At 47.2% G+C, this 72089-nt stretch overlaps 1 protein-coding gene across 1 annotated transcript; it reads left to right on the forward strand.

The window, feature by feature from the left end:
• The first annotated feature begins 19037 nt into the window (after nucleotides 1-19037).
• On the forward strand, nucleotides 19038-56242 carry LOC146341334 (vomeronasal type-2 receptor 26-like). Its single transcript, XM_084807375.1, has 7 exons — nucleotides 19038-19286; nucleotides 38239-38327; nucleotides 38855-39146; nucleotides 40170-40339; nucleotides 42331-42388; nucleotides 47506-47632; nucleotides 55341-56242. The coding sequence occupies exons 1-7, from the start codon at nucleotides 19038-19040 to the stop codon at nucleotides 56240-56242; spliced, it is 1887 nt and encodes a 628-aa protein (XP_084663501.1).
• The last annotated feature ends 15847 nt before the right edge of the window (nucleotides 56243-72089 follow it).

Here is a 72089-nt window from a genome sequence, read left to right on the forward strand (position 1 = left end):
GGAAGGCTAAAGCTGAGAATGAGCTGAGGTTAGCAAGGGATGTTAAAAACAACAAAAAGGCTTTCTTCAGCTACGTGCATAGTAAAAGGCAGAGGAAAGAAATGGTGGTTCAGCTATTAAATAAGGATGGCAAAACGATAACAGATGACAAAGAAAAGGCGGAGGTGCTCAATTCCTACTTTGGCTCAGTCTTCTCCCAAAAGAGGGTCCATGACCCCCCTGGCAAAGGCAAAGCACAGGCTGAAGGGGCAGGATTGCAGCTTGAGATTGACAGGCATATGGTCAAGGAACACCTCATTACTTTGAATGAGTTCAAATCTCCAGGGCCAGATGAACTGCATCCTAGAGTCATAAAGGAACTGGTAGAACTCTCAGAACCGCTGTCTATTGTCTTTGAGAAAGCATGGAGGACGGGGGAAGTGCCAGATGACTGGAGGAGGGCTAACATTGTCCCTATCTTCAAAAAGGGTAAAAAGGAGGAACCTGGGAACTACAGACTAGTCAGTCTGACATCAATCCCTGGGAAAATTCTGGAGCAGATCATAAAGCAATACATCTGGAAGCACCTTGACAACAATGTCATGATTACTCGAAGCCAACATGGATTTATCAAAAACAAGTCCTGCCAGACAAATCTGATCTCATTTTTTGATCAAGTAACCTCCCTTGTAGACTGTGGGAATGCTGTAGACATCATATACCTCTACTTCAGCAAAGCTTTCGACAAAGTGCCCCATGATATCCTGATGAGCAAACTAGCTCAAAGTGGGCTAGATGAAACAACCATCTGGTGGATCCACAGTTGGCTACAGAATCGGACTGAAAGAGTGCTTATCAATGGGACCTTCTCAAACTGGGGAGAGGTAACGAGTGGGGTACCACAGGGCTCAGTCCTGGGCCCAGTGCTCTTCAACATTTTTATTAATGACTTGGAGGAGGAGGTGCAGGGAATGCTGATCAAATTTGCAGATGACACAAAATTGGGCGGGAGAGCTAATACTTTGGAAGACAGAAACAAAATTCAAAGTGATCTGGATAGACTGGAGCGCTGGGCAGAAAACAACAGAATGACATTTAATAGGGATCAATGCCAAGTTCTGCACTTAGGAAAAAGAAACCAAATGCACAGTTACAAGATGGGGGATACGTGGCTCAACCACACTACAAGTGAGAAGGATCTTGGAATTGTTGTCGATCACAAGCTGAATATGAGCGAACAATGTGATGTGGCTGCAAAAAAGGCAACTGCTCTTTTGGGCTGCATTCATAGAAGCATCGCTTCCAAATCCCGGGAAGAACTAGTTCCCCTCTACTCAGCACTGGTTAGGCCTCATCTGGAGTATTGTGTCCAGTTCTGGGCACCACACTTTCAGAAGGATGCAGACAAACTGGAGAGGGTTCAGAGGAGGGCAACAAAGATGATCGGGGGACTGGAAACAAAGCCCTATGAAGAGAGACTGAAAAAACTGGGCATGTTTAGCCTTGAGAAGAGAAGACTGGGGGGAGATATGATAGCACTCTTCAAGTACTTGAAAGGTTGTCACAGAGAAGAAGGCCAGGATCTCTTCTTGATCATCCCAGAGTGCAGGACATGGAATAATGGGCTCAAGTTACAGGAAGCCAGATTCCGGCTGAACATCAGGAAAAACTTCCTGACTGTAAGAGCAATACGTCAATGGAACCAATGACCTGGGGAGGTGGTGGGCTCTCCCACACTGGAGGCCTTCAAGACGAGGCTGGACAGCCATTTGCCAGGGATGCTCTGACTTGGATTCCTGCATTGAGCAGGGGGTTGGACTCGATGGCCTTGTAGGCCCCTTCCAACCCTACTATTCTATGATTCTATGAACCTGACCTCACACAGACAATAAAACAAAAGATGAGGCTACGTGCAGGTCGTGACTCAGCCTCAGGGCAGGCAGGCTACGTGCACTTCGTGACCCCGTCCCTCCCAGCGAAAGAAAGCTGCGTCATAGCAGGAAACTGCATGTTTATTAAATAGTTTCATTAAATCCCTTTCGCCACCTTTTGTCCAAATTTGCGAAGTTTCCTTCGTAAATACCTTCGTAAAATTTTCGGCAGAGAAAAAAAAGTACCGCATGAGCTCCGGTTCGTGTAGACCAGGGGGCCCTGTCCTGGGGGAGGGTTGCCAAGCCGAATGTGCTTGAATTCGGGCCCATTTGACTTTCGAGCGGATTTCTCTGACATCCCTAGAAAATTGTGAGGCATCCTGCGAATCTGCCATTGGAGAGCAGCTTTTCTTAGGAAGCCTTTGATTTTTACAGGCAGAGAGTGTTTTTTTAGCCTTGTTTAATATTTTATTATTATTATTATTTATTTCATTTCTATACCGCCCAATAGCCGAAGCTCTCTGGGTGGTTCACAAAAATTAAAACCAACTTTCACTAACTTATCTGCCAGTAAGATCGTACTTTGTTGAATGTGTTCTTCCTATGCCGGCTTTTCCAACACCTCCAGCGTGGTTTACCACCCCCAACTTGTACATGTTTAAAGAATGTGTTGCCATGTGCAGGATACTTTGTATGCATTTTAATATTCTGAAAAGAGCTTACATCAGATACCCCATCATTATCAGCACTTAAAAACTTGCGTATGGCAGCTTCAATCTCTGTACAGTGCTTCATGAGCTGATAGCCTTCTTTCAGTCTTGTAGAAGTATGTTCAAGCCAATTAGCAAGCCCCCTCCCTGGTTTGGAGATTGCAGACTCTGGGTGCCCGTCATATCTTGATCTCTTTGCCTTTGGTCCTGTGGTTTCTTGTGGTTCTGCAGGGGCACTTTTCACAGTTGCAGGTTTCTGGTCTAAAACCAAAAACGAGAAGAAGTAGGGCACATCCTTATTAATTAAGCACAAACCTCTCTCTCTCTCTCTCTCTCTCTCTCTCTCTCACACACACACACACACACACACACACACACACACAGTCAATACCTTACCCTTGCCTGCTGGCGGTCTGGTAGCCTTTGGTTTTTTAAAAGGCCCTCTAACAGTTGTCATGTTCATTGTTTTGGCCTTTGGACCTATGGCTTCTTGTGGTTCTGCAGAGGCACTTTTCACAGTTGCAGGTTTCTGGTCTAAAACCAAAAAATGAGAAGGGGTGGGGCACATCCTTATTAGTTAGGTACAAACCTCTCTCCCTCTCTCTCTCTCTCTCTCTCTCTCTCACACACACACACACACACACACAGTCAATGCCTTACCCTTGCCTGCTCGTGGTCCGGTAGCCTTTGGTTTTTTAAAAGGAGCTCTAACAGGGGTCATGTTCACTGCAAAAAGCAATAACCACTTTAGTAGATTCCTACTTTCGATATGACCCCCCCCCCAATCCCTTACCAACATTAACTTTTTACCTATTTTATCATCAGAAGGCGGTGAGTCTATGTGCTTGGTTTTTCTTGTGGCCTTCTTTGGGGGGTTAATCACAGCAGCCTCCTGAACATTGGTTGTGGTTTCTAAAAAAGAAAATACACACACACACTGCTTTCAGCTTTACAGGAAACCTTAAAAACCACATGACAATTATTAGAACAATTCTGTTTCATCTGCACTACCAGATGCCAGTGTGAGTGCTGTCCTGGGCCTTTTCTTGCAAAAAGTATGGCTGGCCATAAAGTCTTCTGTAAATATATATATATATATATATATATATATATATATATATATATAAAACATTATACACATAGCCAGTGCTTTCACAAACAGCATGTTGTTGTTGTTGTTTTTACATTAAAAATCCTCCCACCCCAAAAGCCTTACCCAGTTCTTTATCATTTGACTTAATTTTGGTGTATCTCTGTCAGGTGTGTGATTTCATGAGATAGTAAATAAGAAGAAGGTGCTAGTTTGACCACTCAAAGGCATGTAGAGTCTTGCCTCAAGCTTTTGCTCCGCCCCCCCACACTACGTATGGTGTGAGAGCCTTTTGACCATTTGTAGCAGACCCTTTGAGAAGAATGGAGGGGGAAACAGCTATGCTAGTTCATGCTTATTTAAGCACTAGGGATGTCAGAGAATTCCGCCATGGATTCCAGTGAGGCCGGATTCTTTAGAATCCGCCCCCTCAGAATCCATGGCGGAATGACCTCCCACTCCCCGCCACCCTGCGGAAACTCCCCGGGACGGAACTTACCTGGGGCAGATGCCGTAGCTGGTCTCCTGGCCGGCAGCAGCCGGGCTTCTGCGGCTGCCATTTGCATCCTTGCAGCCACAATAGGCTACGTAAGTATTTACGTAGCTTATCACAGCAAAGAACAGGGACGCAAATGGTGGCCGCTACGCCATTTGTGCCCCTGCTCTTTGCTGTGATAGGCTACATAAATACTTACATAGCCTATCACAGCTGCTTGCAAGGACACAAATGGCGGCCACTATGACAGCCGCCATTTGCAGCTGCAGTAGCCCGGCCATGGCCAGAACTCCAGCTGCGGCCAGCCCCGGCTAGCAGTGCCGGCCAGGGAGGATTCCGGGGGGAGGGATGGAGCGACTCTCCCCCACCATGGATGCCCCTGCACAGAACCAGGTAATGGATTCGTACATCCCTATTAAGCATAGCTTGTGGACAAATACCCCATAAAATAGTAAAATGCAAAACATTCTTAATTTTGCAAAAAAACACTTTCTACAGTTCAGGACAATATTGAACAGCAGTTAAACCCCTTCATCCTTAGGGATGTATGAATCCCTTACCTGTTCTGGGTGAGGCATCCGCTGGGGGAGGAGGCGCTCCGTCCATCCCCCTGGAATCCTCAATGGGGGGGAGGTGATCCAGTCCTCCCCCCCAGAATTCTGCCCAGCCAGCTCTGCTCCGTGGTGGCTCCATGGAGCAGCCGGCCAGGGCCGTCCGCAGCCGCACTTCCAGCCACGGATGGGCTGCTGGAGATGCAAATGGTGGCTGCTGGAGCAGCTGCCATTTCTGTCCTTCCAGGCTGCTGTGATAGGCTATGTAAGAATTTATGTAGCCTATCACGACATCCCCCCACCAAAAAAAAACAGTGTATGCAAATGGCGGCGGCTATGGCGGCCACCATTTGCGTTCCCTATTTTTCGCTGTTCTAGCCTATGTAAATATTTATGTAGGCAATTACGGCAAAAAGAAGGGAACCTCAAATAGCGTAGTGAGCACTATTTGCGGTTCCCATTTTTTCGCCGTAATTGCCTACGTAAATATTTATGTAGGCTTGAACGGCGAAAAATATGGAATGCAAATGGCGGCCGCCATAGCTGCTATTTGCATTCTTATGTAACACAAATTAAATTCTTACGTAGAATTTAAATTCTTAAATTCTTACGTAGCCTACCATGGCAGCCTGGAAGGACGGCAACGCCAGCCACAGCAGCCCACCCGCGGCCATCTGCTACGCTTTTTGCGTTCCCCTTTCTTGTCTTTATCTTAGTCTACGTAAATATTTACGTAGACTGAGACGGCCAAAAATAAGGAATGCAAATGGTGTTCTGGAGACATGCAACATGTGACATTTTGGGGCCCACCCCCTCTACCCTGTAATGGGAACTAGTGATAGAAGTTGATTCTTTCAAAAACGATTCTGACAAAAATTAATAATAATAATAATAATAATAATAATAATAATAATAATAATGGGGATAGTTTCCCCCTACATATAAATGCACAAAGTCGGGGGTGTCCCCTACTACCTCATCATGTTTATTTTTTAAGAAATGGATACCTATGTATGCATCATTTTAAAGACAGTTATTGAGATTTTTTTTCTCTCTCCAATATCAGATGTTTACATTAATGCTTTTCTTTACCAAGCTGCTAACAACAAATGTGAGAAGACTAGACCATTGCCCCCCCACTTCTAAAGGGTAGGCCATGTAGAATTTTTTACAAAATCTAAGTGGCACTTAAGGAATGTTTTACTTTTTTTTTTTTTAAAGACTCTTGAAGGTTTTACTTGCAGCCCTTCTGTTCTCTATGTTTCATGATTCTTTCAAAAATGATTCTGACAAAATTAAAATAATAATAATAATAATAATAATAATAATAATAGTTTGAAAAGAAAAGAAAAGGAGGGAATAGTTTTCCCCTACATATAAATGTGTAAAGATTAGATCAGAGCACTGGTTGTTTTCCCAAAAATGAAATTTAGGAAAGCCCTATTCAAAAAACACGTAATGCGGTTTCAGGACCCATGTAATTAGGGATGTCAGAGAATTCCACCACGGATCTTGGTGAGGCCGAATGCATTCCCCGAAATCTGTGGCGGAATGGCCTGCTACCCCCCCGCCCCCTGCGGATCCCCCGCAGGCTGAGACTTACCTGGGGCAGATCTTCCGTGCAGCAGCAGCTCCGGCAGCGGCTCTGGCGGCAGCTCCGGCGGCGGCTCCGGTGGCGGCTCCGGCGGCGGCGGCGGGTGGTCTTCCGACCGGCCACCACTGCCGCCGCCATTTCCAGGCTTGTAAGGAAAAAAAAAAGATGTGATAGGCTACATAAATCTTTACGTAGCCTATTATGGTTGGGGGTGGGTTTTTTTTTTTAAAAAAACGCATACGCAAATGGCGGCGGCTACGGCCACCACCATTTGCATTCCTTCTTTTTACCGTCTTAATCTACGTAAATATTTATGTAGACTATGATGGTGAAAATCAAGGGGAACGCAAATTGCATAGCGGGTGCTATTTGCGTCCCCTTTTGATTTGCCGTTTTAGCGTAGATTAAGACAGCCAAAAAGAAGGAAGAAGAAAGGCACCATTTGCGTATGCGTTTTTTGTTTTTTTTACCCAGAGCCCTCTGTGGCCAGAAATCTGGCTGCGGATGGCTCTGGCCTGGCCGGGGCGGGCCTGGCCAGCTGCTCCACGGAGCTGCCACGGAGCACAGCCGGCCATTCGAGGATTCTGGGGGGAGGAACAGAGCGCCTCCCCCCCGGCCAGGATTCCGGGGGGAGGGATGGAACGCTTCCCCCCCACCATCAACATAATCTGCGTTAGGTAAGTCACTTTCGTACATCCCTACATGTAATCCACCCCCCATCTGGAGACATGCGGCATGAGGCTTTTCGGGTCCAGCCCTCTGACCTGTATTGGAAGCTAGTGATAAAAAGCTGAGTCCTAACATTTAGTTTAGCAGCACCCTGTCCAAAGCATGTAATGTGGTTTCAGGGCCCATCTCAAAAATGGGAATTAATGCTACAAAGTAATTTACAGGGGCGAGCATAGTTTCTGGGAAACCTAGCAGCATTTTTAAATATGTCTAGGGTGATGGGTCAATTGCAGGTGGGCTTATACATAAACATTTTAAACATAAGACACAAGTGCTCTGCAGAAAGAAGATAAAACTTTCTAACAAGAGAGGAGAACGTTGTGGTTGGATCCTGATATTCTGTGGACTCCTTTGCTTGATCTTCTTCATCTCAAAAGTCACTTTACAGGGGTGAACATAGTTTTTTTTGGGGGGGGGCTAGCTAGGGTATTTTTTAGAAAATCTAAGTGACGCTTAAGGAGTGTTTTACTTTTTAAAGACTCTTGAAGGTTTTACTTGCAGCCCTTGTGATTTCTATGTTTAATGATTCTTTCAAAAACGATTCTGACCAAACAAAAAATGCAGCAGTTTTCAAATGCGCCATTTTATTCAGAGTTTTGCTTTACAGATGTAAGAAAATATTTATAGGACCTGTTTCTAATCACTTTAGATTAGATTAGATTAGATTAGATTAGATTTAGGAAAATCTAATTTAATTGAGCTGGGATACTTTCAAACCAAACTTCAAAAAGTTACAGAAGAAATAAATTTACCACCCCACTTTCCTGCACAGCCTCGTAAAAAAAGGGCCGCTGTCCCACCCCAACTTCAAACAATGCACCATGCAGAACAAAACTGTATAGCTGATGGACACTTCACAGGGCTAGAATTTGCATGCGAACAGCGGTCAACTCCACCCTCTCAAACCCCAGCAATAGACAGGCAATGTGGAGATAGGGATAGCAGAATTATATCTGAAGCAACAGGACTCCATAAACAAGCCACTGTCAGCATTATGAGGGCTGGTCCATGCTAACTATCTTCCTCTCCACAGGTTGGCACTGCTATTTCTATGAGATTACTCTCTTGGAATGTTGCAGGATGGGCCTCCAAGCTGTTAGATGAGAATTTTTTAAAAAATTGTGCTCAGTTTGAAGTTCTTTTTATTCAAGAAACCTGGGCTACCACTATGACTGTTCCCACTTCTCCAGGATACCTTGTGTATACCCAAACAGCTAGCAAATCAGATAGTAGAGGCTGTGCCTGGGGTGGTCTAGCAACGAAGGTTTCAGTGGATAATAACCCAAACATTTTACAGCTTGATGTAAGCAATCGTAGTTACATCTTAATTCTTCAGGTGGATTGGCCTTCAGGTCTGACCTTTTTTTTTAGTAAATGTGTATTCTCCCCTGCAGAATTCAAAGTATGAAGATACCTCCAGATGGAATGAACTTGATCGGGCCCTCTCCACCTTATTTGAAATACAGGCTGACCCAAAAATCTTGATAGCTGGTGATGTGAATGCTAGAATAGGACAAAACAACTGTAAAATCGGTGAGAAAATGGGACTTATTCCAGATGAACTGGCTGCTCTCCCTATTAGAAATTCTAAGGATTCGGGCCGGTCAATTCCTCTTTGCTCTTGTTAAGTTTCACTTATATATATCTAATGGGACAGATATAGACCAAGATTCAAACTTATATACATATATTGGCCCAAAAAGCAGGAGTGTGATAGATTTTATGATCCTCTCACAATCTGCTGTATTCTTTTTCAACAATTTTAAAGTCCTTACTAGACCAGAGAGTGATCACATGCCAATTCCGATGTGTCTTTCGTTACCAACTGGAAAAGTTCCCCTAGTTTTTGCTTCTGCAAATAATTTAATAACCCAGGGAGAAAAAAGACTGTGTTGGAATGGGAAGCTGCAAGAAGAAATAAACTTAGTTCTAGCAACCCCCAAGATGTTATCTTTGAGAGAGGAATTTTTTTACCTCCCTGGACCCCCTGGGAATTTATGGGAAAATAGTGAAAGAACTTAGACCATTTGTGGTCAGTACTAAAGCTCCTTTTCCAGGCCTGCACACTAGTCAAGACTGGTTTGATAAATAGTGCTCTTGCTTTTTAGTATGAAGACTCCAAGTATTAGCCAAGATGGGTTTGCATTAAACATTCATCCATAGGTGGGTAGGGCATAGCCAGTATTGCATTCAGGAAGGGAATTGGGGGCAAAGGTCCAGGACCCCACACAATGCTTTTTTTAGCTTTAGCTCTCAAAACCAATAGGGGCCAAGGTAACTGAAGGACAACATACTTCCATTTGAACCTGCCCACATTGTTGCATCTCTTTCAGAGGCCCAGTTACATGTTGCAACAATAGAGGTGAGGTTGATAAGGATGAGAATGTACCATTTATTCCTTGTCTCTCCTTTCTGTTTTTTAATGCATAACAGATACATAAGAGGACCCCTCCTCATATTCCATGACTGCTAAGTTTTCTCAGGAGTCTTTGGTGAGGGACTTTGCCCTTGCATGAGGGACTTTTTCTGTGTTTCTTCGTGATACGTAAACATTTATGTAGCTTATCACGAAAAGAGTAGCGACGCAAATGGCATAGCGGATGCCATTTGTATCCCTGCTCTCTGCCATGATAGGCTATGTAAATACTTACATAGCCTATCACGGCTAAAACAGGGACGCAAATGGCATCCGCTACGCCAGACACCATTTGTGTCCTCAGACTGGGGCAGCGGACGGCAGCGGATGGACCTGGACCATCTGGGGAGAATTTTGCAGGGTGGAGGGGGGGAATAGTCCATTCTGCCACGGACTCCAGGGGGCCAGATTCTAAAGAATCCGGCCTCATTGGAGTCAATGGCGGATTTCTCCGCCATCCCTAGTCAGGCAGGATGGTGGGCAGCAGGGTGGGTGGTACACCAGCAGCATCCCCAATCTGTCTCTGTGGCCCAACACCAGGTGCAACCCCTCAAGGACTGCTCCAAGGTGGAGTGGTCTCCTGGTGATAGAGATGGAAGTTCTATGAACAATGGCAACTCCCCCCCCCCAGCCTTCCAACCTATGTTGGGGCTGCACTGAGTACCCAGGTGGGCGGAGCCAAGTCAGGTTAACTCCACCAAGCTCACCCACCCAACTCATTTGCCTTGCTCCAAATGACCTAAGGCCTCAGCTGGATCAACAGCTCTCTTCAGTAGAAATCCCCAAGAGCATTCAGAAATCCATTGGATACCATCAGTCTCCTGGGGTGGACCATCCGAATAGTTCCCCCACCCCCAGGGTAGGAGAGTAATGTCATAAGTTCAAATCTCACCAGGAAATGGTCTGACCATGACCGTGGGGTTACTTGGAGCCCCCTAATCTTCAGACTACCCATCTCACAAGTTGGAGCAAAAACCCAATCAAGGGTGTGCCCTGCTTCATGTGTTGGGCCGATGACATCCTGAGACAGCCCCATGGTTGTCATGGAGGCCATGAAGTCCTGAGCTGGAACTCTGGAGACAGCCTCAGCATGGAGGTTGAAGTCACCCAGAACCACCGTCCTGGATTCCTCTAACACCACACTTGCGACTGCCTCAGCCAGCTCAGTCAGGGAGGATGCTGGTCAGCAGGGTAGGCAGTACACCAGCAGCATCCCCAATCTGTTTCTATGGCCCAACAGGAGGTGCAACCCCTCAAGGCCTGCTCCAAAATGGCGTGGTTTCCTGGTGATAGAGATGGAGGTTCTATGAACCACTGAGACTCCCCCCCCCCAGCTCTCCAACATATGTTGGGACTGCACTGAGTACCCAGGTGGGCAGAGCTGAGTCACGTTGACTACACCCAGCTCACCCACCCAACTCATTTGCCTTGCTCCAAATGACCAAGGGGATGAAGTCGAGTAAACCTTTGATTTCCCCATAATCCCTAATTGGTTTTCTCTGTCAGAAGCATCCTGGAGGTGAGGTCAGCTCTTAGAACAATCATGTCACACTTTGGGAGTGGGGTCAGGGGTCAGGTGGAGAACCTGGAGAACCCAGACGGGGGGCTAGCAGCATCCTGTTTGATGAAATATCGGGAACTGTAGTTTACAGGGTTACTGATCAATGTGGTCGGGGAACATGGTGCAGAACCCCTTTCATCCCAAGGGCTAGTTGCCATTTTGGAGATGCTCCCCAGGGCCGCATTCCAGTTGTAGGTTGGGCCAAAGGCAAAACAGTGGAGCCCCACTGCCAAGAGCCCTTACTGCCCTTTAAGCCCTTGAGCTTAAAGCCCTTACTGCCCATCACTAAGCCTTAGGAGAGGCATTTCAACCTTTCAGAATGGAAGAAAATGCACAAAAGCCAGAGCCACCAAAAATCAGTGGTTGGGGGAAAGGAGGGGGGAAAGGAGTGGGGAAAGGGGATGGGGCCTTTTGGAAAACCATGGAGGGGTTCAAGGAGATCCTCATTATTGCTAATTATGTCTTCATTCAAGGTTTTTTGATTTTCCCCTCAGATTAAGTATCACACATGATATTCCAGTCTTGGCCTTGCACAAATAAAACCAAATTGTGCTGGCTGTGAACATGGCAGAGGAACTTTGAACATTTTCCTGTGAGCAAGATGACAGTAACCACCACTGACACCCTGTGACAGGCAAGCGAGGTAAAAAAATAATTGCCCAGTGCACAATCCACCTATATGGAATCAGAGTACGCTGCAGGGGTCACTGCAGTGAGCTGTCATGTGCCCTGAGCAGATGATTCGAGACCGATATTCGAGACATTTCTTTATTTAAAACATTTATATCCTGACCGAAATCTTTAAGATCTCAGGGGGGCGTACAGATAAAATCAGATTAGACTGTATAAAAAATAATTTAAATGGCTAAAAACATATTAAACCATTAAAGGAGTGAATACCAATTAAAATATAAAGCAATGCCACAGTTAAAGCAGTGTGCTACTTTGGGAGTGCATTTAGCCCTCAAAGGCTTTGGTAAAAAGCCATGTTTTTCCTTGATTCCAAAATGAAACCAGTGTCTACACCAATTGGGCCTCCAAGCGGACGGCCTTCCACAACCAGAATCATTGTTTCGGGGGGGGGGGGTAGGGCATGGATCCTGACATGGGCCAGGATCCTGCTGTCTGATTCCCCCTTCCTGGCCTGCATGCCAGGAGTGCTGGTAGCAGATGCCAGGGCCAGGGGCACACCATGACATGGACCGCTACTGTGAACTCCTTTCCATGAAAGCCAGACCTGACCAACCCATAGCTCCCATGCTGGCCTGGTCTTGGTGCCACATCCCCAGGATCCCTTACAGGAATCCCCTTTGTTGGGGAGTGGGTGGCCAGATCAACATCCTTACAATGGAATTACTCCTACAATGGGGAAGAAAAAGCAAAACAAAACTGCACGGCTTCGTTAAATGGAAACTACTTCTGCCACCCCCTTGTTGTGGCGAATGGGCTTGCGTAACTCAGTGAAGCCATAAGCTATGCCATGCAGGGCCACCCAAGAAGGACAGGTCATGGTGGAGAGTTCTGACAAAATGTGGTCCACTGGAGAAGGAAATGGCAACCCACTCCAGTATTCTTGCCAAGAAAACCCCATGGAACGTATCACAAGGCTAAAAGGGATGACACCGGAAGATGAGCCCCTCAGTACAGAAGGTGCCCAATATACTACTGGGGAAGAGCAGAGGGTATTTCCAAGTAGCGCCAGAAAGAGTGAAGCAGCTGGGCCAAAGCCGAAAGGACACTCAGCTGTGGATGTGTCTGGTGGTGGTGAAAAGAAAATCCGATGCTGTAAAGAACAATATTGTTTAGGAACCTGGAATGTCAGATCAATGAATCAAGGTAACCTGGGGGTGGTCAAACATGAGATGGCAAGATTGAACATCGACATCTTGGGAATCAGCGAACTAAAATGGACAAGCATGGGCAAATTTAATTCAGGTGACCATTATATCTACTACTGTGGGCAAGAATCCCTTAGAAGAAATGGAGTAGCACTCATAGTCAACAAAAGAGTGGGAAAAGCAGTACTGTGGTACAATCTCAAAAATGATAGAATGATCTCAGTACGAATCCAAGGCAAACCATTCAACATCACAGTAATTCAAGTCTATGCCCCAACCACTGAGGCCGAAGAAGCTGAGGTTGAACGGTTCTATGAAGACCTACAACACCTTCTAGAACTAACACCAAAAAAAGATGTCCTCTTCATCATAGGGGATTGGAATGCTGAAGTAGTAAGTCGAGAAATCCCCAGGATAACAGGCAAGCATGGCCTTGGTGTACAAAATGAAGCAGGACAAAGGCTAATAGAGTTTTGCCACGAGAACATGCTGATCATAGTAAACACTCTTTTCCAACAGCACAAGAGGTGACTCTACACATGGACATCACCAGATGGTCAATATCGAAATCAGTTTGATTATGTCCTTTGCAGCCAAAGTTGGAGAAGCTCCATACAGTCAGTAAAAACAAGAGCTGGAGCTGACTGTGGCTCAGATCATGAGCTTCTTCTTGCAAAATTTTGGCTCAATTTGTAGAACATAGGGAAAACCACTAAACCTTCCAGGTATGACCTAACTCATATCCCTTATGAATAGACAGTGGAGGTGATGAATAGATTTAAGGGATTAGACCTGATAGACAGAGTGCCTGAGGAACTATGGATGGAGGTTCATAACATTGTTCAGGAGGCAGCAACGAAATCCATCCCAAAGAAAAGAAATGCAAGAAAGCCAAGTGGCTGTTTGATGAGGCTTTACAAGTAGCTGAGGAAAGAAGGGAAGTGAAAAGCAAAGGAGAAAGGGGAAGATATAGCCAACTGAATGCAGAGTTCCAGAGAATAGCACGAAGAGACAAGAAGGCCTTCTTAAATGAACAATGCGAAGAAATTGAGGAAAACAACAGAATGGGAAAGACTAGAGATCTTTTCAAGAAGATCGGAGATCTAAAGGGAACATTTTGTGCAAAGATGGGCATGATAAAGGACAAAGACAGCGGGGACCTAACAGAAGCAGGGAGAGATTAAGAAGAGGTGGCAAGAATACACAGAAGAACTATACAGGAAAGATCTGAATGTCCCTGATAGCCATGATAGTGCAGTCACTGCACTTGAGCTGGACATCCTAGAGAATGACGTCAAGTGGGCCTTAGGAAGCATTACTAACAACAAAGCTAGTGGAGATGACAGTGTTCCAGCTGAGCTATTTAAGATCCTAAAAGATGATGCTGTTAAAGTACTGCACTCAATATGCCAACAAATTTGGAACACTCAGCAGTGGCCACAAGACTGGAAAAGGTCAGTTTACATTCCCATTCCAAAGAAGGGCAATGCCAAAGAGTGTTCAAACTACCATACAATTGTGCTCATTTCACATTCCAGCAAGGTGATGCTCAAAATCCTACAAGCTAGGCTTCAGCAGTTTGTGAACCAAGAACTACCGGAAGTACAAGCTGGGTTTCGAAGAGGCAGAGGAACTAGAGATCAAATTGCTAGGGATGTCAGAGAATTCCGCCAAGGACTGAAATGGGATCGAATTACCTTCAGTCTCTGCCACGGAATCCTCTGTGGAATGGCACCACGAGGTCCTGCGGAGCCAGCAGTCATGTGGTGTTTTTTTTGGTCATCTGCACAGAGTCGCAAAATTTTCGTAAATAAAAACGCAAGGTAGGATATTTCGATAATAAATACGTAAGTTTTTTTTTTAAGAATTGTGCTCACCACCTTGTTTGAGGGTGTTCTTTTTCGATTGAAATCCTCTGTCTCCATTTACTTTCAGCCAAAACACTTCCTCCTCCTCAGGGCTTCCCAAAACAAGGCTGCCCTAGGTGTCCCTCAGCGATGCACTCTTTGTTTAAAGCAATGCCATTTGAAAGAAAGAAAAAAAAACTTTTAAAATGACCATGCCGGTCTGGAGCCCTGCACAAGTATTATTCCCCCTGCTAGGCTTTCTATTTCCACATCCAGCCTTGTTGGTGACACTAGGGATGGCGGAGAATTTCTCCCCGAAACTTCGGGGGGCCAAGCGCCAACGTGTCCGGGCCCCTGAACAGGTTTAGGGGAGAAATTCTCCACACACACCCAACCCCCGCACACCCCCCGGGATGGGACTTACCTTTCCCGAATGTCCCTCCCGGCGGCGGGTCTGGCCGGCGGTTCGTCGGGTCTTTGTCCAGGGTGGGAGCGGCAGCCGGTCTCTCGACCGGCTGCCGCCGCAGCCATTCCAATAAGAGAAAAAAAAAACGCCCCCGTGATAGGCTACGTGACGATTAACGTAGCCTATCAGGCTAGATTTGCAAAGTCAGCCGTGATAGGCTACGTAAATCGTCACGTAGCCTATCACGGGTGACTTAAAAAAAAAAAGCGCGTACGGATAATGGCGGCCCCCATAGGGAGCCACCATTCACGTTCCTTATTTGGTCCCTGTAGTCTACGTAAAGATTACGTAGACTACGGCGAAAATAAGGGCAACGCTATTTGCGTTGCCCTTATTTTCGCCGTAGTCTATGTAAAGATTTACGTAGACTACAGCGACCAAATAAGGAACGCGAATGGCGGCTCCCTATGGGGGCCGCCATTTGCGTACGCGCTTTTTTTTTTTAAGTAGCCCCCGTGATAGGCTACGTGACGATTAACGTAGCCTATCATGGCTAGATTTGCAAAGTCAGCCGTGATTGGCTACGTCAATCGTCACGTAGCCTATCACGGGTGACTTAAAAAAAGAAAAAAAGCTCGTACGGATAATGGCGGCCCCCATAGGGAGCTGCCATTCCCGTTCCTTATTTGGTCGCTGTAGTCTACGTAAAGATTTACATAGACTACAGGGACCAAATAAGGAACGCAAATGGCGGCTCCCTATGGGGGCCGCCATTTCCGTACACGCTTTCCCCCCCCCCAAAGTCAGCCGTGATAGCCTAAATAAAGGTTTACGTAGCCTATCACGGCTGACTTTGCAGATCTAGCCGTGAGAGGCTACGTTAATCGTCACGTAGCCTATCACGGGGGCGTTTTTTTTTTAACTTTTTATTTCGCAGCCGGGCGAGGCGCCTCCTCCCCGGCCTGAATTTCGGCCGGGCGAGGCAGGAAGCCTCCCCCCCGGCCTGAACTTCACGGGGAGAGCAGCGAAGCGCCTCCCCCCCACCGCGAAAAGCTGCGAGACCAGGTAAGTGACTTTCGTGCACCCCTAGGTGACACTGTGAGGCTAAAATTAAGAGGAGAACCAACTCTGTGCATGTCTACTCAGAAGTAAGTCTTACTGAGTTCAATGCAACTTACTCCTACATATGTCAGCACCCCACTTGCCCCCACTTGCCCCCAGCTCAGGTTTGTATTTCCACATCCAGCTCATTAGCAAACCTCCTGTTTGCTATTCTAACTAACATGAGTGGGAGGGTGCTGTTGCGCTCATGCCCTGCTTGTGGGTTCCTGGTCAATTGCTGGTTGGCCACTGTGCGAACAGACTGCGGGACTAGATGGACCCTTGGTCTGACCCATCATGGCTCTTCTTCTGTTCTTAGGAAGAACATTTGTTAATTTAAAAATAGAAAATACAAAGTGGGGGGGCAGGGCATCTTAGAGGGGGGCCAATAAAGTGTTCGTCTCACAGTTGTTTTGAACTTTATATGTCCAATCATTATGGGGAAGTGATTGGTTTATGTATTATAATTATAATTATAATTATTATTATTATTATTATTATTATATTTATATCCCGCCTTTTCCCCTATAATGGGACTCAGTATGTATTGTACATGTGTTTGGCTGGAATGTTTGTAGCTATTTACAGTTAGAATCACTGTGTAGTCATTTGCAATGAGTAAACTCGAAGATATTACTTTGATGGCTTCTGCACAAAATTCGAGGAAGTTAGAAAACTGGTCAGCAAGTGTGTGGAATCCCACCAACAGGGGAAAAACCAGTCCGCTGCAGAATCCATGGGTTGGATTCATGAAAGTCTGAACTCATTTGGTACTATTGTGGATTTCTCCAACATCCCTAGCTGTGTACCATAGTCCACTCATTTTAGTTGTCAATCACCACTGAATGAGTCCACACACATACTACTTAGAATTGGGCATCTGTCCACCTCCTTCTTTGTCCATTCGGAAGAAGGCACTGCCATTGAATACCGTGATGTATTCCCCATCATTGCTCAACTATACACTCTGTTGGGTGTGATCCCTGGCAATAGTCAGGGAAACTGATGCTTATAGGATTTGACCTACCCACCAAGAGACCTACACTTATACAGTGTTGTTAGCATAGTAAAACTTTGCCTAATAATCCCAACAGTCCACAGTAGAACTGGTTGGATCCAGATGCAGTCATGCTTAAAGCATACCCATATATTGGTATGGTGAAAAGATATATTTCAATAGTGCTACTAAGTCAGAATCCAACCCAATGTCTGTTTTTCACAAACTTATGACCAATAACATACATGCCAGATGTCAATATCAGATTGTTGTGAAGTATGAACCAACGGCAAGGTTCGTTGTCGTTGGTATGAACCAACGACAAGGCTGCATATTGTCACCCTGCTTATTTAACTTATATGCAGAGTACATCATGAGAAATGCTGGGTTGGATGAATCAGAGGTCGGAATTAAGATTGCTGGGAGAATTATCAACAACCTCCGATATGCAGACGATACCACCCTAATTGCAGAAAGCGAAGAGGATCTAAAGAGCCTCTTGTTGAGGGTGAAAGAGGAGAGTGCAAAAGCTGGTTTGAAACTCAACATTAAAAAAACTAAGATCATGGCATCTGGCCCCATCACTTCCTGGCATATAGAAGGGGAAGAAATGGCAGCAGTGACAGATTTTACTTTCTTGGGCTCCAAGATCACCGCAGACGGTGACTGTAGCCATGAAATTAAAAGACGCTTGCTCCTTGGGAGGAAAGCTATGGCCAACCTAGACAGCATAGTAAGAAGCAGAGACATCACCTTTTCGACAAAGGTCCGTCTAATCAAAGCTATGGTTTTCCCAGTAGTAACGTATGGCTGTGAGAGCTGGACTATAAGGAAGGCTGAGCACCGAAGAATTGATGCTTTCGAACTGTGGTGCTGGAGAAGACTCTTACGAGTGCCCTGGACTGCAAGGAGGTCCAATCAGTCCATCCTAAAGGAAATCAACCCTGAGTGCTCATTGGAAGGACAGATAATGAAGCTGAAGCTCCAATATTTTGGCCACCTAATGCGAAGAGAAAACTCCCTGGAAAAGACCCTGATGCTGGGAAAGACTGAAGGCAAAAGGAGAAGGGGACGGCAGAGGATGAGATGGCTAGATAGCATCACGGATGCAATGAATATGAACTTGAGCACGCTCCGGGAGAGAGCGCAGGACAGGAAGGCCTGGCGTGCTATGGTCCATGGGGTCACGAAGAGTCGGACACGACTGAATGACTGAACAACAACAATGTTATTTTCTGTTTGAAATGCTTATTATTACCAATGTTGCTGCTGAGAATGAATATGATCTCTGGTGTGCTACAAGCCCAGGTACATTGAAGTCATTGTATGTAATATAGATATCTGAAGGCCAAAAAAGAAATAAATCCAAAGTCAGGAATTCTAGTCAACCATGGATTTGGCATTATAACAGCAATTCTTTGTCAAGAAAGCTAACACTGCCACACCCTTTCCCTAACACTTTCAGATGCTGCTTATTGTGTCAAGTGCCCAGAAGATCAATATCCAAACAAGAACCAAGATCAATGTATCTCCAAGCTTCGGACCTTCTTAACCTATGAAGAGCCTTTGGGGATCGTTTTAGTTTCCCTTGCTATTTCCCTTGCTGTGATTACAGGACTGGTGATCCTGACCTTTGCAAAGAACTGGGATACTCCCATTGTCAAAGCCAACAACCAAAACCTCACCTGCATTCTCCTCACCTCCATCCTGCTTTGTTACTTCTCTTCCCTTCTCTTCATTGGCACTCCTGGGAAGGTGTCCTGCTGTCTCCGGCAGTTGGCGTTAGCAATCATTTTCTCCACTGCAGTGTCTTGTGTCTTGGCAAAAACCATCATGGTGGTCCTGGCCTTCATGGCCACCAAGCCGGGCAACAGGATGAGGAAACTGCTTGGGCAAAAAGTGGCAAATGCCATTGTGCTTTCCTGCTCCTTCATTCAGGTGTGCCTTAGCATTGCATGGCTCTCAACCTCTCCTCCATTCCCAGATGTTGACATGCACTCTCAGGCTGGGCAGATCATAGTGGAATGCAATGAAGGCTCCATCCTCATGTTCTACTGTGTTCTGGGCTACCTGGGCTTTCTGGCCCTCATCAGCTTCACGGTAGCTTTCCTAGCCAGAAAGCTGCTGGACACTTTCAATGAAGCCAAGCTGATCACCTTCAGCATGCTGGTGTTTTGCAGTGTTTGGATCTCCTTCATTCCAGCTTCTCTGAGCACCAAGGGGAAAGACGTCGTGGCAGTGGAGGTTTTTGCCATCTTGGCCTCCAACACTGGGTTATTGGGTTGCATCTTTCTCCCAAAGTGTTACATCATTGTTCTCAGAGCTGAGCTCAACTCCAGGAAGCTTCTAACTGAGAAAACTAACTAGGGATTATGTGGAAATGAAAGGTTTTCTCTACTTCATCTCCTTGGTAATTTAGAGCAAGGGAAAGGCAGTTATATTCAGACATTTCAGTGTTTAAGTTCCCACTAATTTTTACCCATTCTCTTGGCACCTCCAAAGAGAAGGATCTGACCCCCTGAAGTTCTTTGCCTCTGATGTATGCAATGATGCTGCCACAGTGACATAAAGCATAATGGTGGCCCAGTTGCCAGATGATGTTGCAGGCACAACCAACTAGATGTATGTGGGAACGGAAAGGGGGTGGCAATGGAGGGAAGATAAGTTGGTGACCTGTATGCACATTCCTGTATGGCCCCAAGCCCTACAATAGGTATGAACTAAGATGGTATGGGATTGGGGAGGGGACTATACTTGGATAGCAGTTCCCTCCCCATTCTGCAATTCAGATTGGTATGTACGACAGTTCCCCAACGGATCTCGGGGAAGCTGAATGCCAGTGCACTCGGCCCCCCAAAATCGGTGGCAGAACGCCCCCCCCCCCCCGAGATGGGACTTAGCTTAGGCGGATTTTCCTGGCGGCGGCAGATCCGGCGGCAGCTCCAGCGGTGGTTCAGCCGCGGCGGCGGCAGTGGCCAGTCTTCCAACCGGCTGCCGCCGCCACCATTTTCAGGTAAAAAAACAAAAAAAGAAAAAAAGTGATAGGCTACGTAAAGATTTACGTAGCCTATCACAGCTAGATTTTTTAAAAAACACCATGATGGGCTATGTAAATGTTTACATAGCCTATCACGGCTGATTAAAACAAACAAACAAACAAATGCGCGTACGCAAATGGCGGCGCCCATGGGCGCCGCCATTTGTGTTCCTTATTTTGGCACGTCTTAGTCTACGGAAACATTTATGTAGACTAAGACGGCGAAAATAGGGGGAACGCAAATAGTGTAGCATCTACGCTATTTGCGTTCCCCATATTTTCGCAGTCTTAGTCTTTGAAAATGTTTACGTAGACTAAGACGTGCCAAAATAAGGAACACAAATGGCGGCGCCCATGGGCGCCGCCATTTGCGTTAGGGCGTTGTTGTTTTTTTAATCACCCGTGATAGGCTACGTAAAGATTTACGTAGCCTATCACGGCTGACTGCAGGGACGCAAACGGCGGTGGCTATGGCCGACACCATTTTCATCCCTGCTAGTCAGCGGCCGGATGTCTGGTTCCGCAGAATCGCTGCGGAGCACAGCCAGCTGGCCAGGATTCCGGGGGGGAGGAACGATCACCTCCCCCCCAGCGAGGATTCTGGCGGGAGGGATGGAACGCCTCCCCCCGCACCATCAGCATAATCCCCGAAAGGTAAGTGATTTTCGTACATCCCTAAATTCAGAGCCATTTCTATTTTGACTTAAATTACTCAATTTAAATAAATCCTGAATTAATCCAAAGATGGTTGACCTGACATGGAATAGGTATGTTGGAGATTGCATCCACAAAACCCTAGTCATCCTTGATTGGTCTCTAGAAGTTGATGTTCTTACAAGGAACATGATGAACCACAAGTGGTAACTCCTGTGAATCCTGGTGTTCCTAGGTGACCCATAATAGCTTGGAGAGGCCATTGGTCTGTCCTAGTAGGGCATTCCTTGCTTTCTTCTCTTTGTTATGCATGGGCTGCAGATGAGATTCTTAACTGTTCTACTGTTTTAATGTGGTGATCATAACCCTAATATAGGCCATTCTTTATTATGGGAGCATTCTCTTATGTGCAGTTCGAAAGATAAAAATAAAACCGTTCGTATAGAGTTGCAGCTACAGGATGTTTACTATACTGGAATTCCTTCAGGGGCCTCAAGTGCCTAAATGTCACAAAGCAGTTAAACATTCAGGGGGAGGGGGGCTATTGCCATAAGTTATACCGATTTTCGGATTAGGGATGGCGGAGAATTTCTCCACGAATCTCCGGGAGGCCGAATGCAGACGCATTCGGCCCCCCGAAATTGGTGGGGAAATTCTCCAACAGCCCCCGCCCCCCCGTGATGGGACTTACTTTTGGTGAATGTTCCTCTCAGCGGCGGGTCCCAGCGGTGTTTCGGTGGCATTTCGGTGGGGGCGGGGGCGGTGGCCGGTTTCCCGACCAGCTGCCGCTGCCGCCATTACAAAATAAGATTTCCAAAGTCAGCCATGATGTAAATCATCACGTAGCCTATCACGGGTGACTTTGGGGGGAAAAGAAAGCGCGTACGCAAGTCGCGGCGCCCATGGGCGCTGCCATTTGCGTTCCTTATTTGGACAGGGGTAGTCTACGTAAAGATTTACGTAGGCTATGGCGAAAATAAGGGAACGCTAATTGCGTTGCCCTTATTTTCGCTGTAGTCTACGTAAATCTTTACGTGGACTAGACGTGCCAAAATAAGGCGCTTTTTTTTTTCAAAGTCACCCGTGATAAGCTACGTAATGATTTACATAGCCTATCACAGCTGACTTTGGAAATCTAGCCGTGATAGGCTACGTAAATCATCACATAGCCTATCACGGGTGTGTGTGTGTGTTTTTTTACTTTACTTTTTTTTCGCGGCCGGGGAGACAGGGCGCTCCTCCCTGGCCGGAATTTCAGCGGCGAAGGATGGGGCGCCTCCCCCTCAGCCTAAATTTTGGCCAGGCGGGGTGGGGCACCTCCCCCCCTCGCCTTAACATCGGGGGGAGAACCGAAGCACCTCCCCCCCACCGAGAAGCAATCTTCGAGAACAGGTATGGGACTTTCGTCCATCCCTATTTCGAAGTGAGCACCTTTTCCTTCCCATGTCAAGCATGTACTTTCTCCTCCTTCTGTACGCTCACTTATATGCTTCTGTATATCAGTACTCTTGGGGGATTATTGCTTTTGTCTATCAGAGAAATATTAGTCCCTGCTCCAATATTATCCCCCAGAATAAAGTGACTACTGCATCTTTCCAACATTTACTGCTCATTACTGCTTGGGTGTTTTTTTTTTAGTCTGATGACTCCAATTATTAGCCAAGATGGGTGTTGCATTAAAAGTTCATCAATAGCTGGGTAGGGCTTAGCCAGTATTGCGTTCAGGAAGGGACTTTGGAGCAGAAGTCCAGGGCCCCACAAAATGCAGTATTTTGAATAAAGTGGAGTAAAACATAGTCTCATATAAAGGGGTGGAGTTAAGCCTGTAAGACCATTCCAATTCATTTGAAGGATTAGGGTGACCGAATAGGGATGTACGAAAGTCACTTACCAATTCGCGGATTCATTTTTGGCGGGGGGGAGGCACTCCATCCCTCCCCCCGGAATCCTTGATGGGGGGGAGGCGCTGCGGTCATCCCCCCTCGGAATCCTGCCTGGTCGGCTCCACTCCGCTGCAATTCCGCGGAGCCACCGGCCGGCTCCGCCCGCGGCTAGGGGTGGACGAAAGTCCCTTACCTTTTCTCGCAGCTTGTTCGCGGTGGGGGGGAGCACTTTGCTGCTCCCCCCGCAAAGTTCAGGCAGGGGGGAGGCTTCCCACCTCGCCCGGCCGAAATTCAGGCCGGGGGGGAGGCTTCCCGCCTCGCCCGGCCAAAATTCAGGCCGGGGAGGAGGCTTCCTGCCTCGCCCGGCCGCGAACACGAAAGTAAAAAAAAAAAGTCCCCTGATAGGCTAGGTGACGATTCACGTAGCCTATCACGGCTAGATCTGGAAAGTCAGCCGTGATAGGCTACATGAATCGTCACGTAGCCTATCACGGGTGACTTAAAAAAAAAAAAAAAAGCGCGTACGCGAATGGCGGCCCCCATAGGGAGCCGCCATTAGCGTTCCTTATTTAGTCGCTGTAGTCTACGTAAATGTTTACGTAGACTACGGCGAAAATAAGGGCAACGCAAATAGCGTTGCCCTTATTTTCGCCGTAGTCTACGTAAACATTTACGTAGACTACAGCGACTAAATAAGGAACGCGAATGGCGGCTCCCTATGGGGGCCACCATTATCCGTAAACCCTTTTTTTTTTTTCTTTTAAGTCACCCGTGATAGGCTACGTGACGATTCACGTAGCCTATCTCGGCTGACTTTGCAAATCTAGCCGTGATAGGCTACGTGAATCGTCACGTAGCCTATCAGGGGACTTTTTTTTTTTTCTTTTATTGCAATGGCGGGGGCGGCAGCCGGTCGAAAGACCGGCTGCCGCTCCTGCCCCGCTCGAACACCGGACGAACCGCCAGCCGGACCCGCTGCCGGGAGGGACATTCAGGGAAGGTAAGTCCCGTCCCGGGGGGGTGCGGAGGATTTCTCCCCGAAATTTGTTCGGGGGGCCGAACACGTTGGCGCTCAGCCCCCCGAAGTTTCAGGGAGAAATTCTCCGCCATCCCTACCCGCGACCGGACATCTGGCCACTGGGCAGCAGGGATGCAAATTGCGTCCCTGTAGTGAGCTGTGATATTATTTACGTAGCCTATCATGGCAGGCTTAAAAAAAAAAAGTACGCAAATGGCGGCAGCTACAGCAGCCACGATTTGCGTTCTGTATTTTTCGCCGTTTTAGCCTCATAAATATTTATGTAGGCTATTAGGACAAAATCAAGGGGATCACAAATGATATAGTGGGAGCCATTTGCATTCCCCTTTTTTTGGCCGTAATAGCCTACAAAAATATTTACGTTGGCTAAAACGGCAAAAAATACAGAACGCAAATGGAGGCCTCCGTAGCTGCCACCATTTGCGTACACATTTTTTTTTTTTTAGCCTGCTGTGATATGCTACATAAATACTTACGTAGGATATCACGGCCTCCAAAGGGATGCAAAAGGCATCCCTGTGTTAGCCGTCATAGGCTACATATGTATTTACGTTGCCTATCACAGCCGTGAATAAGAAGTGAATGGTGGCCACAGGGCGGCCGCCATTTGCAAATTGGCGCGGATGGGTGCAGGTAAGTGGTCCGTTTCACGCGGGTTTCATGGGTTGGGGGGGCTGGGGCTTCGTCCCACATGACTTTTGTGGGTTGGGGGAGGCGGGCCTTCGTTCTGTGATGGATTTTGAGGGGCCGAATGCACTTCCATTCGGCCTCACCGAGATCTGTCGAGGAATTCTCAGACTTCCCTATGACTGAATGGGGCATTGCTTCTGGTGGATTAGGTGGCTTCTGTGCTGAGAGTGGCTTTGCCAAAGTTGTCTGGCATAATGTTTGCACTGCAGCCCTTCCTGGAGATGGTGCATTTGGCCACAGTTATCCATGCCTTAGTAGGGATGTCAGAGGATTCTGCCACAGACCTCAGTGAGGCTGAATGCCAGTGCATTTGGCCTCCCAAAATCCATGATGGAACAAAGCCCCCCTGCCCCATGAAAGGCGCATGAAATGGAGCACTTACCTCGTGCTGTTCGCGCTCCTTTGCAAATGGCAGTCGCATCTGCATCTGCCATTCGCTTCCCTATTTTTGCCATGATAGGCTATGTAAATACTTACATAGCCTATCACGGCTAATGCAGGGACGCCATTTGCATCCTTGCAGAGGCCATGATAGGCTACGTAAATATTTACATAGCTTATAACGGCAAAAAAAGGGAACACAAATGGTGGCGGCTACGGTGGCCGTCATTTGCATTCCTTTTTTTTAACCGTGATAGGCTATGTAATTATGTGGCCAATCACAGCCAAAGGCAGGGGTGCAAATGGTGGCTGCTACGCCATTTGCGCTCCTGTTTTTTTGCTGTGATAGGCCACATATATATTTACGTAGCGTATCATGGCGAAAGACAGGGGTGGAAATGGTGGCCGCTGCACCTGCGAATGCACCCGACTGGCGGCTCCACAGAGTTGCTGCGGAGAGGAGATGGCCAGGTTAGGATTTCAGGGGGAGGTGCGGAGTGCCTCCCCCCCACTGCGAATCACCCCTTCAAATAAGTGACTTTCGCACATCCCTATGCCTTAGTGACTTGCCATTAGGGATGTATGGACTGTGTAAAATCTGCTCCGTCTGTGTTTAGCAGATTGTCAGGTGCCTTTTGTTCCGTCATCCACCAACAGATGGTTGTGAATATCTTTTTTCATCATGCGGAAAAAAAAATACAAAGGAAATGTGGAAATACAAAGCTGAGCAGAGGGGAGAACCAACTCTGTGCGTGTCTACTCAGAAGTAAGTTTTACTGAGTTCAATGTGACTTACTCCTACATATGTCAGCACCCCACTTGCCCCCAGCTCAGCTTGGTATTTCCACATCCAGTTCATTAGCAAGTGTCCTGTTAGTTATCTCAGAAGACCCTTTGCATCCCTGCAGAAGCTGTGATAGGCTGCTTAAGTACTTACGTAGTCTATCACGGCAAAAAAAAAGGAACACAAATGGTGGCAGCTACAGCGGCCGCCATTTGCATTCCCTTATTTTTTTGGCCATGATAGCCTATGTAAATATTTATGTAGCCTATTATGGCAAAAGAGAGGGGCGCAAATGGCGTAGAGGCCACCATTTGTGCCCATCTGTTGTGCCGTAATAGGCTACGTAAATATTTACATAGGCTATCATGGCCCAAAAAAAAGGCAACGCAAATGGCGTCCGCCTTAGCTGCCACCATTTGCGTTCACTGCTCTTATTTTTTTACCCGGATAGGCTACATAAATATTTACGTAGCCTATTATGGCAAAATACATGGACGCAAATGGCGGCAGCTACAGCAGCTGCCATTTGCGTCCCTGTGCAGGCTGCCCAGCGGCTGCCCAGCGGCTGTGGTGGCTCCGCAGAATTGCTGCAGAGTGGAGCTGGCCAGAGAGAATTTCAGGGGGAGGGACAGAGCGCCTCCCCCCGACCTTGAATGTCACCCTTGGAAAAGGTACATGACTTTCGTACAACCCTAATCATGAGGTGGATGTGGAAATACAAAGCTGAGCTGGGAACAAGTTGGGTGCTGACATGTGTAGGAATTAGGGATGGGGGAGAATTTCTCCCCGAAACTTCAGGGGGCCAAGTGCCAACGCATTCAGTCCTCCGAAGGTTGTTCGGGGAGAAATTCTCCGCGCCCCCCGGCCACCGCCCCCCCCCGGGATGGGACTTACCTTTCACGAATGTCCTTCCCGGCGGCGGGTCCCGGCAGCGGTTCGGCAGGTCTTCGGCAGGGGCAGGGGCGGCAGCTGGTCTTTCGACCGGCTGCCGCTGCCACCATTACAAGAAAATTAAAAAAACCCCACCCCTGTGATAGGCTACGTAACGATTAACGTAGCCTATCATGGCTAGATTTGCAAAGTCAGCCGTGTTAGGCTACGTTAATCGTCACGTAGCCTATCATGGGTGACTTTAAAAAAAAAAAGCGCGTACGGCTAATGGCGGCCCCCATAGGGAGCCGCCATTTGCGTTCCTTATTTGGTCCCTGTAGTCTACGTAAAGATTTATGTAGACTACGGCGAAAATAAGGGCAACGCAAATAGCATTGCCCTTATTTTTGCCGGGGTCTACGTAAAAGTTTACATAGACTACAGGGACCAAATAAGGAACGCAAATGGCGGCTCCCTATGGGGGCTGCCATTTCCGTACATGCTTTCCCCCCCCCCAAAGTCAGCCGTGATAGCCTAAATAAAGGTTTACGTAGCCTATCACGGCTGACTTTGCAGATCTAGCCATGATAGGCTACGTAAATCATTACGTAGCCTATCACGGGGCTTTTTTTTTTTTTTTTACTTTTCTTTTGAAGTTCGCGGCTGGGGAGACGGGGCGCTTCTCCCCGGCCTGAATTTCGGCCAGGCGAGGTGGGAAGCCTCCCCCCTGGCCTGAATTTCGGCCGGGCGAGGCGGGAAGCCTCCCCCCCAGCCTGAACTTCGGGGGGAGAAGCGAAGCGCCTCCCCCCCACCGCGAAGCAAGCTGCGAGACCAAGTAAGTGACTTTAGCACATCCCTTTTAGGAATAAGTCGCATTGAACTCAATAAGACTTACTTCTGAGTAGACATGCACAGAGTTGGTTCTCCTCTCCGTTTTAGCCTCACAACGTCAACAACAACCCTGGATGTGGAAATATAAAGCTTAGCAGGGAGAATAATACCTCGTGCAGGGCTCCAGACCCGCACGGTCATTTTAAAAGGTTTTTTTGTTTCTTTCAAACAGCGTTGCTTTAAATAAAGAGTACATTGCTCAGGCACACCTAGGGCAGCCTTGTTTTGGGAAGCCCTGAGGAGGAGGAAGCGTTTTGGCTGAAAGTAAACAGAGACAGAGGGTTTCAATTGAAAAAGAACACCCACAAACTAAGCGGAGAGCACAATTCATTTAAACAACAACAACAACAACCTTAAGTATTTATTATTGGAACATACTACCTTGCATTTTTATTTACAAGATTTTCACGGCTCTATGTGGATGACAAAAAAAAAAGCGCCGCATGACTTCTGGCTTGGCAGGACCTCGTGGTGCCGTTCCTCAGAGGATTCCGTTGCACGGACTGAAGGGAATTCGATCCCATTTCAGTCCGTGGTGGAATTCTCTGACATCCCTATATGCCTGACCTTTTCTCCTTTTGCTTCTGTAGGCCTCAAGCCTACACAAGGTCACATTGTGAGGCAGCCCATCAAATGTCACACCTCCATCCATTGATACCATTAAGGGAGGTCATGGTCACGAGAGATAAGAGGACAATTGGAGGGTCTGCAGCTACTGTCACCTGGCAGAGGTATTAGAAATTTGGGGGAGTGGTTGACCATCTCTTTATCACATGTATGATGATTGCAGTGTGTTCCATATCATAGGGACTATCAAGTGGGAGTAGAAATAGAATTATGTGCTCTCTGATATTTTGCAGAAATGAACCACTTCAGAGAAGCCTTTTCCAATACAAGAACTGGTGGGCTCCCAGTCAGACAGGTCTAAAAATATGTGAGTAAATGGATACACATTGAAAACAAACAAACTGGCTGTTTCATTTGACATTATTATTGTTGATCATTTTATGATTGTTTATTTAAATGTTTTCTAGAGACATCACACTGACAACAAAGGTCTGCATAGATAAAGCAATGGTATTCCCCTTAGTAACCTATGGCTGCGAGAGCTGGAGCATAAGGAAGGCTGAGCAAAGGGAGATAGATGCTTTTGAATTGTGGTGCTGGAGGAAAATTCTGAGAGTGCCTTGGACTGCAAGAAGATCAAACCAGTCCATACACCAAGAAATAAAGCCAGACTGCTCACTTGAGGGAATGATATTGAAGGAAAAACTGAAGTACTTTGGCCACAGCATGAGAAGACAGGATACCCTGGAGAAGATGCTGATGCTAGGGAACGTGGAAGACAAAAGGAGGAGGGGCTGACCAAGGGCAAGATGGATGGATGATATTCTGGAGATGATGGACTCGACCTTGGGGGAGCTGGGGGTGGCGACAGCTGACAGAAAGCTCTGGCATGGGCTGGTCCATGAAGTCACGAAGAGTCGGAAGCGACTGATTGAATAAACAACATCAATAACTGCCTTTGCCTTGCTACAAGTGACCAAGGGGATGAAGAAGAACCTTTGATGTCCCCATAATTCCTAATTAGTTTTCTCTATCGGAAGCTTCCCAGAGGTGAGATCAGCTCTTAGAACAATGATGCAACACTTTGGGAGCGGGGGCAGGGGTCGGGTGGGCTCCTGGAGAACCCAGACAGGGGTGAGTTCACACATCCCTATGCTTAGCAGCATCCTACCTGAAGAAATATCGGGAACTGTAGTTTACAAGGTTACTGATCGATGTGTTCGGGGAACATGGTGCAGAACCTCTTTCATCCCAAGGGCTAGTTTACATTGTGGAGACGCTCCCGAGGGCCGCATTCCAGTAGTCTGTTGGGCCAAAGGCAAAACAGTGGTGCCCCAGTGCCAAGAGCCCTTACTGCCCTTTAAGCCCTTGAGCTTAAAGCCCTTACTGCCCATCACTAAGCCTTAGGAGAGGCATTTCACCCTCATCGAATGGAAGAAATTGCACAAAAGCCAGAGAACCACCAAAAATCAGTGGCTGGGGAAAGGAGTGTGGAAAGGGGATGGGGCCTTCTGGAAAACCCTGGAGGGGTTCAAGGAGATCCTCATTATTGCTAATTATGTCTTCAAGGGCTTTTTTCTCAGATTAAGTATCACACATGATCTTCCAGTCTCGGCCTTGCACAAATAAAGCCACATTGTGCTGGCTGCGAATATGGCAGAGGAACCCTTCACATTTTTCTGTGAGCCAGATGACAATAATTACCACTGGCACCCCATGACAGGCAAGCGAGCAAAGAAATAATTGCCCAGTGCGCAATCCACCTATATGGAATCAGAGTGCCCTGCAGCGGTTACTGCAGTGAGCTGTAATGTGCCCTAAGCAGATGATTTGAGACTAGGTATGTACGAAAGTCACTTACCTGGTCTCGCAGCTTGCTTCGCGGTGGGTGGGAGGTGCTTCGCTTCTCCCCCTGAAGTTCAGGCCGGGAGGGGAGGCTTCCCGCCTCGCCCGGCCGAAATTCAGGCCGGGGAGAAGCGCCCCGTCTCCCCGGCCGCGAACTTCAAAAGAGAGAGAGGGGAAAAAAAGCCCTGTGATAGGCTATGTAATGATTTACGTAGCCTATCACGGCTAGATCTGCAAAGTCAGCCGTTATAGGCTACGTTAATCATCATGTAGCCTATCACGGATGACTTTGAAAAAAAAAAAAGCACGTATGCAAATGGCGGCCCCCATAGGGAGCCGCCATTTGCATTCCTTATTTGGTCCCTGTAGTCTACATACAGATTTAAGTAGACTATGGCGAAAATAAGGGCAACGCTATTTGCGGGCTGTAAATCGTCACGTAGCCTATCACGGGTGACTTTAAAAAAAAAAGCGCGTACGGATAATGGCAGCCCCCATAGGGAGCCACCATTCCTGTTCCTTATTTGGTCGCCGTAGTCTACGTAAAGACTTACGTAGACTACAGGGACCAAATAAGGAACGCAAATGGTGGCTCCCTATGGGGGCCGCCATAGGGATGGTGGAGAATTTCTCCCCGAAACTTCGGGGGGCTGAGTGCCAACGCATTCGGTCCTCCGAGGGTTGTTTGGGGAGAAATTCTCCGCCCCCCCCGGCCCCCCCCGGGATGGGACTTACCTTTCACGAATGTCCCTCACGGCAGCGGGTCCCGGCGGCGGTTCGCCAGGTCTTCGTCAGGGGCGGGGGCGGCAGCCGGTCTTTCGACCGGCTGCCGCCATTACAAGAAAAGTAAAAAAAAAAAAAAGCCCCTGTGATAGGCTACGTAATGATTAACGTAGCCTATCACGGCTAGATTTGCAAAGTCAGCTGTGATAGGCTACATTAATCGTCACGTACCGGGGGGGGTGGGGGGGTGGGGGGCGGAGAATTTCTCCCCGAACTTTCGGAGGATCGAATGCGTTGCCACTCGGCTCCCTGAAGTTTCGGGGAGAAATTCTCCCCCATCCCTATTTGAGACACATACACTGCCTGAGTGGGATGAAATATGGGACTAGATTTCACCTTTGCCAGCCTGAGCTGGAACCGATTGTTTTGGAAGGGATGCAAAATGGCTGGTATTCTGGTTTTGGTTGTATTTGGCATGTAATTTCTGTCCCTATTCTTTGCCGTGATAGGCTACGTAAATACTTATGTATTCAGTCATGGCCACAGGCAGGGATGCAAATGGCAGCTTGTGCAGTGGCTGCCATTTGATTCCAGACAGTGGCAGCAGTGGCCAGAAGTCCGGCTGCGGCCAGCCCCAGCCGGCTGCTCTGCAGCTTTGCCGTGGAGCGGAGCCAGCCAGGGAGGATTCCAGAGGGGATGGACGGATCGCCTCCCCCCCCAGCAGATGCCCCGACCAGAACCAGGTAAGGGATTCATACATCCCTACTTATAAGGAATCAGAGTACCCTGCAGTGGTCAGTGCAGTGAACTGTCATGTTCCCTGAGCAGATGATTTGAGACACGAACACTGCCTGGATAGGATGAACCACGGGACTAGATTTCACCCTTGCCAGCCTGAGCTGCATCCAATTGTTTTGGAAGGGATGCAAATTGGATTGCATTTGGTTTTCTTTCCCATAGGACCAGTCATCCCCAACCTGGTGCCCAGCAGATGTGATGGAGAGCCAGTGTGGTGTAGTGGCAAGAGTGTTGGACTAGGAGCTGGGAGATCCGGGTTCTGGGCCCCACTTGGCCATGGAAGCTCACTGGGTGACTTTGGGCCAGTCACAGACTCTCAGCCCAACCCACCTCACAGGGTTGATGTTGTGAGGATAAAATGGAGAGGAGGTGGATGATGTAAGCCACCTTGGGTTCCTTGCGAGGAAAAAAGGCGGGGTATAAATGCAATAAAATAATAAAAAAAATGGACTACAAATCTTATCTCCCCCTGCCAAGCATGGCCAATCCATGCTGGCTGCAGGTGATGGAAGTCACGTTCCAACTTGGCTGGTGGGGACTAAGATGGGGAAGATGGCACTAGGCTCTTCTTGACATTAGAATTCACTGAGGAGGGAAAATGCCCAGGTTTGAACCCGGGTCTCAGGTTCTTTACCTAGGTGTATGAAATTCTGCAGCAGCAGTGATCCAAATCATAACGGTCATCCAGTTGACAGATGGTACCATGTATTTCTTTGTTTAAAACATTTACATCCTGCCCTATGTCTTTAAGGTCTCAGGGCAGCGTACAGATAAAATCAAATTAGTCAGTATAAAACAATAAATAACTTAAACAGCTAAAAACATATTAAAGCATTAAACAAGCGAATACCAATTAAAAATTAAAACAATGCAAGAGTTAAAGCAGTGTGCTATTTTGGGAATGCATTTGTCCCTCCAAAGCTTTGGTAAAAAGCCATGTTTTCCCTTGGTGCCAACACAAAAGTAATGTCTGCGCAAATTGGGCCTAAAGTGGAAGGCATTCCACAACCGGAATAATTGGTTTGGGGGTGGCATAGGGCATGGATCCTGACATGGGCCAGGATCCTGCTGTCTGATTCCCCCTTCCTGGCCTGCATGCCAGGAGCCCTGGTGGCGGAAGGCAGGGCCAGGGGGACACCACAGCATGGACCGCTTATGTGAACCCCTTTCCACGAGTGCCAAGACCAACCCACAGCACCCATACTAGCCTGGTCGTGGTACCACATCCCCGGGATCCCTTACAGGAATCCCCCACGGGGAGGAGTGGGTGGCCCAATCCCACTCCCCCTGAGCAATGGATCCAGACTAGTGCCTCTCGTTCCCACAGAGTTCTGACGAATGCTATAAAATGAAGCATCTACAAAGACTTTACTGATAGTCCAGATCAACTTCATTACTATGGAATTACTCCCTCAGTGGGGAAGACAAAGCAAAACAAAACCGCACAGCCTCATTAGCTGGCAACTACTTCTGCCATTTCTTCACTTCTGCTTCTTTCCAGCTCTACAATATCTTTTGAAGGTGTGGCGACCAGAGCTGTACACAGGATTGCAAGTGTAGTTGCACCACAGATTTATATAAGGGCGATATGATATGGGCAGTTTTACGCTCAATTCCTTTCCTAATTATGCCCACCACGGAGTTTGCCTTCTTTATGGTGGCCGCACACTGGGTAGATATTTTCACCGAGCTGTCTACCACAACCCCAAGATCTCTTCTTTGCTTGGCCACCACTAGCTGTCAGATCCCATCAGGTTATATTTGAAATGGGTTTTTTTTTGCCCCAACATGTATCACTTTACACTTGCTTACATTGAACTGCATTTGCCATTTTGATGCCCTTTCCTCCAATTTGGAAAGATTGTTTTGGAGCTCCTCCAAACCCAACTTTGTTTTACCCACCCTAAATAATTTGGTGTCATTGGCAAACTTGCCCACTTCACTGTTCACTCTGGATGCCCGGTCATTTATTAAGAAGTTAAAAAACATTGGTCCCAATACAGATCTCTGTGGGACCCCACTATTTACATCCTGCATTTACATCTCTGCTTTCTGTTCTTTAACCAGTTACTGATCTATAAGAGGACGTCTCCTCATATTCCATGACCAGCAAATTTCCTCAAGCGTCTTTGGTGAGGGACCTTGTAGGCATTTCTTCCTAGGTTGCAACAGCTGGGATTCTTTAGCTTGGAAAAATGAGGGAAAGAGGAGACATGATAGATGTATACAAAATTATGCCTGGTGTGGAGAAAGTGGATAGGGAGACATTTTTCTGCCTCACTCAAGAGTCTACAACTCAGGGTCAACCTGTGAAGCTGATTGGTGGGAGATTCAGAACAGAGAAAAGGAAGTACTGCTTCACACAGTGCAGAGTAAAACTATGGCATTCTCTAGCACAGGAAGTAGTGATGTTCACCAATTTGGATGGCTTTAAAAGGGGGTTGGACAAATTCCTTGAGGGAAGGCTATCAATGGATGCAAGTCTTGATGGCTACCTCCAGTACCAGGGGCAGTGAGCCTATGTACACCACTTGCTGGGGAACATGAGTGGGAGGGTGCTGTTGCACTCATACCCTGCTTGTGGGTTCCTGGTCAATTGCTGGTTGGCCACTGTGTGAACAGAATGCGGGACTAGATGGACCCTTGGTCTGATCCAGCATGGCTCTTCTTCTGTTCTTAGGAAGAAGATTTGTTAATTTAAAAATAGAAAATACAAAGTGGGAGGGGCAGGGCACCTTAGTGGGTGCCAATGAAGTTGTACAGGGCTGCTCTGCTGCCCATGGGCACAATGTTGCCTCCCCACAGACTACAAGCCTGGTTGGACGGTGTTCCTCTCAAAGTTATTTTGAACTTTATATGTCGAATCATTAGGAGGAATTGATTTTTTTAAATATTTTGTACATGTGTTTGGCTGGAATGTTTGTAGCCATTTACAATTAGCATCACTGTGTAGTCATTTGCAATGAGTAAACTCGAAGATTTTTCTTTGATGGAATTTGCACAAAATTCAAGGAAGTTAGAAAACTGGTCCGCACGTCTGTGGAATCCCACCAACAGGGGAAAAACCAGTTCGCTGCAGAATCCATGGGCTGGATTCATGAAAGTCTGAACTTATTTGTTACCATTGTGGATTTCTCCAACATCCCTAGCTGTGGACCATAGTCCACTCATCTTCGTTGGAAATCACCACTGAATGAGCCCACACACATACTAATTGCAATTGTGCATCTGTCCTCCTCCTTCATTGTCCATTCAGAAGAAGGCACTGCCATCGAAGTCTGAATAAAATTGCTATGAACCATCTCTGTGGCTTGTGTTTGGCTGGGAGAAAGGAGGAGATTGCTTGCAGTACAGAATATTAATGGAAGTTGAGAAAGCACAACATGACAGGTGGAATCATGTGGACAGCTGCAAAAGGGAGATGAAAGAGTGGGAATTAGCAGAGCAGTAATGCATTTAAGAGATTACTATCTCCCATCACGTTCATTTATTATTATTATTATTATTATTATCAATTATTATTTTACTTATTTATTTCTATACTGCCCAATAGGCGAAGGTCTCCGGGTGGCTCACAAAAATAAAGCCCCCAAAGTTCAGGACAAAACAATCTATAATATGAAAGCTAAAAACCACAAAATAACAGTACAACCACAATAAAACCTAGCAGCAATGCAGAGATTGAAAATACAGATTTAAAACACCAGAGCTAGAAGATTAGGAAGCAAAAATGGTAAAATACAGGGAGGATTAAAAGGTTTCCACCTGGCACCAGAAGGAGTACAAGGTAGGTGCCAGGAGAACCTCTCTAGGGAGCTCATTCCATAGCCCAGGTGCCACAGCTGATATGGCCCTCTTCCTGTTAGCTACCCTCTTCTCTTCCTTTTGCAGGGGGCATGGAAAAGGCCCCAGTCTGTAAATTACCATGATTTATTCTCCATTGTTGCTCAACTATACACTCTGTTGGGTGTCTGATCCCTGGCAATAGTCAGGGAAACTGATGCTTACAGGATTAGACCTACCCACCCAGAGACCTACACTTACACAGTGTTGTTAGCATAGTAAAACTTTGCCTAATATTCCCAACAGTCCACAGTAGAACTGGTTATCCTGTAGGAATGTCAGAGAATTCCACAACGGATCACGCTGAGGCTGAATGCCAGTACATTCAGCCACCCCGAAATCCATCGTGGAACGAAGCCCCTGCCCCCCCACCCCACGAAAGGGACACAGGATGAAGTCCCCTCTGCCCCCACCCCATGAAAGGTGCACGAAACAGAGCACATACCTGCTCCCGTCCGCGCTGCTTTGCGAATGGCGGCCGTCCTGCGGCTGCCATTCACTTCCTCCTCTTCATAGCCGTGATAGTGATGTACGAAAGGGACTTACCTGGTCCTGCAGCTTGCTTCGCAGTGGGGGGGAGGCACTTCAGTTCTCCCCCCAAAGTTCAGGCTGGGGGGGAGGCGCCCCACCTCGCCCACCTGAAATTCAGGCGGGGGAGAAGTGCCCCGTCTCCCGGCCGCGAAAGAAAAAGTGAAAAAAAAACCCGTGATAGGCTACGTAATGATTAACGTAGCCTATCACTGCTAGATTTCCAAAGTCAGCCGTGATAGGCTACGTTAATCGTTACGTAGCCTATCACGGGTGACTTTGAAAAAAAAAGCGTGTACGCAAATGGCGGCACCCATGGGCGCCGCCATTTGTGTTCCTTATTTGGGCCCGGCTAGTCTACGTAAAGATTTATGTAGACTACGGCGAAAATAAAGGCAATGCAAATAGCGTTGCCCTTATTTTCGCCATAGTCTACGTAAATCTTTACGTAAACTACCGGTCCTAAATAAGGGTATTTATTTATACTAAATAAATGGGCACCGCCATTTGCGTATGCGCTTTGTTTTTGTTTTTTTCAAAGTCACCCATGATAGGCTACGTAACAATTAATGTAGCCTATCATGGCTGACTTTGGAAATCTAGCCGTGATAGGCTACGTTAATCATTACGTAGCCTATCCCTTTTTTTTTTTACTTTATTTTGTAATGGTGGTGGCGGCAGCCGGTCGGAAGACCGGCCACTGCCCCCGCCCCCACCGAAACGTCGCCGAAACGCTGCCGGGACCCGCCACCAGGAGGGACATTTGCAGGAGGTAAGTCCCATCCTGGGGGGGTGGGGGGCGGAGAATTTCACCGCCAATTTCGGGGGGCCAAATGCCTTGGCATTTGGCCTCCTCGAGATTCGGGGAGAAATTCACGGCCATCCCTAAGCCATGATAGGCTACATAAATACTTAGGATGCCATTTGCATCCCTGAGGAGGTCGTGATAGGCTTCGTAAGTATTTACATAGCCTATCATGGCGGGGGGGTGGAACCCCAGCATATGCAAATAGCGGTGGCTACCGCCATTTGCATATGCTGGGTTCCCCCCCCCCCGCCATGATAGGCCACATAAGTATTTATGTAGCCTAACACAGCAGGGGGGAAAAAAAAACCCCAGTGTATGCAAATGGTGGCCGCTACCGCCATTTGCGTACATTGGGGTTTTTCCCCCTGCTATGATAGGCTACGTAAATATTTATGTAGCCTATCATGGCTCAATACAGGGATGCAAATGGCGGCGGCTATGACAGCTGCCATTTGCGTCCCTGCAGGGCTGCCCAGCGGCTGGATGTCTGGCTGTGGGTGGCCGGAGCCGGTCGGAGGCTCCGCGGCTTGGCCGCGGAGCGAAGATGGCCTGGCAAGATTCTGGGGGGAGGGACAGAGCACCTCCCCCCCACCATGGATTGCCTGGTGCGGAGCCTGGTAGGTGTTTCATACATCCCTATTATCCTGGTCTCCTGGCTGGCCGCGGCCGGGCTGCCGCCACCGCTATTGCCGTTCGTGAGGCTGTGATAGGCTACGTAAGAATTTACGTAGCCTATCATGGCTACCCCCCCAAAAAAAAACCCAGCATACTCAAATGGCGGCGGCTACGGTGGCCGCCATTTGCGTTCCCTATTTTTCGCTGATTTATCTTACGTAAATATTTAAGTAAGATAAAACAGTGAAAAAAAGGGGAACACAAATAGCGTAGTGGGCGCTATTTGTGTTCCTTTATTTTTTGCCATAATAGCCTACGTAAATATTTGGATAAGGCCCTCTTCCTGTTAGCCACCCACTTCTCTTCCTTTTGCAAGGAGCATGGAAAAGGACCCAGTCTGTAAATTACCATGATTTATTCTCCATTGTTGCTCAACTATACAGTCTGTTGGGTGTGATCCCTGGCAATATGCAGGGAAACTGATGCTTACAGGATTTGACCTAAACCCCCAGAGACGTACACTTCCACGGTCTTGTTAGCATAGTAAAACTCTGCCTAATAATCCCAACAGTCCACAGTAGAACTGGTTGGATCCAGATGCAGTCATGCTTAAATCAGACCCATGTATTGGTATGGTGAAAAGATATATTTCAATAGTCCAACTAAGTCAGGATCCAAACCAATGTCTGTTTTTCACGAACGTATGACCAATAACATGCAAGCAGGACGTCAATATCAGATTGTTGTGCAGTATGAGCTGACTATTCCCATCACTCACTCTTGGGAGATGGTTATACGACAACTTTAAAACTTGTTTTTTTTGTTGGGGGGGGGTTGTGTGTGTGTTTAGTTTACACAGGCAAAGAATCCAGGACACCAGGGAGGCACCCCTATACTATCTAATTATCAAAATCACTGTTATTTTTTCCATGTACATTCAGGGGAATATTACTAATCCTGCTTAAAACATATCCTTTTTCCATTTCAAAACTGAAGGGGTGAACTGACAACATGCCTCTCAGAGCTAGGGTACTGCTCATTTTAGGAGTTTGGCGAAATCAGTCATCTTTTTTTTGTTCCGCTCATTCTTCTCCAGGGTAGCTACTTGGAGGAAAGGGGTCCTGCTTTGGGGGACATCGTAGACAAGGCAGGCTGTAAGGATGAAGGTGTGCAGCTGTTGCTGGAGTAAGCTGGTTCTTGTACTCAAGTGGTTGTTAATGGTGTTATTGCTACTTCTCCTGCTGCCACCTATTGTATATGATCTGAAGCCAAAAACAATTCATGATGCAACCAATATGTCTAGGTTTGGAGATATAAACACTGGAGGGGTCTTCTCTCTAATGCATCCTATGTATAATACACTTAAGTTTACAGATCCTCCAGATTGGACTCCTGATAATATTAGGTAAGGCTTCCTTTATTACGTAGTAGTGGTAACACTACTTCCCAGATGAGTGTTAGAGTGGCCAAGGGGTGGAACCTCAATTGGTGCATCATTTCCCATCAATGATCTGCAGTTATTGCGAAAACAGGATCAGATGAAGAATTTCTGGGGTTATTAGAGCTGCATACACCCTTGGATCAACCCTTCCCTTCCTTTTGCTTTAATCTCTTTCTCATTCTGCTAGGGACAGGGAGCACTACAACCTTTGCCCATGTGCCGCCAGTGAAAATGCATTGCAAAATTTCTCTCACTGTCAATCTTGTTGCAGCATAGTGTCGAAGAATTATCAACAAGCCTTTGCTTTTATTTTTGCCATCCATGAGATCAATAAGAATCCCATACTCTTGCCCAACATGACACTAGGATTCCACATCTATGACAACCTACATAGTACAAGAAGCACATCTGAAGCCATTGTGGATCTGCTGTTCACACAGCAAAGGAATACGCCAAATTTCAACTGTAATCAGAAAAAAGATGTGTTGTCTATCATTGGGGGGCTCACTGTAGAAGACATTATCCAGATGGCCAGCATCTTTAGTCTGTACAAGATTCCACAGGTAAACAATTCCTTTTGGGATGGTGGGAGAAATCTTGCTTTTCAGTCATATTCTAATATAATGTTCCTTAAGTAAATGTTGTTCTGTTCAGAAAAGCACCTTTACTGTTCACAATAATCCACAAACTGAAAAAAAGGAAGTGTATGTTACTTAATGTAACATTCATTCCCTGCTGCAGCATTAAAGAAAGGGCAGATTGAATTAATATACATCCTTGATGACTTCTGTGGTAATGCATGAATCCCCCTAAATTTATTTAATCTGCCTGCATCATACAATTTCTGCTTCTCTGCTTGCCTGCCTGCCTGCCTGCCTGCCTGCCTGCCTGCCTCTCTCTCTCTCTCTCTCTCTCTCTCTGGCAGAAATCTATTAATATAGTGGCTAATTTGCCCTGTAACATTTTTATCATGTATAGAATATTACTCCTTCTAAAGTGTTGTATGGAAGGAGATATGTTGCAGTATTGTAAAAATGAATGTTAGTTAATCGAAATATATGTATTCAGCACATGATTTCTCTGTACCAATATTTGGTCTTGAATGTGACTCCATCAAAAACAGTGCATCAGCATTCTCATCAAGAAATATGAACCTTCTTTCTAGATGTGCTTCTTTATCTTCCCATCACTGAAATGTTTTCCCCAATACTGCAGCCAGCTAACATGAGATGTGCTCAGATTACAATGTTTCTGTTTTAGACTTTAAGAAAGCTTTATTTAAAGAGAGTGGCTTGGTCTATATTGTGCAGGCAGACCAGTGTTAATTATGGTGTTGCTTGGAGAGGTGGATAGAAAAGATGGAGTGATGCCATTTGTAGCAGAAAATAATTTACTATAATAAATAAATTATGTAGTCAGAAAATAATTTGCTGTAAGTGAAATGTTCAGCTGGAAACCTATAATTCAGATCACTTAAAATATAAAGGAAGGAAATATATTGAAAGCAGTTTCTGCAGTCAATCCCATTAATTGGGAAGCCTGCGGATATTTCTCCAGCCCCTGTTAAGTTACATTTTCCCCTTTAGCTCACATATAGTGGACATGAGACTTTGCTCTCCAGTAAAACCCATATTCCTTCTTTGTACCGGATGACACCAAGGGAGTCGTCTTTGCATGAGGGGATTGTCCAGCTGCTCCTGCATTTCGGATGGACATGGATCGGCCTCATTGTTTCAGATGATGAAGACGGAGAAAGGTTTGTGCAGATCCTGACTCCTGTGCTGGCTCAGAACCGTATCTGTGTTGCCCTTTTGGAAAGATCCAGAGCAATAGACAGATCTAATATTCCTTTTTACATGGACAATGCTTCTAAATTAAGGGAAGCACTTTTTTCAACGGAAGCCAATGTGATTGTTGTCAGTGGGGACAGTCAGTCTCTGTTTCCTTTAACAGTCGCCTTAAACATGTATGAATTTCATGATACCCCTGTAGGGAAGGTTTGGATTACAACAGCTCAGTGGGATTTCACAAGCACCCTGTATGCAAACAGCTTTCCCCCCAAAACCTTCTATGGAGCATTATCTTTCTCAGTCCAAACAAATGCAGTCCCCGCATTCAAGGATTTTCTCCAAAACCTCAAGCCTGATGAGACACTGATGCATTTCCTTTATCTGTTCTGGCAAATGGCATTCAGGTGTTGTTTTAGAGGAGTAAGCATTGAAAACTGTAAGGACTGTACAGGAGAGGAAAAGCTGGAGAACCTGTCTGCATCCCTCTTTGATATGGATATGAGCAGTCAGAGCTACAGTATCTACAATGCCCTCTATGCTGTTGCACACACTTTGCATGCTACATATTTATCGAAACATAGAATACGGGTGCTTGGAGGCCAAGTGGGACATCTGAATGTTCAGCCATGGCAGGTAAAGTGACCAGTATTGTGCATTTTCCCCACATTTGGACAATGTATTCTGATGGCTTAAAGTAGCATAAGAAACTGTTGCCAGGAGACACAAAAGTGGGAAGGAGAATGCCTCAGAATGTGAGTTGCTGGGGGACAATTGTGGGAAAGGGCTCTAACCGTCATGTCCTGCTTCTGGGTTTCCCACCTCCATCTGGTTTGCTACTGTGGGTAACAGGATGCCTGCAAGGTAGGCCTTTAGTCAGATCCAAGAGAGCTCTTCTCATATTTTGATAGGGGTGTATGGATTGTGTAAAATCCACTCTGTCTCTGTTTTACTGATTGTTAGGCTCCTTTTGTTCCTTCATCCATTCACAGACAGATTCAAACCTTGTTTGTGTGATGCAGAAAAATAAGCCAGGAATTCAGTAGTAATTTGCATAAGAGGGTTCACAGCCATTTACACAATTTACCTTAATAAGTAACTTTTACCATTTCCTTCCCATTACAATCAAATTTTCCTGAGCAGAAAATTGTGTATTTTCCTACAAAGAAGTACTTGTACTTTTCTGGAAAGTAGAAAACAAGATCTGAAAGTCCATGGACTCTGTCCATCATGAGGAGGTCGGTCTGCAGCAGATTCCACAGGTTGGATTATATGAAATCCAAGCACATTTGGTACATCTCAAATTTCTTCAGCATCCCCATTTCTGGAGTCCTTTTGTGTTGTGTAATTTATTTATTTTTATTTTTTCATGATGTTTTTCCAGAACTTTGTACTGTAGCAAGACAATAGGAAGATAAGGGAAATCTGCTCAGCTGTATTCCTATACAGGTCAGGTTTACAGTTACATCTTAATGGAATCCAGATGGCACAAGCACTCAATGCGAATGCCCTTCCCTTGATGACTGCTGTTGTATTTTCTCCCCATCTAGCTCCACTCTTTCCTGGAAAACATCCACGTTAACAATGGTGCTGGCCATGAAATCTTATTTGAGGATGGGCAACTGTCAGTGGGATATGATGTCATCAACTGGATCACTTTTCCCAACCAATCCTTTCTGAAAGTCCAGGTTGGAACAATGTCATCAAGGCAACACCTCAGCGTTGCCATGGATTCCGTTAGATGGAACAGCATATTTAGACAGGTGAGAATAAATAGCACAATCAATGTTAAAGCCAGAGCTTTAAGCCCCCAGCTTTGATGAGTGATCAGGGATAAGCAAGGACCATGTCAGGTGTGCTGGGGCAGGGAGGAAGCTATAGCCTTCTCACTCTGCCATTGACCCTGAGCCAGCCACAGTTACTGCTTTACCACCATGAGTGGTAATGGTAAACCGCTCAGGTCAGCTAGGGAAGAGAGGAGGCTGCAGCTTCCTCTCTTCCCAGCAGCCCCAAAGCAGGTGAGTATGGGTGTTTCTGCCTCCCTTCTGTACATGTCTGTGTCTCCCCACCCCATTGTGTGTGTATGTGCACGTGTGTGTGGCTTCCCACACCTCGCTCTGTGTCCTTGGTAGGGATGTACGAAAGTCACTTACCTTTTCGCAGCTTGGCTTCGCGGTGGGGGGGAGGCGCTTCGCTTCTCCCGCCGAAGTTCAAGCGAAGGGGGGGAGGCATTCTGCCCTGCCCGGCCGAAATTCAGGCCGGGGGGGGAGGCGCCCCACCTCACCCGGCCGAAATTCTGGCTGGGGAGAAGCGCCCCGTCTCCCCGGCTGCGAAAAAAAAAAAGACCCCGTGATAGGCTACGTGACGATTTACATAGCCTGTCACAGCTAGATTTCCAAAGTCAGCCGTGATAGACTACGTAAATAATCACATAGCCTATCACGGGTGACTTTGAAAAAAAAAAAAGCGCATACGCAAATGGCGGCCCCCACAGGGCACCGCCATTTGCTTTCCTTATTTGGTCCCTGTAGTCTACGTAAATCTTTTACGTAAATCTGTAGTCTACGTAAATCTTACGTAGCCGCTATTTGCGTACGCGCTTTTTTTTTTCCTTTTCAAAGTCCCCCGTGATAGGCTATGTAACGATTAATGTAGCCCATCACGGCTGACTTTGGGGATCTAGCTGTGATAGGCTACGTTAATCGTTACGTAGACTATCACGGGTTTTTTTCTTTTTACTTCAGCTGTAATGGCGGCGGCAGCAGCCGGTCAAAAGACCAGCTGCCGCCCCCGCCAAAAGCCCACCGAACCACCGCCGGGACCTGCCACCAGGAGGGACATTCGGCTACGGTAAGTCCCATCCCGGGGGGTGGCGGGGGGGTGGCGGAGAATTTCACCGCCAATTTCGGGGGGCCGAATACGTTGGCACTTGGCCCCCCAAAGATTCGGGGAGAAATTCTCTGCCATCCCTAGTCCTTGGGCTTGCATGCACTTCTGTCTCCTCAGCCCCTCGGCAAAACTGCATTTGGCCCTCGGGGCCAACAGCATTGATCACCCCTGCCCTAGTGCAATGTCCAAAGTAGTGACACCCCCAGGGGGAACAGTTCCCAGGGATATCTGCCCCACTCAGGAACTGGATGCAAAGATCATCACCACCAGGGGAATGGAACTACCAGGGCAATGGTCTTCCCCTCTCTACACACAGGCATCAGCTGTGTTCTGTGCCTCTCAGTGCACTGTTTCAGTCAGCCTGCTCTCTTTTTGGGAGGGGCAGCAGCCCAGAGGATGGGGGCTAGATGTTCTCAGTGACAGCCTTTCCCCACTCCCCAGTTCTGACAACTACTCCCTCTGTCTCTCATTTGGAGACTATGAGAGTCTCCAGACACACCTATCCAGCAGAGAAATTAGCCCCCTCCCAAAAGATTGCTGGAAGGATATCAGCTGGGTGCAGGGCTGTAAAGTCGAGAGGTGTTTTGGTTCAACCCAAATGATTGATCATTGACATTCAACAATATATGTGTTTGCATCAGGGATGAGGTCAACATGTTTTTACACTACTAGGGAAGAGTCAGTGAGGTTCTCCAATCATATACACCAGTTGGGTTTTTAAGTTTTCTTTAGGGATGGTGGTGAATTCCACCATAGATTTCAGTGAGGCCAAATGCCAGTGGATTTGGCCCCCCGAAATCCATGGTGGAAGGAAGCCCTCCTGACCCCCCACGAAAGGCTGGCAAAACGGAGCACCTACCTGGTGCTGTTTGCACTGCTTTGCGAATGGTGGCCGCATCACGGGGAAAAAAAAGGAACGCAAATGGCGGCCGCTGTAGCTGCCACCATTTGCATTCCCTTTTTTTTACTGTGATAGGCTACGTAAATATTTATGTAGCCTATCACGGCAAAAGAAAAGGGATGCAAATGGTGGCTGGATGTCACTGTGGGTGGCCCCCACCGTCAGCTCCACGGAGTCGCTGAGGAGTGGAGCTGGCCGGCGAGGATTTTGGGGGGAGGGACAGAGCACCTCCCCACCACCGTGGATGTCATGAAACAAAACAGGTAAGTTGTTTCGTACTTCCCTAGTTTTCTTCCAGCCTTGGGTGGAAATAAACTCCTTCAAATTGGCATGCAAACATTTACATTTACTAGGGATGTATGAATCACTTACCTGTTCCAGTTGGGGCATCTGCTGGGGGGGAGCTGCTCCATCCCTCCCCCCAGAATCCTCGACAGGGGGTGGCACTCCATCTCTCCCCCCAGGAATCCTCGACGGCCGGCTCTGCTCTGTGGGGATTCCGCAGAGACCCCGCTCGGCTCTGCCAGCAGCCGGACATCAGGCCGCTGGCTAGCAGGGACACAAATGGCAGCAGCTGTAGACACCACCGTTTGCGTCCCTGTATTCAGCCGTGATAGGCTACATAAAGACTTCCGTAGCCTATCACAGCTGGGTTAAAAAAAAAAAAGTGTACGCCAATGGCGGTGGCTACACCCGCCGCCATTTGCATTCCTTATTTTTGGCCGTCTTAGTCTACGTAAATATTTACGTAGACTAAGACGGCCAAAAATGAGGAACGCAAATGGCGGCGGCCGTAGCCGCCGATATTTGCGTATGCGTGGTTTTTTTTTTTTAACCCAGCCGTGATAGGCTACGTATGTCTTTATGTAGCCTATCACATCTATGAAAAAAAAAAAAAGACGAGACTGCAAATGGCGGTGGTGGCAGCCGGTCGGAAGACCAGCCGCCACCGAAGCCACCACTGGAGCCTCTGCCGTCCGGAACATCCGCCCTAGGTAAGTCTCGTCCCCGGGGGGATCCGCGGGGGGCGGGGGTGTGGCAAGCCATTCCGCCATGGATTTCAGGGGGCTGAATGCACTGGCATTCGGCCTCACCAAGATCCGTGGTGGAATTCTCTGACATCCCTAACATTTACATAAATGTGTGCATGGGAGAAGATGTCTGTAAAATTCCTTGAGACTATTCTGTGGTGACATATTTAATTTAGGAAATGAATTATGTCTAGCTGTGCCGAGATTTCTCAGAAAAGTAATTTCAGGTATATATGAGAATTGTCTTTCCTTCTCTGACAAATCTGCCTCCACTCAGGGATTCTGTGAGCATTTCTAAATGAAGCTTTTATTTTAGACTTATGATTGGTCACTCACGGTTCTTTGCAGGTCGTTTACAGGACGTCATCAACCTCCAGGTCCCCTCTCATGCTGTCTGCCAATACAGTGGCTTTATTTTCAATGGGAAAAGTGCAATAAGAGATTTTATTGCACTTTAAGGTGTGATACATTTCTGCTGAATGTCCATAGTTCTGCAATACCACAACTGCACCACAGCACCATCTAGTGGCTGTATAATGAAACACACATAACTTGCCCAGAAAAAGAAACCCCAGATGAAACCACATGATAAAGAACAACTCTAAATCCTGCAAGGTAGAAGCCCGGGCAAGGGTGCAGGATTTTTGCATCATGTAGAAATGCCCTATGAGATGGAATTCCATTATATGGGGGGGGGAATGTCTGGCCCTCCAGATATCCATTTCTACACACTTTCTCCAGTGCAAGAAAGCTAATATGTGTACGGTTGAAATGAGAATGGCATAGAAGGAGGAGGGAGCCAAAGAACAGGGGAAAGAAATCAACATAATTGTTTTGTTTTACTTTTTAAAAAATAATCTGGAAAAGACAGAATGGGAAGACTAATAGGAATAGTTGAATTGAGAAGGGCTGTGTGGGAAGTAAATACATAAAAAGTGAAGCTGCAGTAGAACACACACACCACACAGATCTCTCTTTCTAATCAGCTCTAAGCAACTCCCTCACACACTGAAAGGAACGCGGGCTGATCTCCTGTGACACAGCATCCCCCACCCCTCCTCCACCACTGTCGCTGATGACAGTCTGCTAGGTTAAGTTCAGCCCAAATCTGGCAGCTATAGTTGCCATTAACCAAGGCTCACCATTTCCACCACCCTTCTCCTCCTCCTCTCCCTTTCCCCCTCTGTCCTCATCCTCATCTCCTCCCTGCTCTCTGACAAGTTGATATATTTTAGAGACATGTGGTCTGGGGTTCAGAATGGTGTCAGAAGAGCTCCAAAACTCTGAGGTGCACCAAAGCACTTCAGGGTCAACCTGTTTCACCTCAAACTCCTCGGGGCTGTTCTGACCTGCTTTGAAGCTCAGTGACACTCCTCCCCCCAAGCAGCCTGATTTGCTTCGGGATTCAGATTCAGCTCCAAGCAGTGAATAGCCCTACTAATGACTTTTTGACCCACTTGATTTCACACCGTCCTATTTTGATACTAGAATGCAATGCTATTTAGTGCTCTGCATCCTGACACAGACGTTTTCCAAAATGTTAAGTATCAGAACAAAGTTCCCACAGGACTGTACTTTGAAAAGCATTACTCTTGGCTGAAGAGATCCAGTTGTGTGGGATTAGGTGCTGGAACAAAATCATGAAATCCTAATGCAAAATATCCTTCGATGAATATGATCATGGAATCTCCTAACTGCTTAGCCAGGTCAGACTGGGCAATACAGATCCCAATATGTGCCCCCCGGGTCCCCATGGATTGTTGCAGACTCATTGTTGCAAATAGGCAATGCTCCCTTCACCCCTTCTTACCGTTGCAGGAAGCAATGCCTTTGTCCCTCCTCCTTCCAATTTTCTTCCGTAGCCCATTGCTTTCTTGGGCCATCCGTGTAAACTAACCATATAGTTTCATTCAACATAAATTCAAGTGAAATTTCCCAGGAGATAATTGCTCTTTTTTTTCTTTTTCTTTTTTGCACCTCATGAATTGTTGGAAGAATTCCACCTATTCTTATAGAGAATATTTCACAAAGTGTGCCGCAACCCCCCCCCCCAACACACACCCACATTTTCCTGCCTGTGAAAAAAGATGCAGAAGTTCTGTTTACTCTCATGGATATTTTTGAAACATTCATGAATATGAAACGTTGAATTTCTTCTTTTTTCCTCTTGCAAATCTTCTAAAATGCTTATGATGTGTGAAATTTCATTTGGCTCTACTTTTAACTCTTATTGGGCACAGCAGGAAACTAGGAAAGTGGACTAACTGTCATGCAGAAATAAGTGCTATTCACCTCCCAGTGTTGTTGTTGTTAGACGCAGCCCCGTTCCATATGTGTGGAGAGCTGCCTTCCTGGACACAGCAAGATAGTTCGAGAGGGGAGCCCAGTTTGCTGCTATGACTGTATTCAGTGCCCAGAAGACATGATCTCTAACCAGACAGGTAAGTGACAGGGCACAGTTTTCCCAGGAATGATTTCAAATGTCTATATACTTTCATATTCTAAAACCTATATTCAATTTTCGATTCCCCAAAGAACTGACACAATCACTGTAGCAATGTTCTAGTGACACAAATCTTAAAGAGACTTTGATGTTATGTATAAACATTTTTAGTGTTTAGAATTAATTGACATATAAAATGGCATGTTTAATAATAATAATAATAATATATTTGCACTACTTCTCACTAACTTTTCATAATCACCTCAAGAATACCCATAGATTTTATGAGGCCAGTGGGTGCACTGCCTGACATAGAGCAGCGAGTTGCCCCACCTAGGACGTTTTTGCAGGGGCGAGGGAGGGGGGCTTCTTAGTTTGTGACATGACAATGACAGCCTCCACTTCAGGAATTCCAGCTTGTTTTAAGAGCAGGGAGAACTGAAGTGGCGTGTGTGTGTGTGTGTGTGTGTACACACACACATACACACATAGTAGGACTCCAAAGTCTACTGCTTCAAGATTTCTCCTGACCCAGCAATCCTGAGCAATCCTGATCACATTCCACCTGTATTTACTTACGTGATCCTGTGCAGTAACATGAGCCTTAAAGAGTTTGCCTTTGCTCTAGTTTTCAATTTCATTTGCATTTGTGCCATCAACAAAGAAGTACATTTTTGTCCCTGCAGTAAAGAGCAAGTAAGCATTGGTTTCATATGAAATCATTCTGACAGTGGGTAGTACAGAGTCAGATGCTCAAAGGGGGTAATAAAAAGTAACTTAAAGTGATCTGGAATAATATCTACCCTGGCATACTCTTTTAAGGCAACTGTGCTCACAACTGTAGGGACAGTAATCATATATAACCTTCAGAGCACTTAATGATTGTGAAAATCTGGACCCATTTCAAGCCAGCTTCAGGGCGGAACACAGAGTTGGGAGTGCCATGGTCACCTCGGTGGATGATCTTCACCTCGGAATCGAGAGGGGGTGTGAACCCCTGTTGATTCCCTATGATCTCTCAGTGGCATTCAGTATCAACTACCATGCTATCCTCCTGGATTGACTGAGGGAGTTGGGGTCTGGGGGCACTGCTCTGCAGTTGTTCCACTCCTTTCTCTCAGGACAGTTCCAGATGTTATCGCTTGGGGATAGTTGTTCCTCAAAAAGGGAACTATTATGTAGAATCCCTCAGGGCTCTACTATTCCATCCTCGATGCTGTTCAATATTACATGAAACTACTGGGAGAGATCATCAGGAGGTTTGGGCCCAAGTGTTATCAGTATGCTGATGACATCCAAATCTATTTCTCCTTAACACCTTTATCCAAGGAAGGTATGACTCCTCTGAATGACTGCCTGAAGTCAGTAATGGGCTGGATGAGGGAGAACAAGCTGAAACTGAATCCAGGCAAGACAGAGGTGTTCATTGTGAAGGGTCCTCATTCAGGGATTGAGGTATGTTGACAAGTTCTGGATGGGGTTGCACTCCACCGGAAGGAGCAAGTTTGTAGCTTTGGGATGCTTCTTGACCCAACCCTTCTCCTGGAACCCCAGGTGAAGGCAACGGTGAGAGTTCCTGTTACCAACTTCAGCTGATACTCCAGCTACACCCATTCCTGGAACATACGGACCAGGTAATGACGGTGCATGCGCTGGTAACCTCTCAGCTTGATTTCTGCAATGGGCTGTACTTGAGGCCTCCTGTATATTTTGTTCAGGAAACTTCAGCTGGTACAAAATATGGCAGCCAGGTTTGTCTCTGGGACATCCCATGGAGACCCTATTACACCTGTTTTAAAATCTTTACACTGTCCACCAAACTGTTTCCGAGCAAAATATACAGTGCTGATTCTTACCTTTGAAGCCTTACATGGTCTAGGTCCAAGGTAGGGATGTCAGAGAATTCTGCCACAGATCTCAATAGGGATGTCAGAGAATTCTGCCACGGATCTCAGGGAGGCCGAATGCCAGCGCATTCGGCCTCCCGAAATCGGTGGCGAAATGGCCTGCCCCCCCCCTGCCGCCCACCTGGGATGAGACTTACCTGGGGCGATCTTCCGGGTGGTAGCATTTCCAGTTAAAAAAAAAAAGACGTGATCCGCTATGCTGTTTGTGTTCCCCTTATTTTCACCCTCTTAGTCTACGTAAATCTTGAGTTAGACTAAGACATGCATACGTGCATTGTTTTTTTAAATCAGATTTGATAGGCTACGTAAACATTTATGTAGCCTATCACGGCTGACTGCAGGGACGCAAACGGCGGCAGCTATGGCCACCGCCATTTGCGTCCCTGCTAGCCAGAGGCCGGATGTCCGGCTGCTGGCGGAGCCAGCCGGCAGCTCCACAGAATCCCTGCAGAGTGGAGCTGGTCAGCCAGGATTCTGGGGGGGAGGTGTGGAGCGCCTCCCCCCTTGGCGAGGATTCCGGGGAGAGGGACGGAAAGCCTCCCCCCCACCATCAACATAATCCGCGAACAGGTAAGTGACTTTCGTACATCCCTAGATCTCGGTGAAGCCAAATGCCAGCACATTCGGCCCCCCGAAATCTATGGCAGAATGAAGCCCCCCCACACAAAAGGCACTCGAAATGGAGCACTTACCTGCTGCCATCCACGCTGACTTGTGAATGGGAGCCACGCTGTGGCTGCCATTCGCTTCCTCATCATAGCTGTGATAGTCTACATAAATAATTATGTAGCCTATCACGGCTAATGCAGTGATGCCATTTGCGTCCCTGTGGGGGCCATGATAGGCTATGTAAGTATTTATGTAGCCTATCATGGCAAGCTAAAAAAAATAACAGTGTACACAAATGGCGGCGGCTATGGCGGCCGCCATTTGCATTGCCTTTTTTCGCTGTTTTAGCCTACGTAAATATTTATGTAAGCTATTACGGCAAAAAAACCGGGAACACAAATAGCGTAGTGGGTGCTATTTGCGTTCCTTTTTTTTCCTGCCGTAATAGCTTACGTAAATATTTAAGTAGGCTAAAACGGCGGTGAAAAAAAAGGAACGCAAATGGTGCCCACTACGCTATTTGTGTTCCCCTTTTTTTCGCCGTAATCGTTTTTTCGTAAAACAGCGAAAAAAAGGGAACGCAAATGGCGGCCGCCATAGCTGCAACCATTTGTGTACGCTGTTTTTTTTTTTAGCTTGCCGTGATAGACTACGTAAATTCTTATGTAGCCTATCACGGGCTCTGCAGGGACACAAATGGCATACCTGCGTTAGCTGTGATAGGCTACGTAATTATTTACATAGCCTATCACAGCTATGATAGGCTATGTAAACAGCAGAGCGGAGCCGGCCGGATTAGGATTTCATGGGGAGGTGCAGAGTGCCTCCCCCCCACCACGAATCACCCCATTGAAAAGGTAAGTGACTTTCGTACATCCCTAGTCCAAGGTACTAGGGATGGGCGGACGCCATACCTGCCATTCTGGGGGGCAGGTGTCTGCAGGGGGGGGAGGCCATCCATCCCTCCCCCTCCCGGAATCCTGGCTGGTTGGCTCCACTCCATGGCAATGCAGTGGAGCACCAGCCAGCTCTGAAGTGCCAGCAATATGGCCACCATTGCTGTATTGCTGGCTAGGCTGATTGACTGAGGATGCAAATGGCGTCCACTAAGCGATTTGCAGCTGGAAAGGTCTTAATTTAAGGTAATTGCAGCCATAAATGGCTGCTTTTAGCTTAAACTAAGAACTTTACACCCAAAATGGCATACTGGACCCCATTTGTGTCCCTGCTTTTTCATGCGATAGGCTACCCAAATATGCTCCGCCATCCCTTCAAGGCACCTTAGGGGAGCGCCGTCTCCCCTACATCCCAGTCCGCCACCTAAGGTCCTCTGAGGGATCTCTGCTGCAGCTGTCTAATGTGAGACTGGCAGCCACATGTAAGAGGACCTTCTCCTTTGCCGCCCCTTACTTGTGGAACGACCTGCTAGTTGAAAGATGCCTGCTGACCTAGTTGAAGGCTTTTAATCAGGCATTAAAGATGCTGTGTTATTCCAGCAGGCCTTTTTTTTTTTTTTAGAGCACTTGTTCCTTTTGCTAGCTTGCATATCTTATATTTCAGGGGTATTATTTTAAGCTGTGTTTTATTGTTGGATTTGTTAAGCAATTTGTTTTTAGTTCAAAGTTGTTTTTAATTCTATGTTGTTTGTCTGTGTCTTTTATGTAAAAGGTTTTTAAACTTTGTATACTGTACTTTCTATACTGAAAGTTCTGAACAACTTTCGCCCAGTCTCAAATCTGCCATTTTTCAGCAAGTTGATTAAGCGGGTGGTGGGGATGCAGTTGAAGGCACCCTTGGAAGAAGCCGATTATCTAGACCCATTTCAGTCGGGCTTCAGGCCTAGGCATGGGGCAGAAACGGCCTTGGTCGCCTTGGTGGATGATATGAGGAGGGCTCTGGATAGGGGTGAATGCTCCTTCCTAGTTCTCCTCGACCTCTCAGCAGCTTTTGATACCATTGACCACGGTATCCTCCTGGACCGCCTGGAGGGATTGGGCATTGGAGACACCGTATTGCTGTGGTTCCGGTCCTTCCTCTCCGGCAGTTACCAGAGGGTAGCACTGGGATAGGAGGTTTCGGGCCCATGGCTGCTCACTTGTGGGGTGCCACAGGGTTCCATCTTCTCCCCGATGCTATTAACAGCTATGTGAAGCCACTGGGGGCTATCATCAGGAGGTTTGGGGTGCGGTGTCATCAATAGGTGGATGACACATAGCTCTACCTCTTGCTCAAATCTTCATCAACGTTGATGGTAGAATCCCTGTCCAAATGTCTGGGGACGGTGAGTGGCTGGATGGGGAGGAATAAGCTGAAGCTGAATCTTGACAAGACCGAGGTACTTTTGGTGGGAAACAAGAGGAGGCTGGGGATGTTGACCTGGTGTTGAATGAGGTACGGCTACCCTTGAAAGACCAGGTCCACAGCCTGGGGGTCATTTTGGACTCCCAGCTGTCCATGGAGGCTCAGATGACAGCTGTGAGCCAGACAGCGCTGTATCAACTCCATCTGATACGGCGGCTGCGCCCCTTCCTTCCCAATCATCTGCTCTCATCGGTAGTCCATGCCCTGGTCTCCTCTTGTTTAGACTACTGTAATGCACTCTACGTGGGGTTACCCTTGAAGACAGTTTGGAAGCTGCAGCTGGTACAGAATGCAGCGGCTCGCCTGATTAAAGGCAGCTGCCGGCAAGATCACATCGCTCCAGTGCTGAAGGAGTTGCACTGGTTACCAGTTGTTTTCTGGGCCAAATTCAAGCTGTTGGTTTTGACCTTTAAAACTCTATATGGTTGCAACCCAGCCTATCTCAAGGAGTGCCTCCAGGAACACCAGACAGGCTGCTTAACAAGATCAGCCTCGGATGGCCTTCTCTCTGTCCCACCAGCAGGGATAGCTAGACTGATGGGGATGAGGGAGAGGGCCTTTTCTGTGGGAGCCCCCACTCTGTGGAACTCCCTCCTTAGGGAACTCTGCCATGCCCCCTCTTTAATAAGATTCCACCATGCATTAAAAATGTGGTTGTTCAGGCAGGCATTTGGGGTGGGTTAGAATATTTTAGAAAATGTTTTTACTGTAGAATTTTATTGTTTTAAACTGTTTTTTTATATACTTTGTACATCGCCCAGAGTGTCTGGGTGACCAGCCAGATGGGCGATTAATAAATTTAATAAAAAAATAAAAAATAATGTTTTAACATTTGTAAACTGCCCAGAGAGCTTTGGCTATGGGGAGGTATAGAAATAATTAAAATAAAAAATAAATAAATAAAGGCTGAAAATATTGCCCTAGATTAATGGAAACACTGCTGTGCTGCATCTACTACAGTTAGCTTCCTGTCACCCAGGCTGTAATCTGCCATTGTTTCTGATTTTCCAATGAATGTGTGCACAATAGCTTGAGGCCTTTACAGTGATAGTAGGTAGAGGAATCTACCCAGCATCCCGTAAAACTAAAAATGATCATCATTTGCTTTCTATACTTAGTTTCCAGGTTCTGAGATAGTCCATGACATGGGAACCAACTAAAAGTTTTTACTTGGTTGTGTGACAGGAAGGAAAATCAAAGGAGAAGTGTGACAAAACTACAAGGAGGGAACCGCAAGGAGTCAAGTCACACACCTCTTATTAGTTTTTCTGCACTTATTCAAGTAATCAGAGCTGCAGGATGGAAGCATTTGTTATGCATTTGGAATCTGGAATAGAAAAAAATGTATTTATTGTTGTCAGCAGCACCTTCCCAAAATGCTTTACTTTAGCTGCCTTGTAATGCATTCTTACTCTGTTCCTTGATGAGGTTTCTTTCTTTCCTTTTTTCTTTTCCATTACTTCTTTTCTTTTTTCTTTTGGTGTTTTCCCATGATTCAAGATTAAAACTGAATTTTTGAGGGAAAAGCTCCACTATATTATTTCCTTTCCTATTTGAGACAATTTTGTTCATTTTACACCTTTCAATATCTCTGTGTTCACTGTATCCTTAACCTATGTATTCCTTGGAGTGATGATGTAGGGAGAGTGGCCATTTAATTCCTGAGGTCCATAATGAATTTTTCATTAAATATGCTTCACAGAACCTTCTTTCCTTTCCCATCCTCAAATCATCCTCTACTATTAGAAAGGGGGGGGGGGGAATCAGTTGATGCTTTGCACCAACGGAAAAAAGACAAGGAAAGGGCCCCATCTAGAAATGTGACTGCCTCCCCTATAATGGAGGTCTGGCTACAGGGCTGCTTTTAATGCTTGAACATACTTGGAGAGATTATGTAATGCTTTGGAATGTTAATAAAGATTCCCTCTTCATAGTCCAGGGATACAGGCCGGCTGAATTCTCTTCAAATTTTGACAACTGGGAGAAGTGAAACCAAAAGAGAGAGTACTACATGTAGTGGGAGAGTGGGAGGAGGTGTTTCCCTCCCTTCCTCCCACCCTCTCTTCCTCCCTTCCTTCCTTCCTTCCTTCCTTCCTTCCTTCCTTCCTTCCTCCCTCTCTTCCTCCCTTCCATCCTTCTTCAAATCAGTGAACAAAATGCCAAGAGAACATGGAAGATGTAGTTCCCTGGAAGGTTGTTTCAATTTCTGCATCCCTCAGGATAATTATATCTCCCATAATCCCCTCCTCTTTGGAACCTTGACACATTGCTAATCAGCTAATCAGCATGTGGAGTTCTTTTGGTTATACCACAGTAACTGATACAGCTGAGTGGGGTGTTGGGTGAGTTGTGAAAGATGATTCTCATGACAGGCTATGTAGTCTGAATCATTCCAAGGCTGGCGACTACAAGGAATCATTGGGTCTGTTGAGTTGTGTCTTGGGTGAGTTGTGAAAGATGATTCTCATGACAGGCTATGTAGTCTGAATCATTCCAAGGCTGGCGACTACAAGGAATCATCAGCATGTTCCTCCCTGATTGGTCTGGGTTCCCGGTTCTCCATGAACCATGCTGGAATTGCAGTTGATATGTTATATTCTGTTTGAAATGCTTATTATTAGCAATGTTGCTGCTGGGAATGAATATGATCTCTGGTGTGCTACCAGACCAGGTACATTGAAGTCATTGTATGAAATATAGATATCTGAAGGCCAAAAAAAGAAATAAATCCGAAGTCAGGAATTCTAGTCAACCATGGACATGGCATTATGACAGCCATTCTTTGTCAAGAAAGCTAACACTACCACACACTTTTCTTAACCCTTTCAGATGCCATGCATTGTGTCCAGTGTCCAGAAGATCAATATCCAAACAAGAACCAAGATCAATGTATCTCCAAGTTTCGGACCTTCTTAACCTATGAAGAGCCTTTGGGAATCGTTCTGGTTTCCCTGGCTATTTCCTTTGCTGTGATTACAGGTTTGGTGATCCTGACCTTTGCAAAGAACTGGGATACTCCCATTGTCAAAGCCAACAACCGAAACCTCACCTGCATTCTCCTCACCTCCATCCTGCTTTGTTACTTCTCTTCCCTTCTCTTCATTGGCACTCCTGGGAAGGTGTCCTGCTGTCTCCGGCAGTTGGCGTTTGCAATCATTTTCTCTGTTGCAGTGTCTTGTGTCTTGGCAAAAACCATCATGGTGGTCCTGGCCTTCATGGCCACCAAGCCGGGCAACAGGATGAGGAAACTGCTTGGGCAAAAAGTGGCAAATGCCATTGTGCTTTCCTGCTCCTTCATTCAGGTGTGCATCTGCATTGCATGGCTCTCCATTTCTTCTCCATTCCCAGATGTTGACATGCACTCTCAGGCTGGGCAGATCATAGTGGAATGCAATGAAGGCTCCATCCTCATGTTCTACTGTGTTCTGGGCTACCTGGGCTTTCTGGCCCTCATCAGCTTCACGGTAGCTTTCCTAGCCAGAAAGCTGCCAGACACTTTCAATGAAGCCAAGCTGATCACCTTCAGCATGCTGGTGTTTTGCAGTGTTTGGATCTCCTTCATTCCAGCTTACCTGAGCACCAAGGGGAAGGATGTGGTGGCAGTGGAGGTTTTTGCCATCTTGGCCTCCAACACTGGGTTATTGGGTTGCATCTTTCTCCCAAAGTGCTACATCATTGTTCTCAGAGCTGAGCTCAATTCCAGGAAGCTTCTAACCGAGAAAACTAACTAGGGATTATGGGGAAATGAAATGTTTTCTCTACTTCATCTCCTTGGTCATTTAGAGCAAGGGAAAGGCAATAATATTCAGACATTTCAGTGTTTAAGTTCCCACTAATTTTTACCAATTCTCTTGGCACCCCCAAAGGATCTGACCCCCTGAAGTTCTGTGCCTCTGATGTATGCAATGATGCTGCCACAGTGATATAAAGCATAATGGTGGCCCAGGTGTCAGATGGTGTTGCAGCCACTGCCAACTAGACGTATGTGGGAAAGGAAAGGGGGTGGCAATGGAGGGAACAGATGTTGGTGACCAGGAAAGCACATTCATGAATGGCCCAAACCTTACAGTGGGTATGAACTAAGATGGCATGGGACTGGGGAGGGGACTATACCTGCATAGCAATCCCCACCCCCATTCTGCAATTCAGAGCCATTTCAATTTTGACTTAAATCCGTCATTTGTATTCAATTTAAATACATTCTGAATTAATCCAAAGATGTTTGACCTGACATGGAAGATGAATGTTGGAGATTGCATCCACAAAACCCTAGGCATGCCCCATTGGTCTCTAGAAGTTGATGTTCTTACAAGGAACATTATGAACCTCAAGTGGTAACTCCTGTGAATCCTGGTGTTCCTAGGTGCCCCATAATAGCTTGGAGAGGCCATTGGTCTGTCCTAGCAGGGCATTCCTTGCTTTCTTCTCTTTGTTTTGCATGGGCTGCAGATGAGATTCTTATCTGTCCTACTGTTTTAATGTGGTGATCATAATCCTAATATAGGACATTCTTCATTATGGGAGCATTGTCTTATGTGCAATTTGAAAGATAAAAATAAAACAGTTTGTATATAGTTGCAGCTACAGGAAGTTTGCTATACTGGAATTCGCTCAGGGGCCTCAAGTTCCTAAATGGTACAAATCAGTTAAACATTCGGAGGGAGGGGGGACTATCGCTATAAGTTCTAGTGATTTTTCGACTGAGCACCTTTCTCTTCCCACCTCAAACATGTACTTTCCCCTCCTTCTGTATGCTCACTTATACGCTTCTGTATATCAGTACCCTGGGGGGCTTATTGCTTTTGACCATCAGAGTAATATTAGACCCTGTTCCAATATTATCCACCAGAATAAAGAGACTGCTGCATGTTTTCAACATTCACGGCTCATTACTGCTGGGGTTTTTTTTTTTAGTCTGATGACTTTGATTATTACCCAAGATGGGGGTTGCATTAAAAGTTTGTGAATAGGTGGGTAGGGTATAGCCAGTATTGCATTCAGGAAGGGACTTTGGGGCAGAAGTCCAGGGCCTCACAAAATGCAGTATTTTGAATGAAATATAGTCCCATATAAATGGGCGGAGGGAAGCCTGCCAGACCATCCCATTTGCTTTGAAGCTTCAGGATGACAGAATGGGGTATTGCTATTGGCGGATTAGGTGGCTTCTGTGCCAAGAGTGACTTTGCCCTGCTTTGTCTGGCATAGTGTTTGCAGCCCTTCCTGGAGATGGCAAATTTGTCCACAGTGATCCATGCCTTAGTGACTTGCCATCAAATAAAGTAGTGTGGTTTATAGGACAGTAGTAAAAGAGGGGGGTTTGCATCAATACTCTAAACCACACCCCGTTATCAGAGGTGACAGTTGTGTCGCCCCCTGTTGAGATGGGAAGTCCCGCCCTAGCCGGAAGCCCCACATATGTGATCAGCTGACCTGGGCATTTGACCTTCAGGGTCACCTGATGGGGGTCATGTGACCCCTTTACGAACTCGCCATGCCACTGTGGACCCATCAGAATTGGTTTCAGAGCCCTAGGGGGCACAGGGGAAGAAATGGCCTGTGGTGCCATTTCCAAGCGGTGCCCGGATTGGCCCAGTGGGGTCATGTGACCCCTCTACGAACCCGTCACGCAGCCATGGACCACTAGAAATTGGTTTTAGAGCCCTAGCAGGTAAAGGTGCAGACATGGCCTGTGGGGCCTTTTCCAAGCCATGCCAAGGGATGGACGAAAGTCAATTACCTGTCCTCGAAGCTTTTCGCGGTGGGGGGGAGGCGCTTCGTTGCTCCCCCCGCAAAGTTCAGGCCGGGGGGGGAGGCTTCCCACCTCGCCCGGCTAGAAATTCAGGCCGGGGAGGAGGTGACTCGCCTCGCCCGGCCGCGAACTAAAAAGTTAAAAAAAAAAAAAAACGCCCCCGCGATAGGCTACGTGACGATTAATGTAGCCTATCACAGCTAGATCCGCAAAGTCAGCCGTGATAGGCTATGTTAATCGTCACGTAGCCTATCACGGGTGACTTTAAACAAACAAACAAAAAAGCGCATACGCAAATGGCGGCCCCCATAGGGAGCCGCCATTCGCGTTCCTTATTTGGTCGCTGTAGTCTACGTAAGTCTTTACGTAGACTACGGCGACCAAATAAGGAACAGGAATGGTGGCTCCCTATGGGGGCCGCCATTATCCGTACGCGCTTTTTTTTTTAAAGTCACCCGTGATAGGCTACGTGACGATTTACAGCCGCACCCGCCCCAGACGAACACCCGCTGAACCGCCGGCCAGACCCACCGCTGGGTGGGACATTCGGGAAAGGTAAGTCCCATCCCGGCGGGGTGCGGGGGGTGCGGAGAATTTCTCCCCGAAACTTCTTCGGGGGGCCGAACACATTGGCGCTCGGCCCCCCGAAGTTTCGGGGAGAAATTCTCCGCCAACCGTAGCCGTGCCCGGATTGGTCCTATGGGGTCATGTGACCCCTCAACAAACTCACCACACCACCGCGGCCGAATAGGAAGAGGACTTAGAGCCTAGCCCTGTAAGGTCATGCCCCACAACCCCATTGACCAAAATGGACAGCCTTACCCCCAGATAAACAGTCTTTTATCATGCCCAGACATGTTTTCTGTACAGAGAACGTGGCGTGGCCAAGAGAGACTGAGGGACCTTCGGGTTTTACTCATTCCCCGGTAACGTTGTACATTCAGCCTAGAAAGATGGAAACTGCACCTATGACACCTGGAGTCATAAACAGTAAACCAGGGAATGGAGCTGTTGTCACAGTGACTGTTGTCCAGTCGCTAAGTCATGTCCGACTCTTCGTGAAACCATGGACCATAGCACACCAAGCCTTCCTGGCCTCTACTCTCTCCCAGAGTGTGTTCAAGTTCATATTCATTGCATCGGTGAGGCTAGCTAGCCATCTCATCCTCTTCCATCCCCTTCTCCTTTTTCCTTCAATCTTTCCCAGCATCAGGGTCTTTTCCAGTGAGTTTTCTCTTCGCATTAGGTGGCCAAAGTATTTGAGCTTCAGCTTCAGTATCTGTCCTTCCACTCAGGGTTGATTTCCTTTAGGATGGACAGATTTGACCTCCTTGCAGCCCAGGGGACTCGTAAGAGTCTTCTCCAGCACCACAGTTCGAAAGCATCAATTCTTTGGCGCTCAGCCTTCCTTATAGTCCAGCTCTCACAGCCATATGTTACTACTGGGAAAACCATAGCTTTGATTAGATGGACCTTTGTCGGCAAGGTGATGTCTCTGCTTCTTACTATGCTGTGTATGTTTGCCATAGCTTTCCTCCCAAGGAGCAAGCGTCTTTTAATTTCATGGCTACAGGTACGGTCTGCAGTGATCTTGGAGCCCAAGAAAATAAAATCTGTCACTGCTTCCCTTTCTTCCCCTTCTATATGCCAGGAAGTGATGGGGCCAGATGCCATAACTTTAGTTTTTTTAATGTTGTGTTTCAAACCAGCTTTTGCACTCTCCACTTTCACCCTCAACAAGAGGCTCTTTGGATCCTCTTCGCTTTCTGCCATTAGGGTGGTATCGTCTGCATATCTGAGGTTGTTGAGAATTCTCCCGGCAATCTTAATTCCGACCTCTGATTCATCCAACCCAGCGTTTCTCATGATGTACTCTGCATATAAGTTAAATAAGCAGGGTGACAAAATACAGCCTTGTCATACTCCTTTCCCAATTTTGAACCAGTCGGTTGTTCCATGTCTGGTTCTTACTGTAGCATCTTGACCCTTGTACAGGTGTCTCAGGAGACAGGTAAGGTGGTCTGGTACTCCCATCACTTTAAGAATTTGCCACAGTTTGTTGTGATCCACACAATCAAAGGCTTTAGAGTAGTCCATGAAGCAGAAATAGACGTTTTGCTGGATTTCTCGTGCTTTCTCCATGATCCAGTGAATGTTGGCGATTTGATTTCTTGTTCCTCTGCCTCTTCGAAACCCAGCTTGTACTTCTGGTACTTCTCGGTTCGCATACTGCTGAAGCCTAGCTTGTAGGATTTTGAGCGTAACCTTGCTGGCATGTGAAATGAGTGCAATTGTACGCTAGTTTGAACACTCTGGCGTTGCCCTTCTTTGGAACTGGAATGTAAACTGACCTTTTCCTGTCTTGTGGCCACTGTTGAGTGTTCCAGATTTGTTGGCATACTGGGTGCAGCACTTTAACAGCATCATCTTTTAGACTGTTAAATAGCTCAGCTGGAATACTGTCATCTCCGCTAGCTTTGTTGTCACTAATGCTTCCTAAGGCCCACTTGACTTCACTCTCTAGGATGTGCGGCTCAACTTCAAAGACTGCACTATGGCTATCAGGGACATTCAGATCTTTCCTGTATAATTCTTCTGTGTATTCTTTCCACCTCTTCTTAATCTCATCTGCTTCTGTTAGGTCCCTGCCTTCTCTGTCCTTTATCATGCCCCTCTTTGCACAAAACGTTCCCTTGAGATCTCCGATTTTCTTGAAAAGATCTCTAGTCTTTCCCATTCTGTTGTTTTCCTCGATTTCTTCGCATTGTTCATTAAGAAGGCCTTCTCGTCTCTCCTTGCTGTTCTTTGGAACTAGGGATGCACGAAAGTCACTTACCTGGTCTCGCAGCTTGCTTCGCGGTGGGGGGGAGGTGCTTTGCTGCTCCCCCCGAAGTTCTGGCGGGGGGGGAGGCTTCGCTCCTCGCCCGGCCAAAATTCAGGCCGGGGGAAGCGCCCTGTCTCCCCAGCCGCAAACTTCAAAAGAAAAAAACAAAACAAAATGCCCCTGTGAGAGGCTACGTAATGATTAACGTAGCCTATCATGGCTAGATCTGCAAAGTCAGCCGTGATAGGCTACGTTAATCATCACATAGCCTATCACGGGTGACTTTGAAAAAAAAAGCGCGTACGCAAATGGCGGCCCCCATAGGGAGCCACCATTCGCATTCCTGATTTGGTCCCTGTAGTCTACATAAAGATTTACGTAGACTACGGCGAAAATACAGGCAATGCTATTTGCGTTGTCCTTATTTTCGCTGTAGTCTACGTAAATCTTTACGTAGACTACAGGGAACAAATAAGGAATGCGAATGGCAGCTCCCTTTGGGGGCTGCCATTAGCCATACGTGCTTTTTTTTTTTTTAAGTCACCCGTGATAGGCTACGTGACGATTAACGTAGCCTATCATGGCTGACTTTGCAAATCCAGCTGTGATAGGCTACGTTAATCATTATGTAGCCTATCACAGGGGCGTTTTTGTTTTTTTTTAACTTTTCTTGTAATGCCACCCCTGACGAAGACCTGCCGAACCACCGTCGGGACCCGCCGCCGGGAGGGACATTCGTGAAAGGTAAGTCCCATCCCGGGGGCGGCGGAGAATTTCTCCCCGAACAACCTTTGGAGGACTGAATGAGTTGGCACTCGGCCCCCCGAAGATTCAGGGAGAAATTCTCCCCCATTCCTATCTGGAACTCTGCATTCAGTTGGCTATATCTTCCCCTTTCTCCCTTGCTTTTTGCTTCCCTTCTTTCCTCAGCTACTTGTAAAGCCTCCTCAGACAGCCACTTTGCTTTCTTGCATTTCTTTTTCTTTGGGATGGATGTAGTTGCTGCCTCCTGGACAATGTTATGGACTTTCCATAGTTCCTCAGGCACTGTCTAACATGTCTAATCCCTTAAATCGATTCCTCACATCCACTGTATATACATAAGGGATATGATTTAGGTCATACCTGTACGGTTTAGTGGTTTTCCCTACATTCTTCAATTATTGCTGAAATTTGCAGCAAGAAGTTCATGATCTGAGCAACAGTCAGCTCCAGGTCTTGTTTTTACTGACTGTATAGAGCTAGGGATGGCAGAGAATTTCTCCCCGAAACTTCGGGGGGCCGAGCGCCAATGTGGCGAAGAAGTTTCGGGGATAAAATTCTCCGCTCCCCTGCCCGCCGCCCCCTCCGGGACGGGACTTACCTTTCCCGAATGTCCCTCCCGGCAGCGGGTCCCGGCGGGGGTTCGTCGGGTCTTCGTCAGGGGTGGGGGCGGCAGCCGATCTTTCGACCGGCTGCCGCTGCCGCCATTCCAATAAAAGAAAAAAAAAAGCCCCCGTCATAGGCTATGTGACGATTAACGTAGCCTGTCATGGCTGACTTTGCAGATCTAGCCGTGATAGGCTACGTTAATCTTCACGTAGCCTATCATGAGGGTGTGTTTTTTTGTGTTTTTTGTACTTTTAAGTTCGCGGCCGGGCGAGGCGAGGTGCCTCCTCTCCGGACTGAATTTTGGCCGGGCGAGGCGGGAAGCCTCCCCCCTGGCCTGAATTTTGCGCGGGCGAGGCGGGAAGCCTCCCCCCCGGCCTGAACTTCACGGGGAGAGCAGCGAAGCACCTCCCCCCCACCGCGAAAGGCTGCGAGACCAGGTAAGTGACTTTCGTGCACCCCTATATAGAGCTTCTCCATCTTTGGCTGCAAAGTCCATAATCCATCTGATTTCGATATTGACCATCTGGTGATGTCCATGTGTAGAGTCGCCTCTTGTGCTGTTGGAAAAGAGTGTTTGCTTTTATCAGCATGTTCTCTTAGCAAAACACTATTAGCCTTTTTCCTGCCTCATTTTGTACACCAATGCCATGCTTGCCTGTTATCCTGGTGATTTTGTGACTTCCTACTTTAGCATTCCAATTAGGGATGGACGAAAGTCACTTACTTGGTCCCGCAGCTTGCTTGGAGGTGGGGGGGAGGTGCCCCATCCCTCCCCTTCGAAATTCTGGCCAGAGGGGAGAGCCCTGCCTCTCCAGCCGCGAAAGTTCTTTTCTTCTCCTGCCGGGACGCCAATGGCAGCAGCTGTAGCTGCCGTTGTTTGCGTCCCTGGCCTGCAGTCAGCCGTGATAGGCTACGTAAATCTTTACGTAGCCTATCACGGCTGACTTTGAAAAAAAAAAGTGTGTACGCAAATGGCGGCGCCCATGGTACATAAATATTTACATAGACTACAGTGAAAATAGGGCACCGCAATTTGCGTTCCTTATTTTGTCCCGGGTAGTCTACGTAAATATTTACGTAGACTATGGCGAAAATAAGGGCAAAGCAGCTTTGCCCTTATTTTCGCCGTAGTCTACGTAAATATTTACGTAGACTACTCAGGCCAAAATAAGGTACGCAAATGGCAGCGCCCATCGGCACCACCATTTGCGTACGCACTCTTTTTTTTTTCAAAGTCAGCCGTGATAGGCTTAAGGATGGACGAAAGTCCCTTAACTGGTCCCGCAGCTGTTTTCGGTGGGGGGGAGGCGCTCCATTTTTCCCCAAAAAATTCTTGGAGGGGGGAGGTGCCCCACCCCTCCTGGTCAATATTCTGGCCAGGAGGGAGGCGCCCCATCCCTCCCCACCAAAATTCTGGCCGGGGGAGAGCGTCCCGTCTCCCTGGCCGCGAAATTAAAAAGTAAATTGTTAAAAAAAAAAAATGAGTGATAGGCTACGTAATGATTTACGTAGCCTATCACGGCTAGATTTTTAAAGTCAGCCATGATAGGCTACGTAAATCTTTATGTAGCCTATCACAGCTGACTTTGAAAAAAAAAAAAGCGCGTACGCAAATAGCGTTGCCCTTATTTTTGCTGTAGTCTATGTAAATCTTTACGTAGACTACCCATGCCCAAATAAGGAATGCAAATGGCGGCGCCCATCGGCACTGCCATTAGCGTAGGGGTTTGGGTTTTTTTCCCCAAAGTCAGCCGTGATAGCCTACGTAAAGGTTTACGTAGACTATCATGGCTGACTTTGAAAATCTAGCCGTGATAGGCTATGTAAATCGTTATGTAACCTATCATGTTTTCCCTTTCTTTTTTTACTTTACTGGGAAATGGCGGTGGCGGCAGCCAGTCGGAAGACTGGCCGCCGCCCCCCCGCCGAAACTCCGCCGAAATGCCACCGGGACCCACTGCCGAGAGGGACATTCGCATGAGGTAAGTCCCATCCTGAGGGGGGCAGGGGGATGTCAGAGAATTTCCTCACCAATTTCGGGGGGCGGAATGCGTTGGCATTCGGCCTCCTGGAGATTCATGGAGAAATTCTCCGACATCCCTAGATACGCTACGTAAAGATTTACGTAGCCTATCACGGTGTTTTTTGAAAATCTAGCTGTGATAGGCTACATAAATCTTTACGTAGCCTATCACGTTTGTTGTTTGTTTTTTTCACTTGGAAATGGCGGTGGTGGCAGCCGGTTGGAAGACCGGCCGACTTCGCCACCGCCGCCGCACCGCCACTGGGAGCTACTGCTGCCAGGGACATTCGCCAAAGGTAAGTCCCATCCTGGGCGGGGGCGGGGGGGTGGCGGACCGTTTCTCCACCAATTTCGGGGGGCCAAATGCGTTGGCATTCGGCCTCCGAGAGATTCGTGGAGAAATTCTCCGACCAATCCCCTATGATGAAGAGGACATCTTTTTTTGGTGTTAGTTCTAGAAGGTGTTGTAGGTCTTCATGGAATCCATCAAACTCAGCTTCTTCAGCCACAGTGGTTGGGGCATAGACTTGAATTACTGTGATGTTGAATGGTTTGCCTTGGATTCGTACTGAGACCATTCTATTGTGTTTGAGATTGTACCCCAGTACTGCTTTTCCCACCCTTTTGTTGACTATGAGTGCTACTCCATGTCTTCTAAGGGATTCTTGCCCACAGTAGTAGATATAATGGTCACCTGAATTAAATTCGCCCATTCTTCTCCATTTTAGTTCACTGATTCCCATGATGTCAATGTTCTATCTTGTCATCTCCTGTTTGACCCCCTCCAGCTTACCTTGATTCATTGACCTTACATTCCAGGTTCCTAAACAATATTGTTCTTTACTGCATCGGATTTTCTTTTCACCCCCAGACACATCCACAGCTGAGTGTCCTTTCAGCTTTGGCCCAGCCGCTTCACTCTTTCTGGCACTACTTGGAAATACCCTCTGCTCTTCCACAGTAGTATATTGGACACCTTCTGACCTGAGGGGCTCATCTTCCGGTGTCATCTCTTTTAGCCTTGTGATACGTTCCATGGGGTTTTCTTGGCAAGAATGCTGGAGTGGCTTGCCATTTCCTTCTCCAGTGGACCACTTTTTCTCAGAAATCTCCGCCATGACCTGTCCGTCTTGGGTGGCCCTGCACGGCATAGCTTATGGCTTCACTGAGTTACTCAAGCCCCTTCTCCACAACAAGGCAGTGTTCCTTGAAGGGCACATCAACTGCAACATAGATCTTACCATTTGCTGTATTTCCCATGGGGCAAATAACTTTTCCTGAAACCGAGTTACATGCCGCTTGGAGTATGGATAGCACTGAGGTGAAGCTTGTTGAAGACATTGATGGCGGGGTGCTTATGAAAATAGCCACCTCGCCTTTAGAGAAAATGGAGCTGGGGGATCCTGACACAACCTGGTCTACTTTCTGCACATCCTTTGTGGACGTGGAAGAGGAGATGGAAGTGGTGACAGAGAAAGGAGGCACATCTGTAAGTGTTTATTTTTGAGATTTGTTCTTAAATGTATTTGGAGAACAATTCTGGGGGTGGCGGTACAAGTTGCTGACTCTAAGCTTTTCATTGTGTTACACAGGAACATATTGAGAACCTGAACATCGAGAGTTCACCGACAGTAAAAGTTTCCTGCCTGTCATGTATTTCCCCAGACACGGTCATAGAAATCTAATGCTGTCTGTGGTGGTTGTTCCTTTTGCACCAATAAAAATGCTTTGTAGTAACCCTAGGCGTCCATTCTTGTGTTACCCTACAAAATGTCAGAGCATGAAGAAATCCTAAAGAAGATTTATTATACCTCCGGTGATGTTGGGAGTTTGGGTGGAGTGAACCCCTTATTTCAGGAGGCGAAGAAACAGAGCACAACGCTGGTCAGAAGAGAGATTACTAGAGATATACGAAAGTCACTTACCTTTTCGCAGCTTGGGTTCGCGGTGGGGGGGAGGTGCTTCGCTTTCCCCCCCAAAGTTCAGGTGAGGGGGGGGAGGCTTCCCACCTTGCCTGGCTGAAATTCAGGCCAGGGAGAAGCACCCCGTCTCCCTGGCCACGAAACAAAAAGTAAAATTAAAAAAAGACCCTGTGATAGGCTACGTGACGATTTATGTAGCCTATCACAGCTAGATTTCCAAAGTCAGCCATGATAGGCTACGTAAATCGTCACGTAGCCTATCACGGGTGACATTAGAAAAAAAAAAAAAGCACATACGCTCATGGCGGCGGCCCATGGGCGCCGCCATTTGCGTTCCTTATTTTGGCACGTCTAGTCTACGTAAAGATTTATGTAGACTACGGCGAAAATAAGGGCAATGCAAATAGCATGCCCTTATTTTCGCCATAGTCCACGTAAATCTTTACATAGACTAGATGTGCCAAAATAAGAAACGCAAATGGAGGCGCCCATGGGCCGCCGCCATTTGCGTACGCGCTTTTTTTTTCCGAAGTCACCCGTGATAGGCTACGTGACGATTTACGTAGCCTATCATGGCTGGCTTTGGAAATATAGTCGTGATAGGCTACGTAAATCGTTACGCAGCCTATCACGGGTGTTTTTTGTTTTTGTTTTTACTTTAGTTTTTTTGTTTTTTTTGCAATGGTGGTGGCGGCAGCCGGTCAGGAGACCAGCCGCCGCCCCTGCCCGCGACGAAACGCCGCCGAACCACCGCCGGGACCCGCCGCCCAGAGGGACATTCGCCAAAGGTAAGTCCCATCCTGTGGGGGGCAGGGGGGCAGCGGAGAATTTCCCAACTAACTTTGGGGGGCCGAATGCGTCGGCGCTCGGCCTCCCGAAGATTCGGGGAGAAATTCTCCGCCATTCCTAGAGGTTACCAAGTGGCTCTCAGATCAGAAGGCTTACAAACTGCATAAACCAGCCAGGACCATTTTAAACGAAATAGGACCATAGTCTCTGAAGTCGCTGTACAATGGCAAGCTGATTTATTCAACATGAAGCAATTTTCTAAATGCAACAACAGTTACAATTATATTTTAATAGTGATAGACATTCTGTCTAAATATGCCTGGGCTTGCGCTCTAAAAGGCAAAATCGTAGGGATGTACGAAATCCACCTACCTTTTCATGGAATCTTTCATGGTGGGGGGGATGAGGGGGAGGCAATCATGTCCTCCCCCCCCAGAATCCTTGATGGCTGGCTCCGCTCCCCTGCCAGGTCATGGAGCAGCCAGCCAGGGCAATCCGCAGCCGGATTTCTGGCTGTGGACGGGCTGCTGCAGATGCAAATGTCAGCGGAGTGGAGCCAGCCGTCAAGGATTCTGGGGAGGGAGGACATGATTCCGGGGGGGGGGAGGACATGAGCGGCCACCATTTGCATCCAGCCAGGCAGCCGTGATAGTCTATGTAAGAATTTACGTAGCCTATCATGGATAACCCCCCCTAAAATACCCCAGCATACGCAAATGGCAGCAGCTTCAGTGGCCGCCATTTGCGTTCCCTATTTTTCACCTATTTATCTTACGTAAATAATCACATAAGATAAAACGGTGAAAGAAAGGGGAACACAAATAGCGTAGTGGGCGCTATTTGCATTTCTTCATTTTTTGCCATTCTAGCCTATGTAAATATTGACTATTTGCATTCCCCTTCTTTTTTTTTTTTGCTGTAATAGTCTACGTAGGAAAGGCAGAGAATTCTGCCACAGATCATGGTGAGGCCGAATGCCAGTGCATTTGACCCCCTGAAATTTGGCGGAATGGCCTGCCACCCCCCCATCCCCCTGCGGATCCCCCCTGGGATGAGATTTACATGGAGAGGAAGTTCCGGGTGGTGGCAGCTCCGGCGGTGGTGGCTGTTCTTCCAACCAGCTGCCACCGCCACCATTTGCAGTTGTTTTTTTTACAGAGACGTGATAGGCTACGTAAGTTTTTACGTAGGCTAAAATGACTGGGTAAAAAAAAAAAAAGTGTGCACAAATGGCGGCAGCCATAGCCGCCATTTGCGTATACGTATTTTTTTTTTTTACCCAGACATTTTTGCCTACGTAAAAACCTATGTAGTCTATCACTTCTCTGTAAAAAAAACAACAACTGCAAATGGTGGCGGCGTCAGCTACGCTATTTGCGTTCCCCTTATTTTCACCTTCTTAGTCTACATAAATATTTCTGTAGACTAAGATGGCCCAAACTAAGGAACGGAAATGGCAGAGGCCGTAGCCACTGACATTTGCGTATGCGGGTTTGGTTTTTTCTCAGAGCCCTCCGTGGCTGGAAATCCGGCTGCGGACGGCTCTGGCCTGGCTGGGCCTGGCTGGCTGCTCCGTCGAATCCTCCGTTGAATCCATCAAATCCTCTGTCGAGGATTCCGGGGGAAGGGACGGAACGCCTTGCCCCTAGCATAAACATAATCTGCAAAAGGTAAGTGACTTTCGTACATCCCTAAGTCTATGTAAATGTCTATGGAGACTAAAATGGTGAAAAATAAGAAATGCAAATGGCGGCTGCCATAGCCGCCGCCATTTGCGTATGCCATTTATTTTTTTTACCTAGACATGATAGTCTACATAAGTCTTTTTGTAGCCTATCACGTCTGAGTAAAAAAAAGAGAAAAAAAGACCAGACTGCAAATGGCGGCCATGGCTGCCACTCGAAAGACCAGCTATCACCGCTTCTGCCGAAGCCGCCACCGTCCGGAACATCTGCCCCAGGTAAGTCACATCCTGAGGGGGATCCGCGAGGGGGCAGAGGGGCAGGCTGTTGCACCACGGATTTCGGGGGGCTAAATCCCAGTCCATTCGGCCTCACTGAAATCTCTGGCAGAATTCTCCACCATCCATACAAAATGGGCAGGGAGGTGTCTGGGGCTTTTAAAGCAGTTTTCACACAAGATGGAAGGCAGCCTATCAAAATACAAATGGAAAAGGAACAGAGTTCCTAAACAAGGATGTGGGTCGTCTATTAAAAAAACATGGTGTACACCATTTTGTTTCCAATAATGAGGTCAAAGCTGAACTTGTTGAGAGGTTCAACAGGACTTTAAAAACAAAAATGTGGAGGTATTTCACAGCCAACAATACCTTCACTTATATAGACATGCTACCACAATTCCTAAAAAGTTATAAGCATAGCTTTCACAGAACCATCAAAGCTAGACCTGTGGATGTTAATCAGACTAACTCCCTGGCCATTTGGAAAGTAGTCTACGGGAGCTCTGTAAAAAGGAAACATGAGGCACCCCTGCTCAGAAAAGTGGACCATGTGCGGATTCTGGGGAGAAATAACGAGTGGTGTACCGCAGAGCTCAGTCCTGGGCCCAGTGCTCTTCCACATTTGTATTAATGACTTGGAGGAGGAAGTACAGGGAATGCTGATCAAATTTGCAGATGACACAAAATTGGGTGGGAGAGCTAACACTTTGGAAGACAGAAACAAAATTCAAAGTGTTCTGGATAGACTGGAGTGCAGGGCAGAAAACACCAGAATGACATTTAATAGGGATAAATGCCAAGTTCTGCACCTAGAAAAAAGAAACCAAATGCACAGTTACAAGATGGGGGATACGTGGCTCAACCACACTACAAGCGAGAAGGATCTTGGAATTGTTGTCGATCACGAGCTGAATATGAGCCAACCATTGATGTGGCTGCAAAAAAGGCAAATGCTATTTTGGGCTGCATTAATAGAAGCATAGCTTCAAAATCCCGGGAAGTACTAGTTCCCCTCTACTTAGTACTGGTTAGGCCTCATCTGGAGTACTGTGTCCAGTTCTGGGCACCACACTATAAGAAGGATGCAGACAAACTGGAGAGGGTTGAGAGGAGGGCAACAAAGATGATCAGGGCACTGGAAACAAAGCCTTATGAAGAGAGACTGAAAGAACTGGGCATGTTTAGCCTTGAGAAGAGAAGACTGAGGTATGATAGCGCTCTTCAAGTACTTGAAAGGTTGTCACAGAGAGGAAGGCCAGGATCTCTTCTTGATCATCCCAGAGTGCAGGACACAGAATAATGGGCTCAAGTTACAGGAAGCCAGATTATGGCTGAACATCAGGAAAAAATTCCTGAATGTTAGAGCAGTACAACAATGGAACCAATTACCTAGGGAGGTGGTGGGCTCTCCCACACTGGAGGCGTTCAAAACCAGGCTGGACAGCCATCTGTCAGGGATGCTCTGACTTGGATTCCTGCATTGAGCAGGGGGTTGGACTCAATGGCCTTGTAGGCCCCTTCCAACCCTACTATTGGGATGGATGAAATGTACGAATAGGGATGTATGAAAGTCAGTTACTGTTTCACAGATCTGCTTTGTGGGGCGGGGAGGTGCTCTGTCCCTCCCCCCGGAATCCTGCCTGGCTGGCTCCGCTCTGCGGGGATTCTGCGGAGCCACCAGCCGGCTCTGCCAGCAGACTGACTTCCAGTCACTGGGAAGCAGGGATGCAAATGGCGATGCCCGTAGCCGCTGCCGTTTGAGTCCCTGTATTTAACTGTGATAGGCTACATAAATATTTACGTTGCCTATCATGGCAAATTAAAAAAAAACGCATACGCAAATGGCGGCGGCTACGGCTGCTGCAATTTGCGTTCGCTATTTTTTGCTCTTCTAGCCTACGTAAATGTTTATGTAGGCTAGAAAGGCTAAAAGTAGCGAACGCAAATGGCGGCCACTGTAGCCACCACCATTTGCGTACATTGCACCTAGCCGCATCTGGCCAGGAGACCAGCTGCCCCTGCCCCCTCCCCCACCCCTGCTGCAACTGCCGCCCCTGCTGCAGCCCCTGCCGCCACTGCCGCACCTTCCGCCGCTGCCCCGTCACCTCCGCCACTGCCCCCGCCACCGCCCCCGCCGCCCCCACACCTTCCACTGCCACCGCCGCCCTCGCTGCCACCGCACCTGCTGCCAATGCCACCCCCACCACCACCCCTGCCGCCGCACCTTTCGCCATTGCACCTTCGCCACCACCACTGCCCCTGCTGCCCCTGCCGCCTCCCAGCTGAGCAGAGCAGAGCAGAGCAAGCTGCTCCAGCTGGTCCAGGGACTACAGAAGCAGGCAAGCTCCCAGAGAGCGAGCGAACAGAGTGAGTAGACAGGGGGAGCAAACAGGAGTTGGCCAGGGGAGTTCGGCAGGGGAGGTCAAGGGGGAGGCCCCTAACATTTTTTTTCATTTTTTTTACTAACTTTTTTTCATTTATTTGTCTTGTAACACACACTTCCACACCAGTGGGACTCTGCTTTTAACCTCTACTGAGCAGAGGAGCAGGCACAGGCTAGTCTAGAACAATCACAAAGCTAGACACAAAAAGGGAAAAGAGGCTATGGAAGGACAAGACTCTCCAGTGGTGGTGACCTGCAAGGTGTGTGCAATGTTTGTTTTCTTGCCTGAGAACAACATGGCCTACACCTGCAACAAGTGCAAGTTGATCACGCTGCTGGAGGAAAAAGTAAGTGGACTGGAGCGGCGACTGTCAACCCTCCGGGGAATAAGAGAACACGAAGAATTCTTGGACAGAATGGGGGAACTACAGCAGCAAAGGGCAGACCAGAAGCTTGAAGAGCAACAGCAAGATGAGGCAGTGGGAAATGCTGAGGTGAAGAAAAATGGAGTAGAGGATACTCCTTGGAAAAGGGTGACAGTTAGGAGAAGAAGAACT

The sequence above is a fragment of the Heloderma suspectum genome, chromosome 6, assembly GCF_057233095.1.
Source record: "Heloderma suspectum isolate Gila_16-S chromosome 6, 16-S_ref, whole genome shotgun sequence".
In the NCBI taxonomy this organism is placed as follows: domain Eukaryota; kingdom Metazoa; phylum Chordata; class Lepidosauria; order Squamata; family Helodermatidae; genus Heloderma; species Heloderma suspectum.

What these genes read in the sequence shown, in the direction of transcription:
- LOC146341334 (XM_084807375.1), top strand. Translation starts at nt 19,038, where the DNA reads ATGGCCACCAAGCCGGGCAACAGGATGAGGAAACTGCTTGGGCAAAAA. An exon ending in GTCTGTACAAGATTCCACAG is followed by an intron (nt 39,147 to 40,169) that starts GTAAACAATTCC and finishes TTTCCCCTTTAG; the next exon opens with CTCACATATAGTGGACATGA. An exon ending in GATGATGAAGACGGAGAAAG is followed by an intron (nt 40,340 to 42,330) that starts GTTTGTGCAGAT and finishes TAAACCGCTCAG; the next exon opens with GTCAGCTAGGGAAGAGAGGA.